The 72,089-nt window shown below is 40.9% G+C and overlaps 1 protein-coding gene across 1 annotated transcript; it reads right to left on the reverse strand.

Moving 5' to 3' along the window:
• Positions 1-22,156: 22,156 nt before the first annotated feature.
• Positions 22,157-42,848, reverse strand: LOC311051460 (prostaglandin F2-alpha receptor-like; the record flags this gene model as incomplete). The annotated part of the gene is made up of 4 exons (XM_084066029.1): positions 22,157-22,352; positions 39,351-39,616; positions 41,235-42,053; positions 42,768-42,848. 4 exons carry the CDS (start codon positions 42,846-42,848, stop codon positions 22,157-22,159), a joined length of 1,362 nt encoding a protein of 453 aa, XP_083922155.1.
• Positions 42,849-72,089: the final 29,241 nt, after the last annotated feature.

The following is a 72,089-nucleotide window of genomic DNA, read 5'->3' on the forward strand; positions in this document are numbered from 1 at the left end:
TCCTCTGACTTTGAAGTCAATGTAAGATCTGATACTTCTGTAAGTTCTGTGCTATCTTCTTCTTTCTTATCCCCATTTTCTGTGTTTTCAGGCTCGCCAGTTGTTATTATGCCAGAAGGATCCAGCTTCTCTGGACTCTCTGAATTTTCCTGATGTCCTTCACTTATGGGCGGGGATGGGACATTTTTAATTCCTTCAATCATTGTCTGTTTTGAATTTAGCCCTGGATCATCTTGGGTTATTTCCTCTTCTCTTTGATTCTCAGGTCCACGATCAGATTTAACACTAGCCTCTGATTGATTGGTAATGCTTTCCATTTCAGTTTTGCAATTGTCTGATTGCTCAGTGTCTTTCTGTGTTGTTGCATCTTGATCCTTCCCACCTTCAAATAGTTCACTTGTTTCTTTGTGTTCTTCTGTACACATCTCCTTGTTTGCTCCCCTGGTTGCATCGTCTCCATCATTTTCACTCTCTGTAATGGGCACCGGTTCTGTGACCCCAGTTTCCTCTTTCACTTGCAGAGCTTCTTCGGTGGGTTGGCTTTCACTGGGGGCGTCATCTTTAGAGTGATTACTCTTGAGATCGGAGTGTAGGTCTTCCACTTTGGTGCTGTCTTTAGGTTCACTGCCATCATTTGCTGCAGGTTCTTGATGCTTCTCTCCTTCAAATAGTCCACTTTTGTCGTTGTGTTCTTCTGTACTCATCTCCTTGTTCGCTGGCCTGGTTGTGTCCTCTTCATCATTATCCGTCTCTGTAATGGGCGCCTGTTGTGTGACCCCACTTTCCTCTTTCACTTGCGGAGCATCTTCGGTGGGTTGGCTTTCACTGGGGGCGTCGTCTTTAGAGTGATTACTCTTGAGATCAGAGTGTAGGTCTTCCACTTTGGTGTTGTCTTTAGATTCACTACCATCATTTGCTGTGGGTTGTGGCTCTTTCTCAACACTCTCTGCGTTGATTTCATCACCAACTTTATGCTCATCTATCGTCAACATTTGAAGTGGACTCGCTGATTTTTGTAGAACTGTAGTGTTTGTAGATTCTACCTCTATAGGGTCACTGAATTTCTGAAAGGACTTGGTTGTTTGATGCAGTGTCACCCAGTTTGTGACTAGATTTCTGCTGTCTTCTATTTCCAAGGACTCTGGAGTTGCATTATTTTCCTCTGTTTTAGCAGTCTCAGGAACATCTCCCTCCTTGCCTAATGCACTCTCTTTTGGTTGATCTGCACCCTTGTCTGTAAGCTGTGCTGATTCTGCCTGAGGTTTGAGCACCACACTTGCTCCTTCCTCAGAGGGCTTGCTTGCTTCCTCTGTGTCTGCGCCAGTGTCTCCATCCACAGCAGAAGGAGCATCGTCAGTGGCGTTCGCCTCTGAGTTTGTTTGTTTTTCTATTTTTGAGTCAGAAGGTGCACTGGACTTCTCTTTCTCTTCATCAGATTTGTGTGTCATATTGTCCAAATCATCAGCTGCAGGCTGTGAAGAATGGGGCTCAGAAGTAACAAGTATCACCTCATTAACATTATTCAGGATATTATTATTTTTTTCATTAATGTCCGAACCCTTGTCTTCATCTTCGGGAGCTGATTCTTTGCAGTCCGTCACCTCAGTATTTTCATCAGGATGTTGTTTCGACTCCTCCATGTCTTTATCTTTGTTAGGTTCCTCTGATTGGGATTCAGATTTGACATCTGCATCGGTGTCCTCTATCTTAGATTCATTCTCCAAATTGGTCTCAGCAACCTGGTCAGCCTTGTCATCGTTACAATTATCACTCGTCTTTTCGTGGTCTTCAGAGCCTTGTTCAGGTTCTACTTTATCGGGTTCCTCTTTTGTTGTCTCTGAGCTTGTATTATTTTCTTCAGTGTTCTCTCCATCCACGTCATGCTTTTCTTGGGATGTGGTCTTTGCTCCGTCCTCCTGGGATTCCTTCTGTTCATCAGAGGCTTTCATGCTGTCTCTCTCTCCATTTTCAGTGTCAATTTCAGCAGCTGTTGTTTCTCTTTCATCCTTTTCGCTATGAGCTCTTTCATTTTCATTTTCTTTTTGAACGCTGTCAGCCTCCATGTTGCTCTCTTCAGGTTTATCTTCAGTATTTTCGGTCTCCTGTTCTTCATCGTCTGCTTTATGGTCACCTACATTGTCATCGGTCATGTTGGCAGATTTGTTCCCTTTCTCCAGCTCTCCCTCAGCATTATTCTCAAGTTGTTCCGCAGCACCATGAGAGCTTCCTTCAACTTCAACAACAGTGTCAGCTGTAGTCACCTTTTCTTCTGCGTTTTCTGGATCAATCTTATCTTTAATGTCTTCACTGCCCTGAACTTTGCTGCCCTCATCATTTCTTTCTGATGTTTCTACTTCCTCAACCTTTGCTTCATCTGTGACTTTATCTCCTTCATCAGAATTTCCAACCTCTGGCTCCTCTTTTGCCTTTTCTTCAGTATTTCCATTATCTTCTTCCGCCTTTATCCTTTCCTCTTCCTTATTCTCATGCTTGTCTTCCTGTTCTGAATTAACTTCTCCAGTTTGCTCTTTAACCTCTCCTTTGTCCCCTTCTGCTGTCTCATCTTGATTAGTTTCTTTACCTCCAACCTCATTATCATCAGATTTCTCTCTCTCCACTTTATCGTCTTCCACATTTTCTTTTATGGATTTCTCACTTTCCTCCTCTGCCTTCTCACTTGTCTGATTGTCTTTAACACTCTCTTGTTGTAGGTCATCATTATTGGCCTCTGCTCCCAGGGCCTCCTCTGGTGCCTGCTCCTTCTCATCCTCTGTTATGACCTCATCTTCCGCCTTTACCTCCGTTGTGTCTGCTGTCTTCTCAGCCTGAACTGTGGCTGTGTCTCCGCTCCCCTCTGAAGGGCCTCCAGGGACAGCCTCCCCATCTCCCTGCTTCTCTGCATCAGCTACAGGTGTTTCTTCACATGTAAGGTCTTCCTGGGGCTCCGGTTTCATCTCTGCCGTTTCAATCGCTGGCACCTCCTCCACCTCTGTTTTATCCTGCGCTGCCGTTTGCTCTTCCTTGTTCTCTGGTTCTGATGGAGGTGACTCATCCTCTTTGGTGCATTGTGTCTCAGTGGGCTCTGGGTCGGCCTCCGCTGTGACTTTCTCTTCTTCCTGTTTCTTTTCCTCGTCTATCTCAGTATCAGTGGGTTTTGCTTCATTGTGTGACTGGGGTTCTGAAGTCTTGTCATCTACTGTTTCCTTTTCAGATGATTCTTTCTCTTCTGTGTTTTCTTTGTTATCTTCATCTGGCACAGCCGTTTCAGTGTCCTGCACTTTCTCCAACTCAACGTTGACTCCATGCTCGCTGTCCTGGGTTGTGTCTTGCTTGTTATCTTCAGCTGGTTCAGCCATTTCTGTGTCCTCCGTCTTTTCCATCTCACTGTTGACTCCATGTTCGTTGTCCTGTGGCTCTGGAGGGGATTTATCCTCCTCTTTTAGCTCAGAATTCGCCTCTCTTTGATCCTCTGCCGATTCTGCAGCGACAGGACTTGCCTCACAGTTCACCACTTTTTCTGGCACAGCATCTGTGAATGCAATGAGAAGTTGGATTGGTTTGTTTGTTTTTGAAAATAATAATTTTGTATACTATTATAAGTTGTTGGTTATGGTAAGGACACATGGCAGGTATTTGTGCAGCAAGAAAGGGGGTACAGGAATGAGGGGGACATCCTGTGTTCTATTCAAGGATTATTATTCAGCCTTCATGTGGACATTTTAAGTAAAACACAGCGTTTATCTATCTACTGCACAATTACATTTCATAAATTGTGGTACCTTTGTTGTCCTGTTGCTGACGTTTCTCTGCGGAGTCCTCTTCTTCTTCAGTTGTGGTATCGCTCAGCTCTGGCTCTGAACTGCACTGTGCTTCCTTCAAAATGGCCTCTGCCACTTTCTCCTGCACAGACTTGGCTTGGGTTAAACATGGAAAACAGAAAGAAACACGGCACATGCAGTGAAATCATTCCACTGTCCATCTCAGCAAGCACAAGCTGGATTCTCATACAAGCCACACGGAGTGTCAATATGAATGATTTTGATCAAATGCAATGATAGGTTATTGAACATAATCAACAAATCAATAATGGAATATCAAACCACAAATGAAACCACATGAAAATACTTTAATGTTCATACTGTAGGTGCCAATCTTATAAAGAATAAAAACAGCAAATCATGCAAAATAATGATTAACATGCAAAATAAACAAAAATAGAACAAATATTTACAAGTGCCTAATATAGCTGCTAGTGTAAGGATGAAATAAATCTCAATCTCAAATGTTAAAAAGGTTAAAGGACGACTTCACCCATTTTCAACCTATCTTCATATAATTTGTCCTCACTAATGCTCATTATTATAATACAATACCATTTTTGTCTACTTGGTCTGTGTCTCAGAGGAGGGCTGTGGGCAGTTCACAAACCCGCCTACCAGTGACATCATATTGTATCATCGGTAGGCAAAATACAATAAAACGTTTTATTGTAGTTTTTATTAATGCGAGAACATTGAACAATGGCTTCTATTTATAGCATGATAACGTTCCAGTAATAGAAAGTCTGCGGATTCTATTAGACTGGATTCCCCATCGATGATGTCACTGGTTGGCAGGTTTGTGAACTGCCCACAGCCCTCCTCTGAGACACAGACCAAGTAGACACAAATGGTACCATTATTATATTGAGCATTAGTTAGGACCAATTATATGAAGACAGGTTGACAATGGCTGAAGTCGTCCTTTAATGGTATAACTTGAGATCTACTTGTCTTAAATGTGTATTGTGGCATAGTCATCTGGCTGATAATTTGATTTGAGAAGTTAGGTCACTTTATAAGCTCCAGGCATTTGTAAATGATTATTATAAAACTACATGCAGCTTTAATACATTTAAAGAGATCACTTACACACTTATATTTCATAAAATGCTTTTCATGCATAATTGAAATACAATACAAACACTGAGTCCATTTTATCGCAGGTGCAGGACAAAAGTAGTTTTAAGATCAAAAAGAAAAGTCAGATCCGACCAAGTCCAAATTTATGATAAAAATGTGTTTTGCTCAGTAATGTTATCGAGCAGCAAGCTATTTGTTTGTGTAGACTTTCTTCTTTTTGATCTTTACACCCAGATCAAACATGAACAATGACACGATTTTCCCAAAGCCCACATAAAAAACACTCACGGTTATATTTTTTCCACTATTAAACCAGAACCATACATTGAATCGTACTCTCACTTTAAATTCTAATTATCCAGGTCTAATAATAGTGGAAAAACAGCCAGAGAAGATACTGCAGACATGATCCAATGTCTCACTCAGGCGAAGGCTCTGACAGCACATGGTCTGCGTGAACTGGGGCATACTTACCCCGCTCAGGTTCCTGTTCCTCTGTGTGCTCGTCTATCAGTTTATCAGCTTCCTTTCCCTGCTCGACGTCTCCTGAGGTGTCGTTGTCCACTTTGCCCCCATTCCCCAAGGGAGCACTGGTGTCTGACACCTCTAGTTCTGTGCTCTCCCCGGGGCTGCCGTCCGATCCTGACTCCTTCGCTCTAGGCGAGCCATTGGTCAACAGAGGAACAGGGGAGTCTTTCTCAGCCGCTCTGGTGTCCGATGCGGCCGGTTGTTGTTCTTTTTCCTCGGCTGGTGGAACAGGGGTTTCCTCTTGGTAAACTTTGGGAGCATCGCCTTCTGGTTCTTTAGGTTGCTCTGCTGTCTGTGCGCCTTTGTTGTCAGCCTCAGTTTCGCTGTCTTCTCTGTCACTGCCCGAGGAACTGGAGGCTGAACGAGACCGTCTGTCCCCTACATAAGGAAGATGGAATGACTTAGAAAGTAATCTCTATTAAAAAATACATACCAATCTTTTTACCAATTATTCAACATTTTGGCCATAAAGTGTATTTTTGATGTGAGGGGGGTGGCTCAGAGTGTTCCCACTTAGTAGAGTTGGCTTTCAACTCCATAAAACCGTCTTTGTTTTGGAAGTTTCGAGTAGCGAAAGCGTATTTCTTATTTTTACTCCCGACGAGAGCCTTGGCAGCCCGTGGTGCGAGAGCACTGACTCATGGGTCGCATAGCCTTAAGGGGAACTCCTTAACGGCTATGAATCAGAGCTAGGCCAAAAGGTAAAGTGGGCTGTTATAGCGCCACCTTGAGGCCGACTGGTGTAATTATATTTGTAATAATTTGGCAATAAACTATGAACCTTCCCTCAAAGTCTTGTAACTCTAGCCCTTACGGTTTCCGAGAAATAAATACTTGAATGGGAGTTTTTTCATTTTCCCACTAAAGTGGATGGGGACATTTAATGCACTAATAAATCAATATCAATTAAACTATGTAACCAATCTCTTAGTAAAGTACAAGCCATCGATTCCCGGTGAAGCCGGTCAATTTGACATATGGCACGAGTGTGGGAAAAAGAAACTGTGGGAGAAATTGCGCGCCAAAATAAAGTTTATCTATAAAACAGAATAAAGTCGGAAGAGTACTATAGTCTCATTAGTAGTCTGGTTGCCCTGTTAGGGGAACCACACTAATAAAATAAATGGTTAACAGAATTCAGTCTTGCAGTTTTATTTTTCATTTGAGTATGTTTCGTTAGCTGAGCATTCACAGCCAAGGAAGGTAAAGAGTCTCAGACATTCCAATCTTTATTCTTGAGTCTAAGAAGCAAGTCACACTGCTGAGGGAGTTCTTAAGCCATCTTAGTGCATGCTCCAAATTTAACTATGGAAGTAGCTCAGTAAAATATCACATGGGGGACCAACCAGAAATTAATCTTTATACCATTTTGCTCTCTGACTGATACTATAGGGCAATAAATGCTTCTTCTTTATTTTATCAAATGAGGCCATAGCTGAGTAGGATTGATTACATTTATGAACTAGAAAAGTCTAGTTGCGGGCCCTGGTCTCCACCAGGGCCCGCAAACTTTGGAAGGAAGTCATAGCCAATTGGAATGGGATCTGAAAAATCTGACTCATACATCTTCATCAGATGACCCAAGAGATAATGTGAAACGGTTTGTGTGAGTTTTGGACAAAATCTGTAGGAGTAGTAGAAAAAAGTGTGTTTTGAAGAAAACACACTAATGCAAAAAATGTAATCTGGCACAAACGGAGCATATAAATTGCATCATGATCCAAGGAATAATAATAAGGAATTTATATATAATAAGGAACAATCTACGTTCAAGAGTTATAGGCCAAAGCGTGAAGTGGGCTGTTGTAGCGCCACCATGAGGAGATTTGAAAAATTTGGCTTAGTGGTAATGTACGTGCAAAGTTTCCCAGCAAACGGGCACTGCATTCATGATGTGTGGAATTTTGCAAAACTGCAAAACGGGCCAAAACGATCGGTCCAACGGTGCTGTTCACAGACACATGGACAGACAGGGGTGAAAACATAGTCTCCGGCCTTCAGCCGTCCGGCATGGTGGAGACAATTATATATATAATACAGTATAATATACAGTATATATATACATTTTTACTCTGTCTACGATTCGGTGGCGGGCTTGATTGCCGAGCCCGGATTTGAGAATCAAACCTGGGATGTGCTGTAAGACATCAAAGTGTCGTACATGCCTTAACCACTTGGTCATCCTTATGAATGATATTACTCTCATACGGTATATTTTAATATTGTGATTCAAATGTATCTGCATAACCATTCACCTACCTTCCTTTTTGTCCTCTTCACTATCAGAGGCATCTCGCTCTCTGGCTGGAGATATTTTCTCCTCTTTCACCTCACCATCCTCAGCAGGTCCCTCATCATCAGCCTCAAAGTCCTCTTCATAATCTATAGGAAGAGAGACACAACATTCAGAAATGCATTTAGAAATGCATTGGCAGACATGGGCATGCGGAATTTAAAAAAAAAGGACTGTGTATTCGTATTTCTCAATTCAGTCACCATCTCGGGGTTTGTCCTCCTCAGGCTGTATATCTTCTTCGATTTTGGTCTCCATTTCCTGTGGCTGGCTGAGTTCAGGCTCTGTATGGGCGGCAGGGTCTTTTGGGGTGCTTTCACTCTCTTTCTCCTTCTCTGGAGTGTGCTGGGTGGGGTCCTCAGGACTGGTCCTCCTGTGCTGGGTGGGCTCCTCAGGACTGGTCCTCCTGTGCTGGGTGGGCTCCTCAGGACTGGTCCTCCTGTGCTGGGTGGGCTCCTCAGGACTGGGGGCCTCTCTGTCCTCCTTGATCCTCTTTGGAGGAGGAGTGGGCTTCTTGTCCAACCCCATAGCTATGATACACCTGGAGAATAGATTGTTCTTGATGATGTCTTTTTGCAGGCAATGTCAATAAAGTTAATTGAAGCAGATGGTGTATTGGATTGGACACTAGATAGATAGTTCCGAGACATTGTTGCTATTAGCCTACTTCTGTCCATTGGGAGAGGTAAACAACTTATAAAACATGCAGTCAACCATCAATGATGTCTTTATGATTGTCTTTCAACAATATGAGTGCCAACATCATTGGTACTTCTCTTACTTGTAGCAGGGCGAGGCCCCCTCGACACTGGTGAAGCCAAAGTGTCCGTGTCGGCCCCCCAGCCTGGAGCCCTTCTTGTGCTTGAATTCACAGCAGGAGCTGAGACGCTCCACCTGCAGTCCATTCAGGAAAAACGTCAGGCTGAACGGGAAGCCTCTGTGACGCCGTGATACAAACTGGAATGTATCTGGTGGGGATTGAGGGAGTAAACAAAGGAAAGTACTGTGTAGTGCATTGTTATGCTTGGACATATACAGGATATCTCTGCTGTCCAGCCAGAAACTGCTAACTCCAAAACGCTCATTGTTCAGGAAACGCAAAAACAAAATATAAGTTTTTCAGGAAATGAAGAAAACCTTATATTTTTAAAACAAAGCAATACTGCCTCATCAAAGTTGGTATAGTGACTTTATATATTGTCAGATACTTGCATGTGTCATTATATTATCAACACTTTAACCAAATCGCGGGTAAATCAACACTTTACCCAGCGCAAGTGGAGTTAGCAGTTTCAGACGAGCAGAAATCAAGCTGAAGTGGAGTTAGGTGTCCAAACAACAATAGCTCCACTCGCTGCTGAGGGAGAGGTTTCAAAAGGTTACAAATTCTCAAAAGCTAACAATGGATCTCCAAGCTCACAATGCATCACAACAACGTGTGAATTAATGCCCTGATGCTTCATGCCACTTATTATATAGGCCTACAATAATAAACAGGACTTTAAATATTACAATAACTTCTGCAAAGAGGTAGTAGAATAGCGCGACAGAAATGCTATGAACGCCTTTCTTCTTGTCACATTGCTCTCCTCATTAAACACTTAATAGATTTTAGAAATATAATTACTTGTTTTCATAACATTAGCGTCAGTGCTAAGTTTGATAAACAGGTACACTGCATAGTTTTAACAGACTACGGGGAGCTTGTTTACGTGGTCCTCCTCCTCGTTCACTGCGCAACGCGCTCTACTCATGCTGTTGAAAAGCAGCGTTGTAGAGGAGAGGGGGGAGTTGTTTGTTTTTGACGGACAGTTTGAGGATCCAATGGAGTTGGGAGTTTTCGTCAGAGGCGCTTTTTAATACTTTTCATTGGTTCAAATGTTTTGATATTTTACACAGACCTAAAGGGTGTTCAATAGCCTTGATTTATGAAAAAAAAAAAAAAAACTGAAAATGGAGTTAGCTGGTCCTGGCTGGACACCGACGATATATGAATTTAATTGAGGGTTTGAGGCCTATAGGCTCGAAGCCTCTTTGCATCTCTTGGCACGCACGCACACACACACACACACACACACACACACACACACACACACACACACACACACACACACACACACACACACACACACACACACACACACACACACACACACACACACTGACCTCCCTCACGGAGCTTGCCCTTGTACACACACAGGTTCTCTCCCCCACAGTGCTGCTGGAAGACTTTGACCTCATCTCTCAAGTCAATCAGGTCATGGGAGAGGTGCACCGTCTTTCCAAAGAACACCATGTTGACACACACGCCACTCTGAAGCACAGAGGTCCTCAGCATTGGTGATTCCTGGTGGGGAAAGCACAGGAATATGAATCTTGGGATTTACAGACCTGTAGGGATCCATTTGGACCCCACGACGTTGAGAACCAGTGCTTCACACTGTCCAGTTACAATGAAGCAGATATGTCGAAAGAATTTATAAAAATAGAATAATAATGTTTTTCACATTTCTGTTTGTACAACTGAGATGCAGAGAGAGCAACACAAGACCAGTCGGATTCTAACTCATGTGTCACGTACAAGTAGATTTATGGCTGTTTGCTAAGCACACACCTCAGTTATGTCAGGTGCAAGTGGTGCAGTGGTAGGTCGCAGTCTACGGCCCCTGAGGGTCCCGCTGGCCCTCAGTCCCCTCTCTTTCCTCTTTGTGGGTGGCGGGACTGGAGTGACAAAGTTGTTAATGACTGGGAGACAATAGGGGGTGATTCCACGGGAGAAGTCAGTCGCGGTCCGATGTCTCTGGGAGTCCTTGTCCATCTTGGAATGAATTAATTAAAATGTAATTACAAATACATATATCTGTCAGGGTGCATGTGTAGTGGTAATACATGAAGTGTACGCAGTGGTGGAAAGTTACAAAGTAACTTTTGACTTGGATATTAATATTTTTGTATATTTCATACTTCTACTCCACTACATCTCAGAGGCAAATATTGTACAATTTACTCCACTACAATTTCTTTGAAAACTTTAGTAATAGTTACTTTGCAGATGTAGGTTATTATTAGTATTACAAAACATACATTTCATACTTCGGCTATTCTGAAATAGCTGATCTATCTACAACTCACATCGCAACGCATTTCTGAAAAACCATATGCCAATACTTTTGTAAATGAACTCAAGTAAAAATTTTAATACAGGACTTTTACTTGTACTTGTAACGGAAATTTTTATTTTAGTGGCATTGCTACTTTTACTTAAATAAAGCGTCGGAGTACTTCTTCCACCCCTGAGTGTGCGTGCGAGTTTGTTTATGTGTGACACATAATACAGCAAGACGATGGTCTTACGGTGTAGCTGAATGTGTGGTCAGTCTCATTAGACGAGTCGTGGCGTCTGTAAGGCGAGCCGCGTCTGCGGGAGGCCGTGGTGCTGTTACTGTGGATTGGCTTCAGGCGCACGGGCCTCTGCATCTTCCCTGGGGCAGTGTTGGGACGAGACGATCCTGGCTGGAAGACACACGACCAGCAGACTGAGCACTCTGCTGTTAATTATGTTATCATTATCACTTCTTTTGTTTTGCAAGGACTCGTAGAACCACAATGACATGTTGCACACGACTGCTGTTTGGTGCATTGCATCCAGGAATGTAGCTAATGTTAGTTTTCAGGGTAGCAAGGTTTCTATCCCAAGGCCCTAAGACTTCTCAACAAAGAATTTGATATGGACTGTAAAAGGACAATAGTTTACAGATGTATGTATTGTACATTGCTATCACATTTTGTAGCCTATTGCTATTTCATTACTATTTATTTCAGTATTATACTGCACTTATGACTGTTCACTTTACCACCACCACTAGTATAGTCTTAGACTATATGGCTGTGCTGTGCTCTCTCTCTCTCTCTCTCTCTCTCTCTCTCTCTCTCTCTCTCTCTCTCTCTCTCTCTCTCTCTCTCTCTCTCTCTCTCTCTCTCTCTCTATATATATATATATCATTGTATGTACATTGTAAGTACAATAATTTCACTGCCTTCAGTATGTGACAATAAGCTACCTTGAATGTATTCGTAGGCTATCCCTGGAGCAATTGGTACACATGGGTGCTGGGTGGCGTGACCATACTTCAACGTAAACATTATAAAACATTATTTTCTGAGAAATGGGCCGTGAGTTTATGAGCTCCACAAGGTCAACTGACCACAACAAGCTCCAACATGTTGGGAGGTCAATGTTTGCACACTGGAGGGCGAGCAAGACTCAGCAGGGTAAACACAAGGATCAAAACCAAGAGGACCAAACCAGGCGTGCGTCAGGTTGTCATGTGTTTGTTCAGCCATTAGGATCTGTGACTTCTTTCTTATATAGTATTTCAAAAGCTGTAATAAAACACTTCTAATCCCACCACTTCACTTTTAATGCCCTCCTCCGTGCACAGAACAAACAGCGGACAGACAAGTGTCAACATAAACCAGGCAGCTGTCAGCGCATGAAGATAATGAATTCTAATATAGGCAGACATCCCTCATGTACTGTATGCGAATATCATGGACTAAGTTGAAGACATCAATCTTGTCTATGATTTGTCTGGTGTGTTTGAAACAGATCTAGATTTCACGACTGTACATGAAGAATCAGAAATTACAGCCATACTCAAACATCAACAGTAATACAATATGTGTTTCAGCTGATGACTAAGTCCTCCTCTCACACCCATATAGACTAGTTTTTGTTTATCTCATCTTTGTGTTGTATTACTAGATAGATAAATTAAACTGAACTCCTTATGATTGCCAAGATAGTGTATTTTTGAACATAAACCTGTTCAATGGACTCACAGACTCGGAGGACTCGGTGTGTTCCCCCTCAGGCCCAGAATGTTGTCTGCGGCCGCTCCGGGGTCCTGTGGGCGGGCGTGGTGACAGAATGCGGATGACATCTTCTTCATACCTTTTAGAGCGATCCAACTACCAAACAAAGTGACCCACAGCACATCATTGAAACACTTTGAAATGTTCAAATAAACTCTCCATATGAGCTGTGCAGTGCTCTTTTAATGTTATATGACTTGAGAACATGTTTGGCAGAATTGGCTACAAAAACAACGTCCCGCAGCAGAATGTTGCATGCAAATATACCTTAATCTTATGCACCCTTTCTCTTCTAGTAAACTCCTCCAATTTTCGTTTGATCTCAATCTGATGGACACGCTATATGGGAGGGGTACAATACAAAACCTGCATTGTTCATTATGCAAAGAGATCCATAAATTATGTCTGTACATTTATTGTTTGCTACTTTCGGGACACTGTGACCTCTGACCTCCATTTCTAGCACCTTGTGGAAGATGGCCTGGGCAAGACATTCTCTGACATGTCTCTGGTGGGCTCTCTGGATCAACTTATGCCTGTACTCCTTATCTGGAACAATACGCCCACTTCTGGTGATCTAATAGCATGCAGGTGCGCACATGCATGCACCCACACACACGCGCGCACGTGCACGCACGCACGCACGCACGCACACACACACACACACACACACACACACACACACACACACACACACACACACACACACACACACACACACACACACAATGGACCAATTGGATGATTGTGTATGTAGTAACAGTATTTGTAAATACTTCTTGATCAATTTGTTTGGAACATGCCACAATGTTTTTTAATAGTCTTCCAGGGATTTCAAGCTCAAGTTAATGTTAGCTTGTTTGATGATTTATGTAACAAACTGTCCTTGCGCAGAAAACCAATACCATCTGATATCATCAGGTTAATATAAATGCTATTACAGTACATGCAATTCCAAGATGTGATTATATAGCCCTAGGGTTATTCTGTATATTTATCATCACCATCATCTTGACATACCAGTCCAACTCTTTGCAGATGTCTCCTGATCCTAGTGTTGTTGAAGTATCCAGTAAGGTGTTTGTCTGTGAGGCTGTTGTAGGCTGAAAGAAGTCTAGAAATAAGATAAATAAAACACATTGTGATAGTCAATCTTTTATTGCAACTGCAGCCTAGGTGGGAAATTAACACCGTCCACCTGCCAAATGCTGTTACAGGTTGGCTAGCGTTTGTCTACCCTACCAGCAGTGTTTACATTATTTATGGAAACTCTATTTCAATGGTCTAGTTTATTAGTAAACTAATTTAAGGTATCACCAGTAGACAAAAAGGTTACTTTTCTACCCTGACTGCAGTAGGGTTAGGGTTATACTCCTTTGCATAGAATATCAAAATGATTAGCCACTATCATGACACAAAAAAAAATATCATATTATTTCACTGGTTTACAGAAACTGGATATTTATTTGCTTTACCACAACAACGATGTGTCTATTGTTCATTTGTGTATTGTTGTCGTAGTCTTGTTCTCATTAACAAGACATTAGTGTCAGCCTCAGGTCTTTAAATCGGATGTAGTAGGCTAGTCCAGCCTGTCTGAATTAAGTAGTTTTTTTCCAACACAGATTTAATTTCCTCGAGCGTTTGTCACTCTAACAACAAGATCTTACAACTATATGGGTCTATTACCGGTGTCTCATTACCCATAGGAATTAGATATGGATAGCACTTAACCTAGTCGCCCCTCTATGCCCCTGTCTTTTGTCTTGGGCTCTAGAAAGCTACAGATCCCTCTTGAAATGGAGTCATCAGAGCTTGTCCAAGTGCAAAGAGGTTACCATCATGCATTTACTGTCATAGTCGCCAATAATGTCCAAGTGCAAAGAGGTTACCTATCATGCATTTACTGTCATAGTTGCCTAATAAACACACAAACACACACACACACACACACACACACACACACACACACACACACACACACACACACACACACACACACACACACACACACACACACACACACACACCTATCTATGTCTCTCTCTCTCTCTCTCTCTCTCTCTCTCTCTCTCTCTCTCTCTCTCTCTCTCTCTCTCTCTCTCTCTCTCTCTCTCTATATATATATATATGTGCACTTTACTGTCAAATTAAATAGCCTAATAATAACGATAATACTTATAATTTACAAAATACAATTAAATGCGCAGGCACTTAAGCATGTTCTGACATTGGTGTAAAAGAAAACCCGTGGTCTCAGTAGCTTACTCAATTCTAGCCCCGTTTGGAACCCCACTCTCCATCTCCACTCCGAGATGAGGTCCCGTCGTCTCGGGTCCCAGCAGAGGTAGAGTCCGTCCAAATGCAGTGAAGATCACCTTTTTCGCAAGATCGTATCCAAAAAGTAAAGGTAGTCCGAGACACCTAGAGATGTTTGTAATTTCGCCGGAAAGTAAAATGTAACCGACAGGGTTGAAAACCCCGTTTAAAACGCTTATTTAGTCAGCCTGTGCTATGTTTTCCCATTCAACCCGGAAGAACCCCCCGACGGCAGGTGTCAGTACTGCTCCCAATTCGGCTACAATGGGAAAACATGACACAGGCTGACTATATAAGCGATTTGCACGTTTTTTTCAACCCCGTCAGTTAAATGTTACTTTCCGGCGAAATTGCAAACATCTGTAGGTGTCTCGGACTACCTTTACTTTTTGGATACGATGTTGAAAAAAAGGTGATCTTCACTGATCTTCTACCTCTGCCGGGACCCGAGACAGCGGGACCTCATCTCGGAGCTATCGTGGAGAGTGAGGTTCCAAACGGGGCTTACTCTCTTCTTTAAACACATCGCACTTACCCCTGGTTGAGATGATTCATGATTTCAGGTTGTATAGTCGCTTTAGATCCCAGGTCAATGGAGACAGTGACCCTGCTTAGCGCTCGCCGGCCGCAGTTTTAAACTCGCCGTTAGAAAATATAAAGTGATAATAACTTTAAAAGTAAAGTGCCTCCTGTCTGTCTTCTATCAGCAGTGGCAAAGAGGCTGCATTTCTACTTCTCCCACAGCGGAACCGATGACATTAGCCGTTGCCATGGCAGCAGACCACGTGACGATGCTCAGCAAGGATGGCTGTTACCCAGTGTTGAAAAAAGTACTCAAATGTTTTGTATTTATTTACTTGAGTAAAAGTACAAAAGTATTGGTAAGTATCAAAATATACTTAAAGTACAAAAGGAAAAGTACTCATTATGCAGTTTGTCCCATTTCACAAGTTATGTGAAATGGGACATACTGTGCAAATGAAGTTATGTGCAAATGATGTCTAAAAATCTTTTGAAAATAGCAGATCTACAATATTTGCCTCTGAGGTGTAGTGGAGTAGAAGTAAAAGTACAGAAAATTGGAAATATTCCAGTAAAGTAAAAGTACCTCAAAATCGTACTTAAGTGCAATACTTGAGTACATGTACTTAATTACTTTATACCACTGTAAAACACCTGTCAGTTTCCACATAAATCCAGCTCTAGAGTCCCACAACTGAAACGTGAGTTTCAGCAGGAAAGCTTGAACAACTCAAAGAGAATATGCATGTCTTGTAAGTGGCTCAGTCTAAATGTAATGCCTAGTTTCTCTCTCTACACTCACTGGTATTGTGCCTCCTGACAGCTGATGAAAGATTGCCAGAGAGAACACTCAAGTTCAAACATGGTCTCTGAAAAATAAAAGGCTGCAATTATTATTATTATTATTATTATTATTATTATTATTATTATTATTATTATAGTGTTAAATAGCATAGACCCATAGTAAGTATTGCTATAGTGTTTGTTCAGAAACAGGGTCTCTCTCATAGCTCTTTAGTAGGCTAAACATGAAATAGGCTACATTTTCAGGTCTGGATGAATACCAATTTTATCCAATCAGGAGAGAGAACTCATACAGGATAAAGTATAAACAAGTGAAATGATTTACATATGAATATGAATATGAATATGGATATTATATAATAATATCTTAATAATAATAATTAGCCCTAAATAGATATGAGCAGATACAATAAAGGAAGTGGAACACTATAAAATTGAAGCTGATAAATGGATGACCCTGTTACTGAACAAACACTCAATAATGATTCTACCAGAATGATATATATATGGCCGTGGACACCCATGTCAAAAGACGTAGTGCCAGGACCCCCCATAAGAAAGATTTATATTTATAACTTGGAGGGAAAAAAAGAGCGTTCCAAATTTGGCAAGATGTTGAATAAACCTTGATACATTGTCAGAACCTGGACTTGAACTCGTAATCTCCCGTATCATAGGCAGGTACCATTACTCAGTGAGCCACTGAGCTTTTGTGTAATACCTAAAAACACCTTCAAATTGAATCCATTTTACTGTATACCATTTGTATATTGTTCCTTACACCAGTAGGGATACTATAATACTAGTCCTGTGTAGTGGAAGAAAGCTGGCATCAAAAGTGAAAACGATTTCTAAAACTGATAAGTATTAGATTGTGCTGGGGTGGCCATAATAAGGATTTGTTTAAAACGTCAACATTCTTCAAAATGTTTAACTGTTATTTGTAGGACTTGAACCCAGGACCTTTTTGGACATGCAGAAAGAGTCTTTTCACAGTGAGCTATTGTGGTGACTGCTAGAACAGCCAAATATAATAGATTCATCACAATAAAGCCAGAGGCTTGTTTCCATTGTGCTCCATAAACATTCAAACACCTAGAGATTCTAGACAAGCAACAGCACAATATACCAAAACAAAAATCTGGATGAGCAGGCAGCATGGTAGCTCAGCTCACTGTGCTGAACATTGTCTACATGATCCAAAAGTCGTGGGTTCAAATCTTCCTGCTCCTTTACTCTGAAGCATGTTTTGAAGACTTAACATCCAGGAACTACACTTAAAAGTACTAAAAGAAAGGATGTGTAAATGTGTGGTGGTGCTGTAGGGCAGTGGATAGTTGGTGAACACCTCTGTGGTATCTACAAACAGGGCCACAGGTTCAAGTCCAGCCTAGGCATTGAAGCCAATACTCGTTTCTGGGTGCTGCTGTGTGTGCTGCCCACTGTTCTTCTCAAACTAAGCTTGTTTATTCACACTTGTGATTTATTGAATATTGCTACCCACTGTTAAATTATTGGAATGCTGCCAGCCCAGTAGGTAGCGCTCACTAACACAGGGGTCCTTGTGCCTTGAAAAACAAGACCCCAGTTACCTTCCACTAATAACATGAAGAACATAAACGCGCGCGCACACACACACACACACACACACACACACACACACACACACACACACACACACACACACACACACACACACACACACACACACACACACACACCATTAGTCAATCATCATTATGTTGATTGACTGGATGTGAGCAGTGCTTATTAGATATAAATAGAAGGCAGGTGAGAGATGCCAGGGTGGAGTGCTTCAGAATGGAACCTGTCCCCCTGCTGCAGGTAAATACAAACTGTTTGAATGATATGAAAATTACATCTTTTTAGCCTGACTATTTAACATTATTGTTTAAGAATTGGGTTTATAGCCTAAACTATAGCCTACAACTAAACTACAACTACTAAAACCAACTCAGTCAGTTGTTTTCAAACCTCTTTCATATCAAGGACTCATATGACAGGGACCCTGTAAGGCTACAAGATGTGTGTTGTATTACAAACAATATTATTAACACAAATCTTGTATGTGGGTCCCTGGCACATGTTTTCAGATGGGATCTGTGGCCAAATACAAATTACTTTGGGGGGGTCCTTGACATGTAAATGTTTGTGAACTACTACCTGTCTTTAGTAATTTCTGAAACCAGAACAGACTATAAGCACGGTAGTGAAGGCTTCCAAAATGTGACCCTGTAGGTCTACACCTGTGGTTCTCAAACTTTCATGTCAAGGACCCCCAAAATTAAATGTATTTGGCCCCATCTCAAATATTTGGTTCCAGGGACCCCCAGAAGCAAAGATTTGAGTTATTATGTTATGTTTGCTTAAAAAAGAGAAAATAATAAATAAATAAATATATAATACAAAATCGGTGTGTGTGCGTGTGTATCTCTATCTCTATCTCTATCTCTATCTCTATCACAATCACACACACACACACCGATTTTGTTCAAAAATGGCAGATCTACAAGCTCATAGCGTGGTATTCGGTGCTGGCCTGAGCTTGTATATCTGCTATTTTTGAACAGCCAAAATATAAAGGGTTAAAATTATTGTGATGCTATATTAACACCCCCTGGGGGTCCCGGGACCCCCACACTGAGAACCAATGGCCTACACAACTGAACTGTTTTGTCTTCTTTCCAGAATCTGAAGTTGACCAGAAGAAGACTTCTTGAGGACATGCAGGTGGCTGGAGTGACGAGGAAGATGCAGATGGAAACGGATAATCCGCTGTGACGATCTAGGTTTCTATATCTATGGCTGTTGCTGCAGCGTGTGCAGTGAAGATGGCTGGAAGGTAGGAACTATGATGCTGTTGCTGCAGCGTGTGCAGTGAAGATTGCAGAAAGGTAGGAACTATGATGCTGTTGCTGCAGCGTGTGCAGTGAAGATGGCAGAAAGGTAGGAACTATGATGCTGATGCTGCAGCGTGTGCAGTGAAGATGGCTGGAAGGTAGGAACTTTTTTAAATTCTTTGCTGCTGCTGGTTAGGGTTAGGGAGGTCACTTGTGTTGCGCCATTCGCGTCATAAAATGTGCCATTCGCAAAAGAACAAAAAGAAAACAATGGCCTACACAACTGAACTGTTTTGTCTTTCTTTCCAGAATCTGAAGTTGACCAGAAGAAGACATCTTGAGGACATGCAGGTGGCTGGAGTGACAGAAGAAGACACAGATGGAAACGGATGATCCGCTGTGACGATCTAGGTTTCTATATCTATGGCTGTTGCTGCAGCGTGTGCAGTGAAGATGGCAGAAAGGTAGGAACTCTGATGCTGTTGCTGCAGCGTGTGCAGTGAAGATGGCAGAAAGGTAGGAACTATGATGCTGATGCTGCAGCGTGTGCAGTGAAGATGGCTGGAAGGTAGGAACTTTTTAAAATTCTTTGCTGCTGCTGGTTAGGGTTAGGGAGGTCACTTGTGTTGCGTCATAAAATGTGCCATTCGCAAAAGAACAAAAAGAAAACAATGGCCTACACAACTGAACTGTTTTGTCTTTCTTTCCAGAATCTGAAGTTGACCAGAAGAAGACATCTTGAGGACAGCAGGTGGCTGGAGTGACAGAAGAAGACGCAGATGGAAACGGATGATCCGCTGTGACGATCTAGGTTTCTATATCTATGGCTGTTGCTGCAGCGTGTGCTGTGAAGATGGCAGAAAGGTAGGAACTATGATGCTGTTGCTGCAGCGTGTGCAGTGAAGATGGCTGGAAGGTAGGAACTTTTTTTTAATTCTTTGCTGCTGCTGGTTAGGGTGCTGCTGGTTAGGGTTAGGGAGGTCACTTGCGTTGCGCCATTCGCGTCATAAAATGTGTCATTCGCGTCATAAAAAAAACAAACGCAAAAAAACCAAAATAAGGCGCTGGTCTGGTTCTCCTGGTTTTACCAGGACAGGGTTCGATTCCCTGTGGCGCCCTGCTCATGGTTTGCGTTGCATTTACATTTCCCTGGTTTATTAGCACTTGATTGGTTACATTGTTATGGGGGGCAGCAGTGTTAAAATGTGTCATAGGAGGGGGGAGGTACCGGTTGAAATGAATATGCATTACTACATGCATTTTATTTTTTTCTAATCAGTTCACCAATCCCCTCGCATCACCTGCAAGAAATGCACTGCACCTTCCATCACCATGTCCTGAGATACTGTGTTCAGAATGTTCACTTTTTTTTACATGTAATGATGAGGGTCCTTCCCACGTGCAGTAATTTTATGCTAGTAACACTAGGTTAGAGGGGAGTGCCACCCCCTGCACTTTTGTCCCTGTTGGCTTTTGTGACTCGGGACAAATTCATGTTATAAATGATCTGAATTCACCAGTGGTGTAAAATAACTAAGTACATTTTTGAGGTACTTCCAATTGTCTATACTTTTACTTGTACTCCAGTACATCTCGGAGGCAAACTACAATTATTTCAAAACTTTAGTTACTTTGCAGGTATAAAGTATTTATTACTTTATAAAACATACATTAACCACTTTAGCCCTATTTTATACCTAGGCCATTTGAAAATGGCAGATCTACAAGCTCACAGCGCGATGCGTTGTGAGCTTTTAACATTTCAAAAATTTTAGTACTTTTACTTTTGGTACATTTTGATACCAATACTTTAGCACTTTTACTCAAGTAAACTTCTACATTGCAGTATCGATACTTTTACTTAAGTAAAACATTTGGGTACTTTTTCCACCACTATGGATTTATTTAAACTTACTTTATACATAGTAACTAAGGCTACTAGGTGTAAACATTTACTTTCTACAACACCAATAGGTTTGTGTTGTAATGTACTGTATAGTTCAAAGCCATCTGCATCTAAAGTCCCTTTCCCCACACCACCTCCACGGAGGAAATGACACTGAAACATACTACTGGAGTGGGACTTGAACCTATGACATTCTGTTTACCAGGTAGCCACTCTACCCATTCAGCTATGGCTGTCTCTTTAGTCTTAGTGGTTCTCAAAAATATGAGCGTTCCAAATTTGGCAAGATGTTGGCTACACCTTGATTTATTGTCAGAACCTGTACTTGAACTTAAATCCTCACACATCATAGGCAGGCGCCATTACTCAGTGAGCCACTGAGCTTTTGTTTAATCCTTACGAAAAACCTTCACTTTAAATCCATTTCACTGTATACCATTTGTATATTGTCCCTTACACCAGTAGGGATACTGTAATACTAGTCCTGTGTAGTGGAAGAAAGCTGGTGAAAACTATTACTAAAATTGATAAGTATTAGCCGCAGACCTCCTCCGATTCTTCAAAATGTTTAACTGGTATTTGTGGGACTTGAACCCAGGACCTTTTTTGACATGCAGAAAGCATCTTTCACAGTGAGCTATTGTCATGACTGCTAGAACAGCCAAATAGAATAGATTAATCAAAAAGATTTCATAAACATTGACACATCTAAGCTAAACTAAATCATTGCAATCAATCAACTGCATATTTTGATATGTATTTTGTTGCAGTAATTAAGGAAGTGAAGGGACAGTGGAAGTTACAGTGGTTCTTCTTTAATCTGAAGCATGTTTTAAACACCACACTTAAAAGCACTAAAGAAACATGTGGAAATGTGTGGAGGTGCCATAGGCAAGCGAGTTCTGACGTGGATACCTAGGCGACCTTGTAAAAGGCCAAAGCAGGTTCAAGTCCCGCCTAGGCACTGAAGCACATACTCATCGATGTACTCTGTTACCCCCGGTTTACGGGGATGCAGTACAGTGGGGCCGGGGAGCGGTTTAGCTCCCCGGTGTTTCCACACAGTAAAACTAGGTGGTTATGGCAAAAGAAATCACACCTATCTGATCTTTTATGTAACCAAGGTAACAATGACAATTAGGTGAGGTCACTTCCTGAACTGCACTCCTTCCACCTCACTGTTCTCCTCCCACCTCACTGTTTGATGTGTGTGCTGCTGCCCTGTCTGCTGACCGCTGAGCGCTGAGCGCTGACCGCTGACCGCTGAGCGCTGAGCGCTGACCGCTGACCGCTGACCGCTGACCGCTGAGCGCTGACCGCTGAGCTCTGACTGCTGAGCTTTTCTATAAATAAGCTTGTTTATTCACATTCACATTCACATTCACATTCACATTCACATTCACATTCACATTCACATTACTAGAGCCTGTTACACGGAGGCCTTGAAGAATGGGTACAGCGGTTTGTTGAAAACTGAAACGGACGGTTATTGTTAAGTCAAGACTCAGAAAGGGAGCCTTGACTTAGTGCTGAGAGCCTAGTGCCAATCCTCTTCCTACTGGCCCATGTATAGTCAAAACTACACCCCTGCTCTACACTACATTTCCCAAAATGCACCAGCAAAATGGCCGCTCATTACCTGATGGGAAGCACCTGAAAAGGAGTGGAGGTGCTCAATCATTATACAAACACACTTCAGAGAGAAGGAACTCCAAGTTCTACCAAAGAAGTTCAGCCCAAAGACGCCAATGGTTGGTGAACTGGTTTTATTTACTTTGTTTTGCAATACTGCTTATGTGTTCATGTTTAACTGGTTAAGTTAAATTAAGGAACACATTGCAGCATTGTTGAAGGAACACATTGCAGCGTTGTCCTCTTTTTGTGTTTGGAAAGAAAAGTATGAAATACAAAAGGATAATACAAAGTTAAAAAGGTTAAAATTCTGTTTATGATTTAAAACTACTAAAATGTAGAAAATTCATGAAATTACCATGTTATGGTTTATTTGAGTTAAGACTACTAAAATGTGGAATTCATGAATTTGCCATGTTTAAGAAATGCTTAAAATGCTAAGTGAAAAATAGCCGATCTACAAGCTTGTGGGTCTACTATTTTTCCTAAAATGTGTCTTTATTCCATTTAAAGGACTTAAGATGGTTTATTCATTTAAAATGTTTAATTCATTTAAAATGTTTAATTCAAATTATTTACTTAACTTGTTTAAGACATTGATTGGTTAAAGACACTTTTTGTTTGGTCTAAGGGCTTTAATTGTTTTAAAGCATTTATTGTTTTAAAGCATTTATTGTTTTAAAACATTTATTGTTTTAAAACATTTATTATTTGAAAACCCTAAGTAATAAATACCCTAATTTGTTGTAAAACGGCAATGTTGTTAAACCTTGTTTTCTCTCTGTCTTTTAAGGTTTACAACCTGACTATGATTGACCAATCAACGAAAAGAAGCCAACCAAAATGAAATATAAGAGTTGGAAAAAATAAAGGAGTTGATTGAGTTTAAGACTGAGTTGTGTCCTTGTCTTGGGTTTGGAGCTGAACTGTGAAAGAACTTGACAGTTATTATTATGCTGCAGTGGTCACAGCACTAGCAGCAGCATTAGCAGCAGCATTAGCAGCAGCATTAGCTGCAGCAGCAGCAGGATCATCATCATCATCATCATCATCATCATCCAGGTAAAGTGCCCTTTATTTTCCACAAACGCCACTAAATCATGTAACATTCGTTTTCAGATCGACCTGGGATTGTATAATTGTGTACTGGGCTGTCTGTAACCTGTAGCTTGGGCTTACAGCTAACAACAGTCCATTAGACAATTGTAATGATTCATAAACATGGTTATTCATATCTTTTCATTCATTTTAATGCAAGTATGCAATATGGTGTCAACATGGCAAACAAGCGCTGGTAGTCGGTACGCCTGGTTTCTACTGGGAACAGGGTTCGATTCCCTGCAGCGCTGTGCTTACTGTTTCACCTTTGTCCTGTTGTGTATGTTTACATTAAATGTTAGCACTCAATTCATTGATTCATAATACCCGAATGCACTTTTTATGCAAAGCTGTTCATGTGAAAGATGGTTGCATACTGAGCAACACCAGAATATTCACCACATGCTGACTACATGTTTTAATTTCATTGTGGTTCAAGCATAGGCATAGGATGTTGCTGTGCATTTGATCACTTGGATCTGGGTGTGCATGCTTTCTTTATTGTATATTTTTATTTATTTATAATGTACAATTATTTCATTTCATTTAGACCTATTTGTGTTTGCTATTAGCCTACATATAGTATGTGTGCAGTGTGCTTTTTGCAAACTGAAAAATGAAATGATGAGAAATGTGCATCTACAGAAAAGCCAAAGGCTTGTTTCAATTGAAGTAGCTATTGCATGCAATACTCCCCCTTCTTAGAAACGTTCTAAAACATTTTGTTGTCAAGGACCCCCCGAATTGACTTGTATTTGGCAGTGGACCTCAATGTGAAAAGATGTAGTGTCAGGGCCCCCCATGAAAAAGATTTATATTTAAAACTTAAAAAGAATATATGTATTTATTCCAAATGTCTTTATTTTCACACAATGTTAGGGTTAAGAATCAAACTCACACCCTTCTGTTTCTAAGGCAGGCTCTTAATCCAGTGGGCCACTGTGCCATGCCTAAATTTGAAGGCCAAATAAATAATGACAGAAAAGCCAAAGGCTTGTTTCCATTGGGGTTCATTAACATTGAAACATCTAGACAGGTAACAGCACAGCAAACCATAGACAAAGTAATATGCTGTATAGTTCTTTTTTCTTTTCTTTTTTTAAAGTACTGTTGCGTGTTGTTCCACAAAGAGGAATGAAGACCTTTCATAGCAATGGAGCTGGTAGCACAGTGGGTAAAGTCTAAAGGTTGGACTCTCAGCACAGAGGTTCCATGTTCAAATCCCAGTCGTCACATACTTCAGTGTTGTTGTACTTTGAAATTTTCAAGGCCAAAATAGGAAAAAGCAAGCCAAAACCACAAAGAGACCTATTCGGTATGGCGGAGAGATGGAGTAGTGGTCTAAAGGTTGGACTCTCAGCACAGAGGTTCCATGTTCAAATCCCAGTCGTCACATACTTCAGTGTTGTTGTACTTTGAAATTTTCAAGGCCAAAATAGAAAAAAGCAAGTCAAAACCACGAAGAGACCTATTCGGTATGGCGGAGAGATGGAGTAGTGGTCTAAAGGTTGGACTCTCAGCACATAAGTTCCATGTTCAAATCCCAGTTGTCACATACTTCAATGTTGTTGTACTTTGAAATTTTCAAGGCCAAAATCCCTTTGCAGACTAACTTTTAGAAAAACAAGTTAAAACCACCAGGAAACCTGTAACTCTCAGCCAACAGCATAGCTCAACTGGTAGAGCGTCTGTCCAATGACTTGACTTGACTTGACTTGACTTGAGTGGGTTCGATTCCCACTCGAGTCAAGTGTCCCTGGTAACTTGGGGCAACGGATTCCCACTCGAGTCAAGTGTCCCTGGTAACTTGGGGCAACGGATAAATTGACTGATATCCTTAGTGATGCTTCCCTTTGCAGACTAACTTCTAGAAAAACAAGTTAAAACCACCAGGAAACCTGTAACTCAGCCAACAGCATAGCTCAACTGGTAGAGCGTCTGTCCAATAACATGACGGGTTCGGGTTAGGGTTTTGACTTGCTTTTTTCTATTTTGGCCTTGAAAATTTCAAAGTACAACAACACTGAAGTATGTGACGACTGGGATTTGAACAAGGAACCTCTGTGCTGAGAGTCCAACCTTTAGACCACTACTCCATCTCTCCGCCATACCGAATAGGTCTCTTCGTGGTTTTGACTTGCTTTTTTCTATTTTGGCCTTGAAAATTTCAAAGTACAACAACACTGAAGTATGTGACGACTGGGATTTGAACATGGAACCTCTGTGCTGAGAGTCCAACCTTTAGACCACTACTCCATCTCTCCGCCATACCGAATAGGTCTCTTTGTGGTTTTGGCTTGCTTTTTCCTATTTTGGCCTTGAAAATGTCAAAGTACAACAACACTGAAGTATGTGACGACTGGGATTTGAACATGGAACCTCTGTGCTGAGAGTCCAACCTTTAGACTTTACCCACTGTGCTACCAGCTCCATTGCTATGAAAGGTCTTCATTCCTCTTTGTGGAACAACACGCAACAGTACTTTAAAAAAAGAAAAGAAAAAAGAACTTTACAGCATATTACTTTGTCTATGGTTTGCTGTGCTGTTACCTGTCTAGATGTTTCAATGTTAATGAACCCCAATGGAAACAAGCCTTTGGCTTTTCTGTCATTATTTATTTGGCCTTCAAATTTAGGCATGGCACAGTGGCCCACTGGATTAAGAGCCTGCCTGAGAAACAGAAGGGTGTGAGTTTGATTCTTAACCCTAACATTGTGTGAAAATAAAGACATTTGGAATAAATACATATATTCTTTTTAAGTTTTAAATATAAATCTTTTTCATGGGGGGCCCTGACACTACATCTTTTCACATTGAGGTCCACTGCCAAATACAAGTCAATTCGGGGGGTCCTTGACAACAAAATGTTTTAGAACGTTTCTAAGAAGGGGGAGTATTGCATGCAATAGCTACTTCAATTGAAACAAGCCTTTGGCTTTTCTGTAGATGCACATTTCTCATCATTTCATTTTTCAGTTTGCAAAAAGCACACTGCACACATACTATATGTAGGCTAATAGCAAACACAAATAGGTCTAAATGAAATGAAATAATTGTACATTATAAATAAATAAAAATATACAATAAAGAAAGCATGCACACCCAGATCCAAGTGATCAAATGCACAGCAACATCCTATGCCTATGCTTGAACCACAATGAAATTAAAACATGTAGTCAGCATGTGGTGAATATTCTGGTGTTGCTCAGTATGCAACCATCTTTCACATGAACAGCTTTGCATAAAAAGTGCATTCGGGTATTATGAATCAATGAATTGAGTGCTAACATTTAATGTAAACATACACAACAGGACAAAGGTGAAACAGTAAGCACAGCGCTGCAGGGAATCGAACCCTGTTCCCAGTAGAAACCAGGCGTACCGACTACCAGCGCTTGTTTGCCATGTTGACACCATATTGCATACTTGCATTAAAATGAATGAAAAGATATGAATAACCATGTTTATGAATCATTACAATTGTCTAATGGACTGTTGTTAGCTGTAAGCCCAAGCTACAGGTTACAGACAGCCCAGTACACAATTATACAATCCCAGGTCGATCTGAAAACGAATGTTACATGATTTAGTGGCGTTTGTGGAAAATAAAGGGCACTTTACCTGGATGATGATGATGATGATGATGATGATGATGATGATGATGATGCTGCTGATGCTGCTGCTGCAGCTAATGCTGCAGCTAATGCTGCTGCTAATGCTGCTGCTAGTGCTGTGACCACTGCAGCATAATAATAACTGTCAAGTTCTTTCACAGTTCAGCTCCAAACCCAAGACAAGGACACAACTCAGTCTTAAACTCAATCAACTCCTTTATTTTTTCCAACTCTTACATTTCATTTTGGTTGGCTTCTTTTCGTTGATCGGTCAATCATAGTCAGGTTGTAAACCTTAAAAGACAGAGAGAAAACAAGGTTTAACAACATTGCCGTTTTACAACAAATTAGGGTATTTATTAAACAACTTAGGGTTTTCAAATAATAAATGTTTTAAAACAATAAATGTTTTAAAACAATAAATGCTTTAAAACAATTAAAGCCCTTAGACCAAACAAAAAGTGTCTTTAACCAATCAATGTCTTAAACAAGTTAAGTAAATAATTTGAATTAAACATTTTAAATGAATTAAACATTTTAAATGAATAAACCATCTTAAGTCCTTTAAATGGAATAAAGACACATTTTAGGAAAAATAGTAGACCCACAAGCTTGTAGATCGGCTATTTTTCACTTAGCATTTTAAGCATTTCTTAAACATGGCAAATTCATGAATTCCACATTTTAGTACAGACAGCCCAGTACACAATTATACAATCCCAGGTCGATCTGAAAACGAATGTTACATGATTTAGTGGCGTTTGTGGAAAATAAAGGGCACTTTACCTGGTCTTAACTCAAATAAACCATAACATGGTAATTTCATGAATTTTCTACATTTCAGTAGTTTTAAATCATAAACAGAATTTTAACCTTTTTAACTTTGTATTATCCTTTTGTATTTCATACTTTTCTTTCCAAACACAAAAAGAGGACAACGCTGCAATGTGTTCCTTCAACAATGCTGCAATGTGTTCCTTAATTTAACTTAACCAGTTAAACATGAACACATTATAAGACACATTTTCAACACATAAGCAGTATTGCAAAACAAAGTAAATAAAACCAGTTCACCAACCATTGGCGTCTTTGGGCTGAACTTCTTTGGTAGAACTTGGAGTTCCTTCTCTCTGAAGTGTGTTTGTATAATGATTGAGCACCTCCACTCCTTTTCAGGCACTTCCCATCAGGTAATGAGCGGCCATTTTGCTGGTGCATTTTGGGAAATGTAGTGTAGAGCAGGGGTGTAGTTTTGACTATACATGGGCCAGTAGGAAGAGGATTGGCACTAGGCTCTCAGCACTAAGTCAAGGCTCCCTTTCTGAGTCTTGACTTAACAATAACCGTCCGTTTCAGTTTTCAACAAACCGCTGTACCCATTCTTCAAGGCCTCCGTGTAACAGGCTCTAGTAATGTGAATGTGAATGTGAATGTGAATGTGAATGTGAATGTGAATAAACAAGCTTAGTTATAGAAAAGCTCAGCAGTCAGCAGTCAGCAGTCAGCAGTCAGCGCTCAGCGCTCAGCGCTCAGCGCTCAGCGCTCAGCGCTCAGCGCTCAGCAGTCAGCGCTCAGCAGTCAGCAGTCAGCAGACAAGTCAGCAGACAAGTCAGCAGACAGGTCAGCAGTCAGCAGACAGGGCAGCAGCACACACATCAAACAGTGAGGTGGGAGGAGAACAGTGAGGTGGAAGGAGTGCAGTTCAGGAAGTGACCTCACCTAATTGTCATTGTTACCTTGGTTACATAAAAGATCAGATAGGTGTGATTTCTTTTGCCATAACCACCTAGTTTTACTGTGTGGAAACACCGGGGAGCTAAACCGCTCCCCGGCCCCACTGTACTGCATCCCCGTAAACCGGGGGTAACAGAGTACATCGATGAGTATGTGCTTCAGTGCCTAGGCGGGACTTGAACCTGCTTTGGCCTTTTACAAGGTCGCCTAGGTATCCACGTCAGAACTCGCTTGCCTATGGCACCTCCACACATTTCCACATGTTTCTTTAGTGCTTTTAAGTGTGGTGTTTAAAACATGCTTCAGATTAAAGAAGAACCACTGTAACTTCCACTGTCCCTTCACTTCCTTAATTACTGCAACAAAATACATATCAAAATATGCAGTTGATTGATTGCAATGATTTAGTTTAGCTTAGATGTGTCAATGTTTATGAAATCTTTTTGATGAATCTATTCTATTTGGCTGTTCTAGCAGTCATGACAATAGCTCACTGTGAAAGATGCTTTCTGCATGTCAAAAAAGGTCCTGGGTTCAAGTCCCACAAATACCAGTTAAACATTTTGAAGAATCGGAGGAGGTCTGCGGCTAATACTTATCAATTTTAGTAATAGTTTTCACCAGCTTTCTTCCACTACACAGGACTAGTATTACAGTATCCCTACTGGTGTAAGGGACAATATACAAATGGTATACAGTGAAATGGATTTAAAGTGAAGGTTTTTCGTAAGGATTAAACAAAAGCTCAGTGGCTCACTGAGTAATGGCGCCTGCCTATGATGTGTGAGGATTTAAGTTCAAGTACAGGTTCTGACAATAAATCAAGGTGTAGCCAACATCTTGCCAAATTTGGAACGCTCATATTTTTGAGAACCACTAAGACGAAAGAGACAGCCATAGCTGAATGGGTAGAGTGGCTACCTGGTGAACAGAAAGTCATAGTTTCAAGTCCCACTCCAGTAGTATGTTTCAGTGTCATTTCTTCCGTGGAGGTGGTGTGGGGAAAGGGACTTTAGATGCAGATGGCTTTGAACTATACAGTACATTACAACACAAACATATTGGTGTTGTAGAAAGTAAATGTTTACACCTAGTAGCCTTAGTTACTATGTATAAAGTAAGTTTAAATAAATCCATAGTGGTGGAAAAAGTACCCAAATGTTTTACTTAAGTAAAAGTATCGATACTGCAATGTAGAAGTTTACTTGAGTAAAAGTGCTAAAGTATTGGTATCAAAATGTACCAAAAGTAAAAGTACTAAAATCTTTGAAATGTTAAAAGCTCACAACGCGCTGTGAGCTTGTAGATCTGCCATTTTCAAATGGCCTAGGTATAAAATAGGGCTAAAGTGGTTAATGTATGTTTTATAAAGTAATAAATACTTTATACCTGCAAAGTAACTAAAGTTTTGAAATAATTGTAGTTTGCCTCCGAGATGTACTGGAGTACAAGTAAAAGTATAGACAATTGGAAGTACCTCAAAAATGTACTTTTACACCACTGGTGAATTCAGATCATTTATAACATGAATTTGTCCCGAGTCACAAAAGCCAACAGGGACAAAAGTACAGGGGGTGGCACTCATAGACATAGAAACCTAGATACCTCATTGGCCTCTGCAGTTCGTTGGAGCAACTCGTATCGCGGCCGCCATTTTCGCGGAGGAAAACGGACACTCAAAGTGACTACTAGCCAATCACAGCGCTCACAGCGCGTTGACTACTGGCCAATCACAGTGCGTCTTTTCTAAGATTTGTCAGAATCTAGTTGTCCCGCCCCCACTTGCCTCTGGTTGGCCTACCGAACGCCCCCTTCTGTGACACACACGGAAGCTTCAGGGAAGCTTTCCTACGGTAAAATGGCGCCCGTGATACCAATGCCTCAGAGCCGAAGGAGGCGTCTACCTTTATATGTCTATGGTGGCACTCCCCTCTAACCTAGTGTTACTAGCATAAAATTACTGCACGTGGGAAGGACCCTCATCATTGCATGTAAAAAAAAAGTGAACATTCTGAACACAGTATCTCAGGACATGGTGATGGAAGGTGCAGTGCATTTCTTGCAGGTGATGGGAGGGGATTGGTGAACTGATTAGAAAAAAATAAAATGCATGTAGTAATGCATATTCATTTCAACCTGTACCTCCCCCCTCCTATGACACATTTTAACACTGCTGCCCCCCATAACAATGTAACCAATCAAGTGCTAATAAACCAGGGAAATGTAAATGCAACGCAAACCATGAGCAGGGCGCCACAGGGAATCGAACCCTGTCCTGGTAAAACCAGGAGAACCAGACCAGCGCCTTATTTTGGTTTTTTTGCGTTTGTTTTTTTTATGACGCGAATGACGCATTTTATGACGCGAATGACGCATTTTATGACGCGAATGGCGCAACGCAAGTGACCTCCCTAACCCTAACCAGCAGCACCCTAACCAGCAGCAGCAAAGAATTAAAAAAAGTTCCTACCTTCCAGCCATCTTCACTGCACACGCTGCAGCAACAGCATCATAGTTCCTACCTTTCTGCCATCTTCACTGCACACGCTGCAGCAACAGCCATAGATATAGAAACCTAGATCGTCACAGCGGATCATCCGTTTCCATCTGCGTCTTCTTCTGTCACTCCAGCCACCTGCATGTCCTCAAGATGTCTTCTTCTGGTCAACTTCAGATTCTGGAAAGAAAGACAAAACAGTTCAGTTGTGTAGGCCATTGTTTTCTTTTTGTTCTTTTGCGAATGGCACATTTTATGACGCGAATGGCGCAACACAAGTGACCTCCCTAACCCTAACCAGCAGCAGCAAAGAATTTTAAAAAGTTCCTACCTTCCAGCCATCTTCACTGCACACGCTGCAGCATCAGCATCATAGTTCCTACCTTTCTGCCATCTTCACTGCACACGCTGCAGCAACAGCATCATAGTTCCTACCTTTCTGCAATCTTCACTGCACACGCTGCAGCAACAGCATCATAGTTCCTACCTTCCAGCCATCTTCACTGCACACGCTGCAGCAACAGCCATAGATATAGAAACCTAGATCGTCACAGCGGATTATCCGTTTCCATCTGCATCTTCCTCGTCACTCCAGCCACCTGCATGTCCTCAAGATGTCTTCTTCTGGTCAACTTCAGATTCTGGAAAGAAGACAAAACAGTTCAGTTGTGTAGGCCATTGGTTCTCAGTGTGGGGGTCCCGGGACCCCCAGGGGGTGTTAATATAGCATCACAATAATTTTAACCCTTTATATTTTGGCTGTTCAAAAATAGCAGATATACAAGCTCAGGCCAGCACCGAATACCACGCTATGAGCTTGTAGATCTGCCATTTTTGAACAAAATCGGTGTGTGTGTGTGTGATTGTGATAGAGATAGAGATAGAGATAGAGATAGAGATACACACGCACACACACCGATTTTGTATTATATATTTATTTATTTATTATTTTCTCTTTTTTAAGCAAACATAACATAATAACTCAAATCTTTGCTTCTGGGGGTCCCTGGAACCAAATATTTGAGATGGGGCCAAATACATTTAATTTTGGGGGTCCTTGACATGAAAGTTTGAGAACCACAGGTGTAGACCTACAGGGTCACATTTTGGAAGCCTTCACTACCGTGCTTATAGTCTGTTCTGGTTTCAGAAATTACTAAAGACAGGTAGTAGTTCACAAACATTTACATGTCAAGGACCCCCCAAAGTAATTTGTATTTGGCCACAGATCCCATCTGAAAACATGTACCAGGGACCCACATACAAGATTTGTGTTAATAATATTGTTTGTAATACAACACACATCTTGTAGCCTTACAGGGTCCCTGTCATAGGAGTCCTTGATATGAAAGAGGTTTGAAAACAACTGACTGAGTTGGTTTTAGTAGTTGTAGTTTAGTTGTAGGCTATAGTTTAGGCTATAAACCCAATTCTTAAACAATAATGTCAAATAGTCAGGCTAAAAAGATGTAATTTTCATATCATTCAAACAGTTTGTATTTACCTGCAGCAGGGGGACAGGTTCCATTCTGAAGCGCTCCACCCTGGCATCTCTCACCTGCCTTCTATTTATATCTAATAAAGCACTGCTCACATCCAGTCAATCAACATAATGATGATTGACTAATGGTGTGTGTGTGTGTGTGTGTGTGTGTGTGTGTGTGTGTGTGTGTGTGTGTGTGTGTGTGTGTGTGTGTGTGTGTGTGTGTGTGCGTTTATGTTCTTCATGTTATTAGTGGAAGGTAACTGGGGTCTTGTTTTTCAAGGCACAAGGACCCCTGTGTTAGTGAGCGCTACCTACTGGGCTGGGCTGGCAGCATTCCAATAATTTAACAGTGGGTAGCAATATTCAATAAATCACAAGTGTGAATAAACAAGCTTAGTTTAAGAAGAACAGTGGGCAGCTCACACAGCAGCACCCAGACACGAGTATTGGCTTCAATGCCTAGGTTGGACTTGAACCTGTGGCCCTGTTTGTAGATACCACAGAGGTGTTCACCAACTATCCACTGCCCTACAGCACCACCACACATTTACACATCCTTTCTTTTAGTACTTTTAAGTGTAGTTCCTGGATGTTAAGTCTTCAAAACATGCTTCAGAGTAAAGGAGTAGGAAGATTTGAACCCACGACTTTTGGATCATGTAGACAATGTTCAGCACAGTGAGCTGAGCTACCATGCTGCCTGCTCATCTAGACCAGTTTGTGTTCTGCTTTAAGTGACAACTAACAACGATACAAACAAAATACAGATTTTTGTTTTGGTATATTGTGCTGTTGCTTGTCTAGAATCTCTAGGTGTTTGAATGTTTATGGAGCACAATGGAAACAAGCCTCTGGCTTTATTGTGATGAATCCATCCAAGTACAGTAGTTAATTGAGTTCGGATTCTCTCTACATAATGGCAAAAGGTCCTGGGTTCAAATCCTACAAATAGCAGATCTACATGTTTAATTCATTGTATAACTGTACCTCTGTGCTTTTTGCAAACTGTTAATAAAGTATTCAATCAATCAAAACAATCTTGAAATAATTGTGACAAAGTTTTAATACTTTTGAAAGTACTTTCTTTGGGGGCCCCCTGGCATAATATCTCTTCAGATGAGGGTCCGCAGCAAAATACAATTTGGGGGTCCTTGATATGAAGAATTTTAAAACCACTGTGTTGTTCAAAGGAGTGGCCATAGTTGAATGGGTAGAGAGCTAGTCTTGTAAACAGAGAGCCCTGGGTTCAAATCCTGGGCCTGGCAATGTGATTGCGTCCATGAGATAGGCACTGAGTTCCAAGCTGCTCCTCTGTGGGTGGCCAGGGACGTGCACAGATAGACTCTAGGTGGTGCCAGAGCACCTGCCCTTTGCCCTCTTGACCAGAAGTGCCCTTTTGAAAAAAAGGGGGGGAAAGTTTTTTTTTTCTTCAGTTTACAGCAGGGGTCTTCAACAGGGGGTCCAGGACCCCTAGGGGGTCCTCAGAGTTACTACAGGGGGTCCGCCAAATCTTTATGTGATATGATTTTTCTTTTTACCATAACCACTCGAAACCTAGCATCCCTTTTCTGAGGAGAACTTTAGCCAAAAATAGCAGATCTACAAGCCCACAACGCCTCACGCTGCGAGGCGTTGAGGGCATGTAGATCGGCTATTTTTGGCAAAGAGGTATAGGTGTAGAGGGGAAAAAGAGCAGACCAAGTAAACACAAAACAAGTATAATTTACTTGAGCACCTGCCCCTCAAAATGTCTGTGCACGCCACTGTTTCAGTGCTTTGTCAGCATCAAAACCCGGCGCAAAACTTATTTCTTAATTTGGACTGTCGTTTTGTCTGTCATTGTAACAGTTGGCCACTAGATGGACCCATTGTTCTTTCGCATTTCGACGGACTCAGTGACAGGTGCATGGTGAAGATCAGAGGTCATATTCACACGGTGGCCATATTGCCATTAAGTCAATGAAATGCCACCCCAGGTGCCACCCCAGTTACCACAGCAACGCAATGTTAAATTCCAAAATGGGAAACAAAAAGCACAATATAAATATCATTTATGTAAAATATGTTGTCTTTTTAGCACACAGAAAAGAATAACAACAATCTACATTTCTAAGGGAGGATTTGGGGCTAAACCCTCAATTTGGGGGTATGTGTGTGGCCGGCTGACGCTAGGGTACATGTGGTTAAGATAAGTTAAAAATTGATTGATCCATGTGGGGAAATTAAGTTAGACAACAGAATATAAAAACTACTGCATCTCTACCTGTATTCTTCCCTCACATTTTGGGTGAACAGAAATATCAACAATAGAATATATTTCAATCAGAACATTTTCATATTTTATAATAATAATAATAATTAATAATATGCAAGGAAAGAATGATTTGGAATATCAATTTATTTCCAGAATGACAGACAGACAGACAGACAGACAGACAGACAGACAGACAGACAGATGGGTGGTTTAAATATTACTTTAACAAAAACATTTCTCTATAATTAATTATGCTTACATTTTTATATCCACACAAAATATGATAGTCATCTCTGGTTGGTTGTCATTGCTAATTGCAAAATCAAGCTAGTGGAACTGAGAGTGAGAGTTTGAACATGAGTGATTGTAATGCCCCATATAGTGAACACTGTAATCAAGGCAGACATTTTAAAACCATGAAATGCCCAACGTATGTCTTAAAATAACAATTAGTCTTCATAGACACAGAGTGATTATAAATTCCATTCAGGAGGGCCCTATGGCTGCATGTGGTGGTGGTAGGGGTCTAACGGAGTCAAGAGGTTTTTGGGCAGAGGGCTGGCTTCAGTCTTTGCAATCAGGTTTAAATGGAAGAGTTCTGTGCCTGTGTGATTGTCAAGTGGGCCATTACCGCTTGATATAAGGGCACTTTCTTTGCTGTGCTGATTGGGGTCTCTCTCACATAGGCTACTGTCCCATTGCAATCAGGCCCCTCTACACTACACTGCCATATTCACTGCAGTGAATTCCCCCCCTCACACACACACACTTAACACGTCCCCCTTAAAATTCAATGAGGGCACATTTACAGTGAGGAGAAAAGGTCACACCAAACTCGTTTCAATTTGTAAACAACTCCAATGTGGACTGGTTTCAATTAAGTAAATTAGTAGTTGCGCCCCAAGGAAAGCAAAGGTGGAAGTAGCAAATTAGGGGATTTTCTTGGAACCTAATAAGGGCCATTTGTCCACTCAAATATTCTACCAAATCAGTTTTTTCCTATATTTGCCTGCAGGTGAAACATTATATAATGATACATTTCATAAATATAACAAAACATCTTAGCACACTTATTGAACACAATGTTCAATATCAATGAATCACCTTAGTCTTCACTTATCAGACAGATAGATAATCTGTTTGATATACTGTACTGTACAACAGCAGACATAAAAAACAATATACCTTTCCTGGCTTTACAACTGATACACCTTTTAAAGAAATTCAAACAACTTGCTCAGAGAGATTGACTGATTGATGCCTTATATTAAAATTAGAGAAAGCGGTTCGTTTTGCTCGAGATATCAGAAACAATAACCCAGTTCAAATATTATTATTTTGGGGGGTCCCCAGTTCAAATAAGATTATTTTGGGGGTCGCGTCCTGAAAAGGTTGAGAACCACTGGCTGTACTCACGAATTAGGAGGACAATATCAGACCCCAGAACGAAGGACCATGAATTAATCTAACATGGTTAAAATGGAGTTTGAAGTTTCAATGGGTTTGTATAGGAAGGGGGTGTGCCCGATAAAAATTAATATAAAATATCTACATACTAAATCAAGCAACTTAAAAACTGTCTGGGGTGCTCACAAAATCCAGAGTAGATGATAAAATGGCCACAAACATGTTTGAAAGTGAAATATCCCTTTATTTGTATCAAAGCAATTATAAAGGGAATATCTTCCTTCTATGACAACATTGTAAAGTGACAATTAACATATCCTTTCTCATTTGTCTAAGTAGTTTTTTTTTGATTGATTGAATTTTTTATTAGGCAAAAGAATGTAAAACAACACAGTTACATTTATAATGCTTTTGTCTAAAAGGTCCGGCCAAAAAAGTCCTTGCGGGCTTGTTTCCGTTGGGGTCCTTGAATTAATTTCATAGACATATATACTGTAGTAGCAACCAAACAGTTCAAAATCAACATAAGAATACAGAGGAAAAAATATATACCATTATGTACAAAAAAGGCATGAGAAAATAAAAAACTATATACAAAAAAAGCATTAGAAAATAAAATAAAAAGTATGTACAAAAAAAGGGGGAGGGGGGGGGTCGTCTGTCTACAGGGAAACTGGTACTACTCTTTAGGCCTCCAGAAAGATGAGTTTTTAGGGCTGTTTTGAATGAGCCCAGCGAACTGCATTTTTTGAGGGATGGGGTTAGACTATTCCATTCCTTGGTGGCTGTGTTATAGAAGGAGAATTTGCCCATGTTTGTTTTATGGGTGGGTGTTACCAGATTGTTGTTTACGCTCCCTCTAGTTTTGTGACTGTGGGTGTCACTAACTTTTTCGAGGCACTTATACAGATATGCGGGTATCGGGGGCATTTCGGGCAAATCTGCATTTACAATTTTAAAGACCAGTCCCATTTTTAGTTGTATAACCCTGTCTTCCACCCTGAGCCAGCCTAGGCTGGCAAAGTGAGTGGGAGAGAGGTGGGTCATGGGCCCCAGTCCGACAAGTAGTCGAATCAGTTTGTTTTGGGAGGTTTGAAGCTTAGTCTTCAGTGACACTGAGGTGTTGGAGTACCAAGCGGAGCTAGCATAGTCAAAAAGGGGCTGAATCAGGGCCCCTGAGAGGGTCCTGAGTGCCTGAGGGTTGACAAAAGAGGAAACTCTGCCCATAAATCTGGTTCTCTGGTTTACTCCTTTGAACACCTTTGTTGCCATGCTTTCACCTGTCAGGTATTTGTCAAGAATACATCCCAGATAGGTAATCTCTTCTTTGCTAGTGATGATTGACTTCAAGAACTTTGACCTTGAAGTCATTTACCTTAATTTTACTGAGGGAATGTTTGGTCCCAAATATGATGGATTCAGTTTTCCCAAGGTGTAGTGACAGTTTGTTATCGGTAAGCCAGGTACGGATTTTTGAGAGTTCAGAGCTGAGAGCTTCCTCGACTTGCAAATTGTCCTCACCCGAGATCAGGAGTGCCGAGTCATCAGCGAACAGGAACAGTTTGCAGTTACAGGCAGCATTCATGTCGTTAATGTATAGAAGAAACAGTAACGGCCCTAGAATGCTGCCTTGAGGAACCCCGCAGCTCACCGGGAGGGATGAGGACATGGTTCCGTTGATGTCAACCACTTGTTCTCTACCCTCCAAGTAAGATCTCATCCAATTTAGTGATGTGTAATCAAAACCAATCGCCTTCAGCTTATCAAGTAGGATTTCGTGGTTTACAGTGTCAAACGCCTTTTGGAGGTCCAGCATGACCATGCCGCAGTATTTGCCCGAGTCTACCTCACGTTTGATGTAATCGGTCAAATACAGTAGGCATGTGTCAGTGGAGTGGGATGTTCTGAAGCCCGATTGGAATTCAAACAACAGTTTATGCTCGCTGAGGTAGCTGTTGATTTGTTCTTGGATTGATCGCTCTATAACCTTTGAGATGGAACAAATGATGGAAACAGGCCTATAGTTGCCAGGATCTAGTTTGCTTCCTTTTTTATATAGAGGGATTACTCTTGCCAACTTGAATTCTTGTGGGACGTGACACTGACTTATGGATACATTTGTAATATGGGCTACTATGGGAGCAATGGAGACCGCTGCGTCTCTGAGGAATTTGGTGGGGATGTTGTCAAGGCCGGTGGCCTTGTTTGGCTGTAGGGCGAGGAGTTTGTTTTGCACATCATCAGTCATTACAGGTTTGAAAGAGAAAGAATCTTTTTTTGCCCCTAGTTTCTCATAGTGAGCTTGAATGTGGTTGGGGCCATACAGACCTGAATGCTGAGGGAGTTTGCTTACCAACTGGGTTGCAACTGTGGTGAAGAAACTGTTAAAACAGTCCGCTACCAATTGCTTGTTGGTAGTGAGCGAGCCACTTGAAATAATGCAAATGTTTGTAGATTTTGTCTGAATTTTTCCGTTGCAGCCTAATTGTTTTAGTGCCTCCCACAGTTTTTGTTTTTTTTGACCCTCACCACTGGGTGCGATGTTATCAACATCGCAGGTCCTTTCAGATTACACTGTGCTGATTGATTTGATCACAGTGTCGGTCGTTGTATCATACCCTGGCAGCTGTTTGGTCTGACACGCATGCCGCTGACCACCATTGAGTTGGGGGTCATGTTGCACCTCCAGCACTGGAGCTCCTGGGACCCGGGAGCCCAGCAGCTGTGGTAGCAACAGGAGACCTTTCTTCAGTACAGCCTTCCTCAGCAGGATGTAGGCCCAGGGGTCCAGGATCTGGTTCCAGGTGGCAATGCGCACCACCAGTAGCAGACTGAAAGGTGCAGGCTTGTCCTTGGTTTGCATACTCAATATGAAGGTACAGATCTAGGAAAAGAGCAATGGGAAGAGAAGTGGTAGATACAGTATGAATGCAATGCCAATGATACAAAATGTGATCATATTAGCATGCTGTTATCAACAATAATAAAACTCAATAAGTATGATTGATGTAGATAATGGAGTTGTAGTTACAGTACATTGAAATCTGCTCTGGTCTTTGTCAGGTTCAGATGAGGACCAGAACAGGTTGCAAGTTGCAACACTGTATGTCATTTTTAGCTCTCTGACATGTTTCTAAAAAACATCTCAGAGAGCAACATTTCTAGAAATTGTTTATTCCAGTAACCTGTCCTTTGTATTTAACTATCTTAAAGTAGTCTACTTCACATTTTCTGCCAAAAGGAGATGTTTTACTGAAAAGATGATGGATGCATGAAATTAAAACAAATGATGGTACTTCCTAGAACTAAAGGATCATGGGTTACTTAAAGGGCAAGACCACTTTGGTAGAGGTTTGGGTTGTGTAGTTACCTTGCCATGATGTAACTCCAAAGGTGGACAAGAAATACAAAATAATTGCTCCATTTTTAGATTTTTTTTTTTTTAAATAAATTGATAATTCTAAATATACTCCTCATTGACTTACATTGTATGCTGAAACAGCTCTCAAAGTCACTCTTTTAGCCCACAAACAAACACAAACCCAGTATTAGTTTTTTTTTAATACAAATATTAACTTCCTGTTGATTTTCTTTATTTTTATTAGGAAGAAAACCCGGACTGGATCCGCAGATCTGGATCCGGATCTTCAGTACTGGGTTTGGTGATGTTCTATATTGTCTGATTCAGCTTTGTTTGCGTTCGTTTAAACTTTACATGCTAAAAGAGTGACTATGAGAGCCGTTTCACTGTACAATGTAAGTCAATGAGGAGCATACTTTGAATTATCAATTTTTAATGAATGGAGCAATTATTTTTGATTTCTTGTCCACCTTTGGAGTTACATCATGGCATGGTAACTACACAACGCAAACCTCTACCAAAGTGGTCTTGCACTTTAAGATTTTGGTTGACACACTGCCCTGTTGACCCCCATTAATCAGGGATATTACAGTTAACTCATTGGCTGCCAGCTTTTTGAATTTTTACCTACAGCTGGCTGCCAGACTTTTTCAATGAGAAAAAAAAAGCACTTAGGAGCCGAGATACAGAATTTTTAAGTTTTCAGTTATAAGGAAGTGTCTGGGAGCAAAACTCTTCGGAAAATCATATCTCCTTGGTCTTTGGGTTTTTTTAAAAAATTAAAAAAAAAAAAAAAAAAAAAAAAAAAAACTTTTATTTTGAAATTTTTTTTTTTTTGAAAGAACGCAGATCTGCGTCAATGGCAGCCAACGGGCTTTTGCGCAAATGAACGCAGATCTGCGTCAATGGCAGCCAACGGGCTTTTGCGCAAATGAACGCAGATCTGCGTCAATGGCAGCCAATGTGTTAAATTCACATCAACATCAAAGGATTTACCTGGCTTCAAACTAGAAAGGCAGAAGGCATGTCATAGAAGTCTTTGATAATCCTACCCCATACAGTAACTCTGTGTGGACAGAGGACTTCTTGAGCCACATAACAGAGATGAGGCTCTACCTGGGTACCAGTAGGCATTTCTTACCAACAAGGGTCCCCAGCACACACAGGATAACAGCATTATAGCCAGGAGCTGGCAAATCATCTCTAAGTCATAGGAGGTGCCTCCTGTGCTGTGCTGTTTGCGGCGCAGCCTCGACTGTAGCAAGGTGGAGCTGGTCAGAGTATTGCTCACAATGGAGAGCAGCAGGGCTAATAGACCCAACATGGAGAAGAGCAGAGGCAGGAGGACATCCAGCCTGTCCCTCATGCCCTCCATACGGAAGAAACACCAGCTCCTCGACCACTGTACCTGGTAGGGCTTCCGCAGCAGAACAGGCAATATGGCCACCAGCGCCGCCAGCAGCCAGGAGAGACCCAACAGCTTCTTTGTGTGGTGAGCATCCAACGCAGTATTGGAGAGGGGCCTGGTGATTGCGAGGCAGCGCTCCACAGCCATAGCGCTTCCTAAGAACAAGGGGCTCAGGCCAAAGAACACCATGCTCACCCCAAAGAGATCACATAATCTGTTGTGGGGATCAATGGTCTCCCACTCCTCGTCAGAGCTGTAGATGTAAACTACCAGAGAGCCTGTGATGAGGTGACCCAGGAGGTTTGTGATGACTAGGCTACTGGCAAACACAAAGAATGTGGCTTTGGACTTCAGATGGACGCGGCGCCGGCAGTAAGCCTTGAGCAGGATGAAGCAGGCCAGGCTGTTGGCCAAGATACCCATCGTCATGGAGATAGCAGAGGTTGTGACCTGCAGTTCCTTCTGGATGGTGGTATTGGCAGCTCTGACCTCTGAGCTGCAGATTGTGTCTGAGGTCCCATTAGCCAACATACTGTAGTCAATGTGTGAAGTCTGATCAGGAGCATAAATGGAAAATTGAAAGGGTGAATCACAGTAAATTATGTTTATTTCACACAGAATTTTAACAGTAGCCTAATTGCTTTAATTTCACTTCAACAACGTCAGATATAATAGGTTGACTGGAATAGACTGGAAAATGGATGATAACAGCCTAATGATTATCTAACTTGGTAATCATTAGTAACCTGTAAACTGATTGTATGACATTCTATAGTAGTTGTGTATAACTGTCTGTCTCTTATATGTCACCATGATTTGTGTGCATGGGGAACTCATTTGAAACAAGCTCAGTGCTTTTATGAGTCTTCCAGTTTAGTAGACCTCGTATTGTGAATTTGTACTTCCATGTACTGTTGTTCTCATGTCTTACTAAATAAAGTACATCAATCAATCAATCAATGTAATAATGCTTGAGATATCAGAAACAATGACGCCAAACATGTGACAGGCTCAACTGTTGGACAGATGAGATGTATTAGTAGTACTGCCACTAGTACTACTACTATCCTTAAGACAACTGCTTAAGAATACAGTCACACTCTATGTACATTTCAAGAGTTATAGGCCAAAATGTAAAGTATATCTAGCAATACCATGATGGCCGATTGATGTAATTATGATTTACTGCATATAGGCCATTGGACTGTGAACATCTCTATCAAGTGTGGTAGCTGTTAACCCTTACATTTTCAGAGAGAAAAATACTTGCAGTTCCTTCTGGATGGTGGTATTGGCAGCTCTGACCTCTGAGCTGCAGATTGTGTCTGAGGTCCCATTAGCTAACATAGTCCATTGGTGAAGTCTGATCAGGAGCATAAATAGAAATATGAAAGGGTGAGTCACAGTAAATTATGTTTATTCAACACAGAATTTTAACAGTAGCCTAATTGCTTTAATTTCACTAACAACGTCTGATATAATAGGTCGACTGGAATAGACTGGAAAATGGATGATAATAAATGATAATTATCTAATTTGGTCATAATGTAATAGTAAATTGGCAGTGAAATAGGATAATAAATAACAACTTGCTCAGAGAGATTGAAATGACCGTGAATTAGTATAATAATAATAAATAAAATAAATGTGTAAGAAAGTTTATCTCATTTTGACATGATAAAAGCATTACAGAAATTGATAGTGCAGTACAACGGCAAAATCATATTTATTTTCCCTCCCCCTCCCCTCCCCCCCGCCATGTATGACTTTTGGGGGATCCAACATGCCAATTGCTTTACAGACACTGTTTGATCATCTTTGTTCCTAAATTAAAATAAATGTGGTCTCCACGAAGCATAGAAAAATGCAATTCAATATCTTTCACAGGACTTATTTTACTCCACTAAGACTACATAAAATCGATGGAAATATTTCTGCCATGTGTCAGAGGTGTAAGATAAATTAAGGTGATTTGACTCATATGCTTTGGAATTGTCCATATTTGGTAGATTTTTGGAAGTTCATTATAACCACTGTTTCAGATGTCATAGAATCTGAGATACCTTTTGACCCCAGGATTTGGATATTGGGTGATGTCAGTTTAATTCATGTGAACTTACATAAGAAGTATTTTATTTCACTTGCCAGCACGACTGGGAAAATAATTGTCCTTGTAAATTGGAAGTCTGAAAATTCCCCATCCATCACAAAAGCATTGGTTGCATGAACTTTCCTCTTATTGTACTCCTGAGAAGATCCTGTACAATGTAAGGAGAAAACCCGAGACATACAGTACAACACAATTTGGGGCTCTTTTTTCGATATTTTGCCTTCATTAACTCCTCTTGGTTGAGGTTATAAGTCGCTGTTACTGCGAAGATTGTTGTAGTGTGTACTCAATGCTGTTTATTGTGCCATTCTTGGGTGGGGGGAGGGCGTGGAGGGTAGGGTTGTTTTTTGTCTTTTTGCTTTCTTTTTTCTTTGACTTTTTCTTACTTTCTTGCTTTGTTGTATAAAAATGTAAAATGGATAGATGTACTTTGTACTCTGTCAATAAATAAATCTTTACCATTTTTTTTTTGTTTAAGAAATGTGTATGGCGATAGATTGATACGGTTATTTATTTAGCTGCTTTACATGGTCAGAACTATCTTAATAACGTCTTATTAAGATAGTTAAGACAGGAGAGCACTAGGGACATCTGGGCACCATATTTTTGGGATGACTGGGCACCAAGACAACTGGGCACCTGGACGAGTGGGCACTTAGGGGTGGAGATAACTGGCCACCTGGACAAGTGGGCACCTGGAGAGGTGGGCACTTAGACAACTGGCCACCAAAACCATCTGTGCACTAGGGACATGTGGGCACCTGAATAACTGGACACCTGGACGAGTGGGCACATGGATTAGGATTTGTGTCCACCACAAGTGTTTTTTAAACTTTACATAGCATGCTGCTTTGTTGTTGGTAAGGGACAGGTCAATTTTTAAAGAAGGATACCCCTGGAGAGAATTTTGATGATACATGAGAAAAGAACATTAATAATGTATCATATCAATATCATATGCCCAACATCATGTATGTATCGTGAAATGAGTGTATCTTGACAGACCTAACCCTCCCCATCAAATACAACAACATGACATTTAAAACTGATAATATGTCCGATGTTTTGCTTTCCACATTGATTAGAACATTACTGTAGTCAGTCTTGCTAAATGCACAGTGTAGTGTCTGTAGTGGTAGCAGAATGGACAGTGTTCTCAACTTACATGTGGGAAACCCATTGAATCCTGGTCAGATTGAAGAAAGTTGAGTATTTGGTATTCAGTAGTTTACAACTTTTGTCACTCTGCACTTTTAATTATTAACTACAGTGACTACACTGTTGCCTACATCATGGGTTTTCAACTGGTGGTCTGTGGACCACTGGTGGTCCGTGAAGGTATTGCATGTGGTCCCTGACCATGCATTTAGTAATGTAGGAAAGTGAAGATTTGTAGGCCTATTATATTTTATCGACCACTAGTTGAGAAACAGTATGATGTATGATGATGCATAAATGTTGTCAGTTACTTGGAAGTCAGATTTCAAGAACTTCCACAGAAATGGGAGTTAGAATTTCAAGGGAAACTGTAGGCCTATGGTTTACCTGGTTGAGTCATCATTAGCAGGAAATGTGCCCATATCAATTGCACGTGCTTGCTCATATATGTTGCAATGAATCAGTTAACATGAGTTTAATATGGAAGGTTAAGAGAACAGAATAGGGGCAACCATGGGAAAGGAATGTATCAGTGGTTCTCAATCTTTTCTGAGCTCTGGACCACTAGCATATCTCAGTTAAATAATGACTGTTAAGGGCTTTAATTTAATTCACCTCGAATTAACAAATTAAATGAAGGCCTTAACAGTCATTATTTAATTTCAAGCTTTTTCCCCCACACCACGCCCATATCCCCCTCCCAACACAACAGTAGTCCCCAGGTTGATTCTCAGTCAGGGTGGTGGTCCCTGGTTCATAATCAGTTGAAAACCCACAGCCTACATGTAACAAATTAGGCTATCAATTATGGCCTGATGATTCTGGTTTTACTTGTGGAGCTAGGCTGGCATCTGCACAACTGTCCATATAGATCCAAATTAATCACATGCACAGAATTACTTCAAATGATTATGAATATCCAGTTATAAATTGGTCATTGTAACCTGGTGTATGTAATTCTATGAGCAACAAAAACACACTTAAAAGAGGATATCTCTGTGTTGGAAATTGGGATAATGCATCTCTCTAATATGCCTAACACCTGTTGAAGTGTTGCTTAATTGTTCAACCACCATCGTTAAGACGCTGAATATATTTGACTGGGTCGTTCACACTCGCTGTGCGTTGATGGCTTGTAAACGACCGTCATTGATTCTAAATAGACCAAGATGTTACTGGATTTGAATCCTTGTATCCTTTGAAATAGAGAGGGGTCATTGACCACTGTTCTGCTGTACTAAAAAGGTAGCCTATATAAAAAACGGACTATTTTATCAATTCAAAATTGCATGACCCTCCCTTGGATTCAAAGTAATATTAGCTGACCCTCCCTTGTACTAAAAATTAGAAAGGCATGACCCTCCCCTATTTTCCTCCAGGGACCCCCTTCTGTAAATTTCGACTGGTCCCTAAGTGATATTTAACCCATTGCTCTTTAAACCCCCAAACACAAAACAACAACGAGGTTAAAAGTACATTATAACAGAGTTTCAAAGTACAATATAAGAGTGCATTTACCAAAATAGAAGTACTGTTAAAAAATAGAACAAATTAGGAAAATGATAAAATACCAAAAAGAATTAAGGATACCAAAAAGATCCTTGCATTCAGTTCAGCATTGTTTTTAGTTCAGTTTTTTTCCCCTCTATTTTTTAACAGTAGGCTACTCGTTTTTATCAATATTTTGAACAGTAGGCTACCATTTGTCTCTTTTTAATTCATTCTATAGTGTTCTATTTTTTAACAGTATCAGTATCAATATCATTTATAGTGTACTGTTTAGCTATGTTTTCTCTATCTTAACATTGATCATTTGCCAATTTTTTGATATCCTTATCCTTTTTGGTATTTTACCATTTTCCCAATTTGTTCTATTTTTAACAGTATAGGCCTACTTCTATTTTGGCACATTCACTCTTATATTGTACTTTGAAACTCTGTTATAATGTACTTTTGACCTCTGTACTATTTTGGCCAATAAACTCTTATATTTGACCTCGTTGTTGTGTTGTGTTTTGGGGTATAAAGAACAATGCCCACTCGTCCAGGTGACCAGTTATTCAGGTGCCCACTCGTCCAGGTGCCCAGTTATTCAGGTGCCCACATGTCCCTAGTGCCCAGATGGTTTTGGTGCCCAGTTGTCCAAGTGCCCACATCTCCAGGTGCCCACTCGTCCAGGCGTCCAGTTATCTCCACCCCTAAGTGCCCATGTCCCTAGTGCCCAGATGGTTTTGGTGCCCACCTGACCTGTTACCGTATTGACGGCTCTGACCTCTGAGCTGCAGACTGTGTCTGAGGTCCCATTAGTGTGAAGTTTGATCAGGAGCATGAATGGAAAATTTAAAACGGTGAGTCACAGTAAAATTTTTATTCCAGAATTATTCCTGTGTTGCTTTAATTTCACTCACAATTAAGATCTCGACTGGACAATTGATGATAAACACGCTAATGATAGCCTAATTTTGTCATAAATTCGTAGTCAATCAATCAATAATCAAATCAATTCTCTAGATGAAACTTAATCACATTTTGACGTGATGCAAGCATTGTTCTTTATAGCCTAATTCCTATTAGGGCTACAGAATAACGGTAAAGTCATATTTATTGTAATAACTTATTAATAATTTCCAAATATGGAAGACGTGCTCACTCTTTTGGCTAAACAACACAGTCTTACAACAAAGGTGTTCTATGGAAATGTTTACCGTCTCACCTCATCATATATGATACATATATACATACATACATGTATACAGATCACATTGATTGAGGCATCGCATGTTCCTTAATGCAGTGGTTCTCAAACTTTTTAATGTCAAGGACCCCCAAATTGATATGTATTTGGCCGTGGACCCCGATCAGATTTTTTTTCTGTGCTAGGGACCCCCAGAAGACAAGATTTATGTTAAAAAATTATCAAAATTATTCAAAATTGTCCAAACATTTTCCCCGGACCCCACTTTGATAACCAATGCCTTAATGATAGTGGATAATGGATAATGAATGGTGAATAATTCCTTACCTTAGGACTAGGTTAGATCATCGTTCAACTTCGCCATAGATAATAAAAATCCCTTCGATTTTCCATGAACAAACCAAAGCTATCATCGCGACTCTTTTAATCCACTGTGAGGGCAGCCTGACCCATTTCAGTTGTGCGGTCCAGTAGCATTTCTTCTGTTGTTCCATGAGCTGTCGTCTGACTCTGCACTGATAATGCGCCTTCTTATAGTGGGGCGCACTAGACAGTTAAGTAGTCAGTCATTTCGAGAACTTCAACTTTCGAGAACTTCAACTGCTGAAGTGGCAGTGTAGAGATGTAGCCTCTATATAGGCCTACCCTTTCAAAAGACGTTAGAAATCTGCTGATGTTATGTAGTAGCCTACAGTCTCGACCAGTGGTGGAAGAAGTAGCCTATTCAATTTTTTTACTTGAGTAAAAGTATCAATACCACAATGTAGAAATGCTCTGTTACAAGTAAAAGTCCTGTATTCAAAATGTAGTTGAGTAAAAAAAAGTACAAAAGCCTCAAAATGCACTAAAAGTACCAAAAGTTAAAGTACATTCATTGTTCAAAATGTATAAAAAATCTTTTGAAAATAGCAGATCTACAAGATCTACAAGTTGTGAGCTTGTAGATTGGCTGTTGTCAAATAGCCGAAGTATATAGGGATAAAGTGGCTAATGCATGTTTTGTAATAATAATACAAATCTACAAAGTAACTCGTAACTAACATTTTTAAATAATTGTAGTGGAGTAAAATAAATTGTACAATATTTGCTTCTGAGATGTAGTGGAGTAGAAGTAAAAGTATTGAAATTTGGAAATACTCCAGTCAAAGTACCTCAAAATTGTAATTAAGTACAGTACTGGAGTAAATGTACTTAGTTACTTTAGTTTACACCACTGCCCATAGGCCTACTTAACGTTAGAAATCTGAATGGTGTCGGTGGCTGATGTAGGCTGCAGTCGCTAATAGAGGCTCTTAAACCTCTATAAAGATGCTATAGGGACCCTAATCCCTAACTGAATGCTGATGAACAGCAGACAGAAAATAGGGGCGGAACAATATACACTCGCGGGGCCCTTCTGATTATAACAATTTAAAATGTACGACTGTAAAATAACTGGACAAATTATAAAATCATAAACACAAATTGTTGCTCGTTTAGCCAAGCATGCTGCAAGACAGGCCAGTTCTGAAGGACACAAAAGAAAACAAGTTGCCATGGACATGGAGTCGCGACACATGCATCGTTGGCGAATGGTTCAGAATCAGCACCACGGGCGATGGACAGCGACAGGCCATGCGCGTTGTGACCTTATACAGTCTATGGTTGTGACCCGGCAGCATATAGGCTATTAGCTCTGTTCCATAGCGTTAGAAGGAGTTCTCCTGTGGGGATGCAGCAATAGTACAGTAGGCCTGCAGTTAACAGAAAATAACCTGTGGCACTTTCACTGTCATCTTTTCAATCTTTTCCTATTCCTCTTCCTCATTCTGGAGCTGTACATGACAAGGCCGTTGACTGTAGTGAAGAATGGTAAATGTTAAATAAAATTGCTTGGATTGTCTTTAGCCATAATATAGATAAGAGCTCACTCAACTTATTTTTAAACCTTTGAATAGCCTCCATGTCAATATTATATGAATTACAATTCGTTATTAGTTCTATATTAGTTAAGAGCTCACACTTCTTAGTTTTAAAACTTTAAAAGTATTTTATTGCACCCACAAAGTGCCTTTGTTACATTTTGAACTGACGCTCTTCATCAGAATGACTGAGGTGACAATGAGAGACACCCTCTTAAATATACAAATCACATGATCATGAATCACAGGGAATGCAATACACCTGATGCACCATTACACCTGATATCATGAATGCTTTGCATTTCAGTGCATTCAAATCTCCACTATCTTCCCTCAGATATGTGGGCATGGAACATGTTCAGCTCCCACCAAGAAAGGGTGCTATTAATGCCCTTCTCCTTAAACGTGAATTGTTCTGGATTTATACTCTCAACACCATGTCACCAAAGGGCCTAATGAGGAAATAGACATTCAAGCCTTTTTATGATTTTGTGACTTTTGTTTATTCTGGGTCCCCTGTAATTCTCTGGTTCTGTCTTGGCTCTGTTGTTGTTCTCATTCTCAACATTGCACCACCAAGTATAGCCTGTATATTGCTGATATACACGCTGAAGAAGGCTTGATGCTGAAACGTGTCCGTGCACTCATGAATTAAAAGTACCAGAAGGGCTTTGGAGTGCTGGCTATAATTTCTTATTGTGAATCTTTGTAGGCCGTACACCCGGCAAACTGCATTATACAGACTGAGTGTGCTCGTTCTTGTTTTCTAAAATAATTATAGCCAGAAGATGGCGATGCACTCTAGGATATAGCATGGCACACTGGCCAAAAGATGGCAGTGCACTCTATAGCATCAGAAGACTGGTGTACCTTGGCATAATTCCTAACTACACCAGTCTTCTACCATCACTCTGATGACATCACTGAAACTCAACTGAGCGTGTCATCAGGTGAGGTGTTTAGCCGCCCCAGAAAAACTGCTCTCAGTAGGACATGCCCAAAACAGGCATTTCCTGTTTACAGGGTCCTCAAAATCCATCTTTCATCATAGGGCTGTGTGGAGAAAGCGCTCTAATTAGCCTCTTTAAGAGAGTGTGCACAGGCACAACAAGTGGACACACAGCACTGCTCAAGCAGCACATGAATAAATTGCTGCAATAAACTGCTGCAGCATTGTTGATCGAATTAAAAGGCTTGTTTTTGACAAAAGCGAAATAGGAGATCTACAGGAGCTGTGCACCTCTGTAGCCTAAGTAAAGAGCTGTCCATTCCAATAATAATTCAAGTTCAAGTACAGAATCAAGTAAGAACACAGTTATTTACAAGCTTGTTTTAAAAGCAATGGTTCAAAATGCAACAATTTAAGCCTATCCTGATAGTAGCTTTCTGTTGAAAGTCTATCTCTGTCTCTTTTCCTGTTTTTTTCTGTGTTTTTAAGCCTGTTTAAAAATAAACATAAATAACATGAGACATATCCCCTCGAAACAAACGGTACTTCATGTGCCACAAATTAACAGTTTGGAACTGGTCACCCTAGATTGTGTCGAGGTGTCCATGAGCAAGACACTTAATCTTTATCAGCTCCCCCCTGAGTGTTCATCAGAATCATCTGAGCAGCCATCAGCTGGGTGAAGCTGAAAACTGAATTTCCCCTGTGGGATTAACCAGGTCTCCCCCTTTCCCCGCCAACGCATTCTCTGTCCCGAACCAGACCACAGAGGTGATTGATAATCTCAAGTACCAAGTATTGGCTGATCTCTTTGTCGGAATGTGCACCGATCCCCTCACAACAATGCAATATACTGTAACACCTTCAGCAAGAAGGTTGTCGCACATAGAGCCTATAACAGATAATGGTCTGTATGGGAAAATAAAGGTATGGATACCAGGATGCAGGATAGTCAAATTAATGCTGGTGTCTGATTTGGGCAAAAAGACTGCTTTCCATAAGCTTGTAAAAGGAGATCCTGTCTTTAGGTTGTTTTCAATGAAAATAAAAAAGCGTTTTTTTTGTTTTTAACGTAATTTAGTAGAATGGGACATCGCCGTGGGACACCATCTTGGATTTGGCAATAAATAATTAACTGATGGTAATATCACTGACTCAGTCCTATTCTTTGAGCTATAAAACAAAGGGTTAAACATCAAAACTACCTTTCTAGGTTGAATAGTAATGGAGATACAGTATAGCCATTTCTTTATTCTAGGTGCTCTGGTTCAATAGTAACATTTTCACCATTTTGGATTTGGCCCTCTAGTCTAGGACAAAATGTTGGATTATTGGGATGGACCTGGGGGGTAAATATTTTTTTAAAAGGTCCATAGAAGTCAAATCATCAAAACATTTTAGCCAGAGAATGGTCACAGAATTTACGTTTTGTACACCACTAAGAAGAGACTACAGCTCAACATTCAACACAACAGTTCCAGCCAAGCTCGACACAAATCTCAGAGACCTAGACCTGCATCCGAGCATGTGCGACTGGATAGACTTTCTGATGAACTGCCACTTAGTGGTGAGAATGGATAACATCACATCTGACGCCCTGAGCATCAACACAGGAGCCCCTCATTGCTATGTGCTGAGCCCAATCCTCTACTTCCACACAACACAACTGCACAGCAATGCACAGGTACAATGTCATCACAAGTACAATGTCAACACAACAGTGATGCGCCGGATTGTCGACAACACAGTCTGCTTACAGGGACGAGGTCAGATCACTGATCACTGACACTCTGGTGTAAGAACCTTGCTCTCAACGTCGAGACAACAAGACGTGGACAACAGGAGGCCAAGTTGAGAGTACTCCCCTATCTTCATTGATGCCGTTGCTGTGGAAAGGGTCGGTGACTTCAAATTCCTTGGTGTAGACCAGGGGTCTTCAACAGGGGGTCCGGGACCCCTCGGGGGTCCTCAGAGTTACTACAGGGGGGCTGCCAAATCTTTGTGTGAAAGGATAAAACATTTTTACATTAACCACTTGAACCCTAGCGTCCCTATTCTGAGGGGGACTTTAGCCAAAAATAGCAGATCTACAAGCTTGTAGATCTGCTATTTCAGGCAAAGAGGTTTGGTGTAGAGGAAAAGGAGAAGACCAAGTACAAAGTGAAAGGTCAAGTTTACCAAGTATTGACGGTTTAAGTGGTTAAATGTCTGAAAATCCACACTACACTCCACACTACACATCCACACTACACTGATGACAGTGCTGGCAAACAGGTCTATGAAGCTATCTAAGTCTATGAAAAAGTTTAATCTGCAGCACAGTTTTATACAATATGTAGTGGGGGTCCCCGCTTCATCTCTCTCTCAGCTAAATTGTTATGTCCATCATTTATTAGAATGACGAAGTCAGATGGAAATAAACCCTGAGTTGGAGTTAGGTGGTTTGACCGACAGTTTGACGATCCAATTGCATTAGGAGGTTTAGTCAGAAGCGCTTTTTAATACTTTTTATTGGTTCAATATTTGTAAAACCCACACACAGATATAAAGGGTGTTCAATAGCACTGATTTATTAAAGAAAATAAAAAAGTTGAAAAACGGTCTGCCCGACAGCAACGATATGTTTCTATATCTGCTGCTATAACTGCCTCATTCAATTGCCGTTTTTTTTTAATGTTGTATCGAAGAGACGATGTCAGATGTGTCAGGTTATCATTTCCACATTTTTTCTCTGACCTGTTGAGGAGGTGACGTGACAATAACATAAGGCGATGTACTGTAGGCAATGCTTTACTTTGGTTTGATAGAGTTAACTTTTAAACCCATTTCCAGCATCTGGACAAGCATGACATTAAACTTCAGCTGTGAGAGGGATGAGAAAAGATATTGTAATGACCAAGTGGGTTGACAATCGGCAGGAAGAGACATGGAACTTCTTGATATAGGAAACCCTTTTTACTGGCTTAAGGAGCACAGCCTACAAGTGACAAAGACATTGTGCCATTGCACTGTCAGAGTCATTGTGACCGGCAACTAGAAACCTTGTGTAAAACAGAAGTGCTAAAGGAAAGAAATCAGAACAGTGTGAGGTAAGAAGAAATATAGGGGAGCCAGCAGAAGGTGATTTAAGAGGGAGAGGAGGAAAGTGGCCTATACTGTACTACAGAAACCTTTTCCTCCATGACATATTGCTTTAGTCGTCGTCATATTGCTTTAGTTGTCGTCAAAATTGTATTCACTTTAGATTATCTATGATCTGTAAAACAGGACATGCTGTCATAGCCTTTGTACTATTCAAATTTGGAAGTATGAGTTTCTTTAACAACCCAAAACTGTGTGAATGATGGGCTGATGAGATCTCGCTTGCAGAAAACTTCAAATAGGTGACATTACACATCAGAATTGAGCCCTCATCTCCTGTCTAAAGGAAGTAATAATGATAGCCAGAATCCCTGTCATTCTCTGTCCTGTATGGCGGGGGATAAAGGCATCATCTGTGTAAGTGTATCACACTGTTTGAGTGTGACATCTGATGAGAGCCTGGACATTGTGTAAGATGGGGAAATTACCCATAATGCAGGCCACTCTGTTACTTCAGCCTTGTTTTCTTTCACATCTCACTTTCAACCTGGCGTCCCTATTTTGGGCATGTCATTATAGGCGAAAAAATATAATACAAAAAATGAGTCAAAATAGGTGATATATCATGTCACAGTGCACATGTTAGGAGCTTTTCGATCAGCTATCCCATATTCAAGTTCATATTCTTTACCGCTTTTTCTCCAACTAGAACATCAAAGTAACAGATCAGTAGTCCTTCGTCAAGTGCCTGATAATAAAACAGTACCAAGTTCAAATTAAAAGTGCTCATTCACCATTTGGTTGTTGACTCTTCCTTATTTATTTCCAATAGCATTCTATACTGTGATTTTAGTTAAAGGAGGAGTTCACCCAAAAAATGACTTATTTTCTATCAATTGCACACCCTATGAAGCCTTGAATCCATGGATTCTTTTTTGTTTTTGTCGCATTCCTAAGCCAATAATTTGATTCCCGCCTCCTACCGGCTAATGTATCCGGTAGGAGACACAAAGTAGATTATTTGTGTCTCCTACCGGAAATACACACGGTCATCAAATTATTGTCTTAGGAATGCCACAAAATCAAAAATAAATCCATGAAATCAAGGCTTCATGAGGTGCGTAATTGATAGAAAATAAGTCATTTTTTTGGGTGAACTGAGGTGCTAAATCGTCATAGATTATATTATGGCCCCCCCCATCCACACCCACACTTTCCATGTAATTCTCCCATTTACACCACAGAGTACTCTTACTAAGAGTTCCTCTGATTTGATATGTTAACTGCTCCATTTCTCTACACTGGGGCTTAGTGTCTGAAGCCAGTTTTTTTGTAGCCCTATTTGGGATGAACAGAAATAATAAATATCCATGCAGGCTGGCAGACGGGCTAATTTAACTCTACACTAGTCTCAGATATCTCTCTCTCTCTGGATATCAAAGAAAATACAGTATATTTTTCACCTTTCTCTCTCAGTAGTTACGCCAACATTGCTCTTAAGCATTTTGTTCATTGAACAGATTGGCCATGGTTGGAGGCATCCCAGCTGTCGCACGCTCTGCCTGCTCTCTCGACACAGTAAACAGACACGGCACGCTTGCTCACCCACTATATCTGATGCTCTCTCAACCTACCCTTGACTCGACCCAACATCAGCTGGTCAGGTACACACGCTTTTTCCAGTATGAAATGTACAGCTATATACTTCCAAGGATCTTTCAGATAAGTGTGTAGAGAGACAGGATGCATGGGGGACAGAAGGGGAACGTGCAACACAGCGTACAGGAAGGGGATGTACTGTACAGAGGTACAGTATGTGGTCGACACAGAGGTACAGTATGTGGTCGACACAGAGGTATATGTGGTCGACAGACTATCCAGTCCACGCCAGATATTAAAGATGGTCAATTCAGTTGCCAGGTCAAGAGTCATCTCTGACAAATACCCATTCCTGAGTTTCATCCTGTAGATTCACATGCAAATTAGAGTTGTCATTTGAGTTGTAATTAATGACATTGCTTTGACAAGAACTTAGTTGTGTAAATTTGTAACAATCTACGTTTTCGGCTGGTTGATGAAAATATGGCCTTTCAAAATACAGCCTTTCACAAAGAAGCTGTATTAACATTATTACAGTATGTTACTGATCTCTCCTATTATTAAAAGCTGTCATCTCATACGTTAATGTTGAGTCTAATAGCCATAAAAAAAGAAAAATCAATAAAAAACATTTAGTTTGTGTCAACTTGATATCTCCTTTACTGGAATAAGCTGAAAAGTAAAAGTAAAATCATTTGTCTGGATGTTTTTAAATCTAAAATGTCATCATCATTTTAACTAGCCCTAACCATGACTTTACAATAAATAACTTTAATGAACATAACTGATTTGACAATACAGCAATGTTTTATTTAGCAATAACCTTGCTTGATGACAGATGGTGTCAGACTAAGAGTACAATTTTGCAGTCCCCTTATCTTGATTTCAAAAAGAAAAGGGAAAACTTTTAGGCCAGTATCTGCCAGTGTCTTCTTTTTTCATAAATGGGATTATGGCTGTGTAATCAACCAGTTTTGTAGAACTATATAAGGATAAGGATAATTCCTTTAACAGGTCCGTTCATGAAAGTCCTTACGGTCTCATGAACTCAGAGAACTCAGAGAACTCAGAGATTATGATGGTTGCCAGCACCTTGCATCAGATCCATTGGTCCATTAATTATTATCTGAACAAGAATGACCAAAGTCATAATAAAGCCGCATGCGGCAGGCTTTTTTGGCCCCAATCTTTTCATAGACCTGATTACTTGTTTTTTGGATTGCTTGTTTCTCTCGCCAAACCTGGCAACATTTAGCGTCGCAGAGGCGTGACTCCATAGGCTAAACCAGTTGTGCATGATTGGCCAATACGCTTGTGCAAGGACGCGCTGTGATTGGCCAGTAGCCACTTTGAGTGACAGTTGGGGCAAACGCTCTCACCAAAACATTATATACTATTCTGTCCCTATCGGTACACAACTCGAACGGCGCTGAGTCGACTAGCAGACCATTGGCCGGTCGACGCGGGCACTCGCGCCTGGAGGCGCTCGGGCGCGTCTCCTCGGCCTCAAGGTCTGCTGAGTCGGCGCGCCTCCGTCATGGTCCAAAACTATACTTTATCGGCGAAAAAAAAGAGTCCGCGGTTGTTTGAAAAAGGCACTTCCGCGTTGACCACAGAAGGGGGCGTGTTTATAGCACAACTGGTTTAGACTTTGTAATGTCGCGTCGCAGAGTAACGCTCTAATGTTTTTTATGTAAGTGGTGGCAACATTTTGTGACACCACACGGGTCTTCCCAACAATAGCTAAGATTGAAGTCAGTGTGAACATGGCCAAATAATAAGTTAATAGCCAAACTAGGTCTAATGAAGCAAGCTAGCATTTAGGCTAACCCTCCTGCCTGAAGCTGTCTCCCTTTCTCTCTCTCTGCAACTCCGTGCGTTGGCTTGTTGTGATTTGTGTTCGTCCATGCTGGCCCCTAATATGGTCTGCTTCCGGGTGGATCAACCTAACGTAACAATGAGGATCGTTCTGATTGGATCCCTTCCCAACTAGTCCCACAAAAAGAGTAATTCTGATTGGATCTCTTCTCCATTCGTCCCGCCCTAACATTTTCGTCTCGTCTAATTCGTTGACTAACGTGTCCATTACATTTTCGTCTCCCCATTGGCTTAAAAGGGGGGCTTAAAAGGGGGGAAGTGTGATGGACAGCCAGGACAACCAATGACACTTAGGTGTCGACACTTTTCACTCGGGTGTCGGACTAAGACTAGTGCTGTTTGTAGAGCCGCGCTGCTAGCGCATGCGGCTAAAAACATTTTGGTCTTGTGGGAAGATGGTATTTGATTTATTTATAATTTGTTTAGGTTTGCTGATAAAGCGAATTACATTAAAGGGCTATTTCACTTCAAATTCTATGTTCTATGTCACTTCTATGTTATGATGTTATGATATAGATATATGATTAGAAAAAAATATTTTCATACTAAAACACTCACATAGACAACTTACATAGATATTAACCTTAATGTCAGTAAAACAGAAAAAGGTTTTAGTTTCAGGTACTTATAGCGATACACACACAGCTCCGATTCAATTCGTAATTGTCAATGTACATTTTTTCTTATGTTCTACATTTTTGTACACAATGGGCTGATAATGGACTACAGTGATCTGAAATCAAAAAGTAAGGCCGAATTATTCTCTTCTGTTTTGCTTATTAGACAAAAAAGTAGACAACACACCACCAGCATGACAACACGTAAGGCACAATATAACAATACATAACAATACAATAAAGACACAGGAACAAAAGAAAGACAAATCAGAGTATCCAAGCAAAACATTTAATCATGCTGGATGCTTAATGTTTAACGTAAAAGAAAGCCAGTGAAGGTGGTATGGCCATAGGTGTCTTCCCAAACATCCACACTGACAACCATGTGCACATACACCACCTGATCTCGCTGCAACTGCAGGGTGACTCCATTGCCACCGTTATGAGCCCTATCAGATCCAGTGAAGTGGTCAGAGATGATGGTAATGCGTTGATCGTTCTTGTAAAGGTAGAGTGTCGCATCCAGTTCCCTTCCAGTGTGATAGAAGAACATGAAGTAGTACATGCCATCTACAGGTGCTGTGAACATACCTGTGGATTCAAGAGATTGTTGGACTTGGACCTCAACGTTTGACTTATTTTGAGTTTGGTGACAGTTGACACGTGAAGTGACACATCTCACAAAATGATACCAACATTAGAAAGCGGAGAATTTCCTTAGGTCACATTTTCCCTCACAATGCATCTGACTCTATTGTCTGATGCTTGGGAGTGTTAGCCAAACACTGTCCCAAAATGCCCTTTGGAAACGTGTCCATGGGAGCTTGATTGTGATAAAAAAAACTTTGGTCACTGCCTTGTGAGGTGGAGACAAGAATCTATAAATAAGTGCATGTTGCAGTGCTAACATGATCTTTTACCTGTAGTGTTACTGTAGGCATTGCCAACGTTTGTTATGATCCTTCTGTAGATGAAAGTGGTGTTAGTTTGGGAGGGTCCAATCCTTCCTTCTCCTCCGTCAGCTGCACTGAATGCAACGGTTTCTATAACAAAGAAACATTCACATCCATGTTTTTCTTTGACAAACACATACTTACTTTGTTTACATATTTTGTGCAATTTTGACACATCAATATACTCACCATGATAGTTAAATTATACATATACATAAAAAGTTAAAGCATTTTTATGGAAAAAGTTAAGCGTATATGGACAAAATCAATTATCTAAGTGTATATCTATAAATGAACAGAATCTGTGAGTGTGTGTGCTCTCTCGCGTATTACTCATACACCGTTTTGATGACATCAGGCTACTCCATATATGGTCATTTGCGGATTTATTGCAAATGTTTGGACAACATCCGATCCAGTTGCGTAGCCAGAACGCTAGCATAGGCTGGGCCTAGGCAGGCAGAAATGTGCGTTTTTTAGCGGTTTTAGATCATTGTCGTCCTTCCGTGTGTCCACCAAGCTAACATTGGTCAAGCTTCACTTTTTGGACATCAGTGCCATCAGTGCCATCAGCCAAGCTAACATTGGACATGTTAGCTTGGCTGATTGAACATGTTAGCCAAGCTAACATGTTCTAATCCTTAGATGTTCTAATCTATGGCTATAGGATATGGGTCATCATGGCTATAGGATGGATACTCTGTCTATAGGACATGGGTCATGGCCTATAGACAGAGTATCCATCATTTCATCCATCATCCATCACAGAACATTTCTAGAAAACTATGGTTAAAGATAGGGTAAGTGATTTCCTTTGGTTAAAATAGCACTGGCGGAGACTTGTGCTCCGAGGAGCACATTCTCTAGCACTACATTTGGTCTCATGCCCTGTACCATTAGCAGCAGAAGAAGTGTTTCCATGGAGATATACTAGAGTCTTTTCTCAGTGGGAGGTTGGGGCGGTGAGACAGCGATTCACTGCTCACATTCTGTGGAGATGCAGAAATCACCTCCAAATTCTTCAGGGACTGAACATTTTGGGCAAATGTTTGGATGGTTACCGCCTCACTTATGCAAACTCTTAAATCAAGTGCTTCCTTCTTGTAGCAAAGCTCTTCTGAACAGCAGTGACACTTTTTTTTTTCATACATTAGTTTTTTTATTTCTTTCTTTTTCTGCCTTTATTGCAGTGTTTTTTTTTGTTCATACATTAGTTTTTTTATTTCCTTCTTTTTCTGCCTTTATTGCAGTGTTGACAGCAAATTTTGATTTAGTTTTAGTCGTAGTCTTTTGAATAAAATTCTGTTTAGTTTTAGTCATATTTTAGTTATCTGAAATGTTTACTTTTAGTCTAGTTATAGTCGACTAAATCTACAGTTGATTTAGTCGACTAAAATGTATCTTGGTGCTGCCTTAATGGCATTGTAATGGCTGATTTTACACTTGGTTGCATGCTGAAAATAGCAGATCTACAAGCTCACAACGTGTCGCGCTGCGACGCGTTGTGAGCTTGTAGATCTGCTTGTAAGATTGTAAGATTAGATGAACCTCTCTCTATTGATGCCCAGAGGGAGGTCCAGGTTCCCATAGCAGCAACATCTGTAGGAGAGTGAAACAGGAGAGGTGCAGTACACAGGTAAGAGCAAAGGTCAAGAACCAGACCAAAGATAAATACACATAAAATTGACTTAGATTCTGGTACTAGACATCTGCAGATGCATTAACATACAGTCTATCAATAAATATAAATGTACTGTACAGTTCATCAACAGTAAATATATTAATTAATTTATGTAATAATAATAATGAATATATATGAAGGTGAAGGATATAGGAATCTGGATTAATACTGTATTATATACATTCTCTCAACAGTTCTGCTTTAAAAAAAAAAACACGATTTTTTTTCTCAAAGGAACTAGGAGATAACGCGATCCAAAAAGTTGCTGCTCCATTCACTTCAATGTTAAAAAATAAACATCGAAAAAAATCCCTTTTTGTCTCCGCCAGGAGACTATGTTTTCGTTCTCGTCCTTCCGTGTGTCCACCAAGCTAACATTGGTCAAGCTTCACGTGACACGTGACAATATGTTGAAAGGGTGTGCTTTGATTGGCTAGCGAGACGCATGATGAAATAGAGACCTATAAATAGGTGTGTCACTTCAAAAGATCATTTATATCTTTTGAAGTGAGGTCAGACAGGATTAATCAGGAACAGTACTGGCGGAGACCTGTGCTCCGAGGAGCACATTTTCTAGTTACTCTCCGCCAGGAGAGTATTGTTATCACTGCGTTTTCACTTTCTAAACATGACACACCGATTGGTCAAGCCTCACGTGACACGTGAAATACTGTGATCTGATTGGCTAGTGACGCCACCGGGCCTATATATACATGGCATCACTCTGACAGTGTCTCCGCCACTGTCAGAGTGAGGTAAGACGACAGATAGGACAGATAGGACATTTATATAGACAGGAGGGCTATGACATAGGACACTTATACAGACAGGAGGGATAGGACACTCACACAGACAGAACGGAAGAGGACACTTACCCAGACAGGTTGGATAGGACACTTACATATACAAGAGGGATAGCGACCTATAAATACATGTGTCACTGTGATAAGCCAGATTCCAATACCGAAAATCCGGCCACTAGCTCACTCCCAGACCTTCGAACCGGAAGTAGTCAAGTAGTCGCGGTCCAATTGTTCCTATCTGTCTTATTGGACAGATAGGACAGATAGGACACTTATATAGACAGGAGGGATATGACACTTACATAGACAGGACGGATAGGACAGGAGGGATAGGACACTTACACAGAATGAACGGAAGAGGACACTTACCCAGACAGGATGGATAGGACACTTACATATACAAGAGGGATAGCGACCTTCGCGACCTTCGAACCAACACAAGTCTTCTGGCGGAGAGTTGTGCTCCGAGGAGCACTTTTTCTAGTTTTATTTTTGTTTTTTGGGTGGGCAGAAAAACCAAATGGGTGGGCCCAGGCCTACCTATGCCCACCCGTGGCTACGCCCCTGATTCGATCCGACCAACTTCCCACTCAGCATATCGCTCCCTCGGGTCCTCTGCGATACGTATTGTGTGTGGAGTTGAAGTCGATCGGTCAGGCGGTTCTTGAGATACGCGGAGGACACACAGACAGACTCACTCACACGCACGCAGAGATTTCCGTAATTTATAGAAGGACGTTTAAGGATCTACACCATGAATTTAAAAAACATATTTAATATTTAATATCGTATTGTTTATGTCCTCAAACGTTTTTCAAAAGGTTTGAGCCTAAATCAAGCCTCAGATATACTCATTCCAACTAACTTCTCACTTCTCTCTATAAAGCACTTTCACCTGCAATACCACATTGTCCTGTTTGGCACGGGGCGCTATTGAGCCAGTTTGTATGCATGTTATCTCCTGGTTCTGTGTGGAAAAAGTTTTTTTTAAAAAGAAGGAGAAAAAAAAGAAGAAAAAAAATTTCTTCTTTTTTTTTAGTTGGAAATGAAAAAATGGGAGGGATTGTACCGAACGTGACGTCACGTTCGGGTGAAAATCAGTTTGGTCTGTTTTGAGACCAATTTACATAAAACCCCAGATATGCTGTGAAAGAAACTGGGGTATTTTTTGGGATAGAAGAGAGGCAGGGGAGACCAAAAACACAAAAAAGAAGGAAAAGTTAAAATTCATGGTGTAGTCCCTTTAACTCTGACGGTAGAATACCTGGTTTCTTCAGTTCCTCCACTTCAATTTCAAGTTCCTCCACTTCAATTTCAAGCAGCCTCAGCTTAACAAGGTGGTCTGAAATCAGCACATCATCAGTGATCACCACTGTGTCAATTATAAATACTCATACACTTTCAATTAAGTGGGTAAGCTTTCCAATGGTGAATTATATAGATCAAACATTATTACATACATAATTACACAGAGGATACTGTTATGATTAACACCAAAGTAAATCTTTTTCAGCACTGCCCTCTCCCACCTGCATTCACTGAACATTCTCCTGTTCAAATTACCTTTTTTCATCAAGTCCTCCACCTTGATCTCATGTCTTTTCATCCGATCTTCTGCCTTTATCATTGCGTAATCAATGACACTCAGTCTGGTATTAGTGTCATTCAACTTGGTCTCATGGGCACTTAGTTCATCATTAAGGTCATTCATCTTCTTTTCACTGGCACACAGTCTAGAATTAAGGGTTTCCAGGACTTTCAGTCTCTTCTTAAGATCATCCAGATCATCCAGTCTGGTCTGAAGGTCATTCACCTTCCTCTCACTGACAATCAATTTGTCAGCTATATCTGAAGAATATCACAGAGAAACTTGTACTGTATGTTCCTCTATGGGTAACACTTTAGAATAACACATTGTTATAAACAGTTAATAGATCTCATTCACAAACTGTTAGTTAATGAGTTATTAATTACTTGCTAAATAAGTTAATAGTTATTAACGATTTAAAACTCTGCCGGCAGCACTTTAAAAGAACATCCTGGTTATTGTTGTTTGAGCTTTTTTCATGGCATAACATGTTATGTAAAAAAAAATGTTTATTAAAAAAAGCAAAGAAAAAGAAAGAGAGTAGCAATAAAAAATGGTTATTAAAAAAAGCAAAGAAGGAGAGTTGTGTAGTGTGAACTACAAAGCGATCTTCAGGGGCCATGGGCTATGTTCACACTGCTACCACCCAAAATCCCATCTTTGGCCTATCCAGACTGGAATCAGATTGTTTTTTATCAAGATTTGATTTCATCCTTCAGACTGTTCAGACTGCACGAAACCAATCTGGATAGGAAATCAGATTTGGGCTGCATCTGGGCTGCCAGTCTGAACAAGGCCTTAGAGTCACAAAGAAGTGGGGGGAATAAAGAAATAAACACAAACAAAAAGAATAGAAGATGAATGTGCTCACTTCCACGCAAGCCCAATACCTAATGAACGAATACATTCATTCATTTAGTTAACTGAGTTGACTTGATTATACTGTACCATTTCAGCATATACTGTAACTGTAGAACCTAATCCTAATGTATACGTATTGTATGCATTTATTCCTGTTTTATTCATGGCAATTAGAAAATATAAACGTTTTATTGTTTTAAATAAAATCAACAACAGATGGTATGCCATGAAATACTTCAAAAACAATAACCCCCCCATCCCCCCCGCCACCACCACACGCACGCGCAGCCGTGCGTGCGTGCGTGAGTGCTACACCAGAGAATTTTTGCACACATGCGCATATACGCACACACACACTTTTAGATCCAGTCCTATTTTAAAGTCTGCATATGCCTGGTGTAGCCAGTATCATTGATATGAATTGGATCTAAACAAACGCGCTGTACGCGCCACGCATACGCTCGCTTTGAAAAGTCTGGTGTAGATCTGCCGTTACCGTTGGCTCCTACACATACATACAAAAATACATCTAACAATAAACAGCATTGACAGTACATTACTGAAAAATAATTAATTAAGCTGAATTAAAATAAAAAACAAACAAACAAAACAACAACAAAACCAAACATTGCTTATGGTCTAGGTAAGTATGTATGGGTCATATCCACAGGCTATTAGGATATCATCACTATCCTGACAGAGTGAATAATAATGAGGAATCGCTCGTCAGAGAACAGTTCCAGACTACAACTATAGGACACGGTTGAATAATCTCGCATTATAGTTCAACCTCCCAAAACAATTGAGGAAGGGTTGCATACATTCCATTCTTTATTCCAGAAAAAAAAGCCTAGTAATATGAAAATAAGTAACCATTCACTCACCACCAATAGGAAAACTATCGAAGTTGAAGGAGTCGTCCTCCACCATCCCCCCAGGTATGGTGTAGTGTTCTTGGAAGGCTTCAGGTATGGTGTAGTGTTCTTGTAAGGCTTCCTCCTCCGTCCCCTCAGGTAAGGTGAAGTGGTAGCCCATCGATCCAACAACCTCACCCTCTGTTGGAGACACCACATTATCATTATTGTCAGATCAGGATCAGGTGTGCATTGTTTAATAATGTTTACCTGTGGTTGATGTTTGCTGTGTTGTGTTGAAATGGCAAAATGGCTAATTGTATTACACAGCTTGGTTAAATGCTTGATTCTGATTGGTCAATCACTAAATTAAGCGGTGTGTTATTTCTGAATAATGACCGATGGGCTCAATAACAGACCTTGGTCTAATCAAAGACTCGGAGCTGCTGCTGCGCTGCTTAATTTTATGCTGTATCCAACATGGCAGCCATGTAAACAAATCCACAATGTAATTTACATCTAAACATTGCTCTCAAGAATGTTTTTGAAAACATTTGAAGTGAGAAATAGATAATGCAGTAACTGAAAAGAAAATGTATTCTATCTGATCAACACTTCCTGTTTTCCGAGACGACTGTGTTGCGCTGGACGAACGGACGGACAGACGGACGGACGGACGGTCACCTGGTATTAATCAATGGAATACTTTTATTTCTGTAAGCAAGGAAATACTTACTGTTTTGTTACTTTTGGGTCAATTTATTAACTTTATTTATAAAGTAGCCGTGTAATTAGCAGAATGATTAGACCCCGAGGCGAAATCATCCTGTCAGGGATTACTTCTCAACAATGACCGCCACGCCGTCAATTATCCCTTGCATAAGGCCCACACAATGGGGGTTTGTGACCCGTGTTGTTATTGGAGCAAGCAGATGTCTGCAAAAAGCTATGTTGCTCCCTGCTCCACCAGACACGTGGAGGGAAACATTCACAGAACAGCTAGTTTAGACCTGGTCTCTTCACCCCAGCTTTGTGCTATACCTGGACGATCTTATCAACATCGTCTACTGATACTTAAGATTTATGAGCTCTTTTCCAAGAAAAGGACCCACTTAGGAAAGCAATGGTGAGATCCGGGGAAAGGAGGCCCCTGGCACCGTACTGATGTCATAGTGCTGATGTCAAACTTGTAGATAACTGACAGCATAGACTGACCACATTACATCCCAGATCCACATGAAGCAACTTCGCTATTACACTCGGTCTTATTTTGTCTTCATGGCCCTAACATCACCCCAATTTTATTGATGGTGCATTATGGGAGTTGCAGTACTTCAATCACTCTAAAAAATGTACCTTGAAAACAAAATGCGCTGTATCGAGAAGCAGTGTTGGGGTCTACATCCATGGTTATCACTCCCACCATGCCTGCTCCACACTGTGACTTAGCAACGCTTATGGGGTAGCGTGCACTCTGGTCAGCCAGCCAGCCTGCCTGACACACATCCATGCCGTCCTGCCATGCCAAGTACAGCTCTCCAGTTGTGGCCAAATGGCTGCCCAGTTTGGTACACCGGTCTCCAGCTTCGTAGAAGGTGAACTCTTTTTCCGATGTGGTGAAAAAGACCCTGCCTGGGAGGACAGAAAGGGAGGGTTTGGGTTACATTTTGATGGTTAAATGTTTTCAATAGAGCACGGTAGTGCTTTCAGAACAGGGGGGGATTGAAGAGTGAGAATCTTTTTACTGATGCTAGCAGTGTTGTGCCTGAACGCGTTCAATGAACGATCGTTCATGAACTCGTTCGTATTTTGGGCGAACGTGAACTGAACGTACTGTATATCCGCTAGATGAACGTTATTGTGAACGCGTTCATTCTGGCGTTTGTGAACGGCGTTCTCTCTTCGTTCAAACTTCGTTCAAGAGTGTCCCAAAATTCCATGGTTACATCGGTTTGTCATGTTGTATTTCATCCTATTCTGTGTTTCCGAGGCGTCTTGAACGCACCATCAGCCAAAAAAAGAGAAAAGCAAGGCGGCGTCTCACATTCATGTGCGCAGCGCGGAGACCGACTCCGAGTGAACAGTCTCATTGCAGCGACAGCTAGTGAACAGCACAGACAGTTACGGCCACTCGGCCAGGGCGAAGAGCTGACACTTTATCCGCTCTGCGAAGCTCATTTCCCGGCCACAAGCATTTGGAAGTTGACTTGTGTCTCTTCCAAAGTATCGGTGTTGTTTCCTTGGCTTCACTGCCGACAAAATTAACTTGAAGCTGGGCTGAATTAATAAAGTAAACACCGCGGAACGGCGAAATGAGTTTGGGATGTTACAACAACATGTCCGGACCGTGGCTGATGCGTCGTGCACCGTAGCCTACAGCCGACTTTAGGACGGTAGCCCCGGCCCCCGAACCTCTGAATGAACGTATTGTAGTCTGGACGTCCGACCCGACTTTATTTTGCCATTAAAAGTGGACTTCTGCACCTGGCTTTTGATGTTAACAGTGTCATACACTCACTTTGACAAGCCCCCAGCCCCCCCGCCAAGATGAATGAAAAATTAAAACACCATTACATTATTATGCATTACATTAGTATTAACCACATGAACCCCAGATGGGGGGAACATAAGCCAAAAATAGCCGATCTACAAGCTCACAACGTGTTGCAGCGCGACGCGTTGTGAGCTTGTAGATCTGCTATTTTTGGCAGAGAGAAAAAAAGCGTCCAAGAAAAGTAGGCCTCCCACCAAGATGAATGAAAATCTTTAGAAAATAGCAGATCTACAAGCTCACTGTGTCGCACCGTGACCTGTTGTGAGCATAGAGGTATATGTTGTGAGCTTGTAGATCGGCTATTTTCCAATAGCCAAAACTTAAATAGGGCTGAAGTGATTCATGTATTTGCAAAATCTACATAGTAACTAGTAACTTCAGTTTTCAAATAATTAAAAATAAGTACAATATTTGCCTCTGAGATGTAGAGTAGAAGTAAGTAAGTACTGAAAACTGCTAATACTCTAGTAAAGTAAAAGTACCTCAAAATTGTACTTAAGTACAGTACTTGAATAAATGTACTTAGTTACTTTACACCACTGGAAATAATAAATATAGGGTGCTTTGTGTATGTACACCAGAGAGGATATAATGTATAAGAAAATTAAATAAATAACATTGGTTTTATAATGTATTGGATAAAAAATAAAAGTATAGTAATAATAATAAATAATAGATTCGGATGCATCCTGCTCCATATACAATACAATACAATGCACTGCTTTTCAGTTAATCATTCAAGTTTGAGACAATAAAAATATGCGATTAATAAGCGATTAATCGCGCGATTAACTACACAAATCATGCGATTAATCGCGATTAAAAATTTGAATCGCCTGACAGCACTAATATATATTGAAAAAAAAGAACGAAAAAGAACTGAACTAGTTCATTTTTTGAACCATGAACTTTAGTTCAAAATTTTGAATTATGAACTGAACTTTGAACTAGTTCATTTTAAAATTTGTGAACTGAACTTTGAACTAGTTCATATTTTAAGTGAACTTTCCCAACACTGGATGCTAGTCTACTATGATGACATAACTTGGTTACTGCTGTGCAGTGCTCAGGTTTTTGTTTTGTAGATTTGTTTTTCTCGACTACATTGTTATTCAATGTTAAGAATGTGATTTAGATAGCAAGTTATCTAGCCAGATGCTAGGTTCATTCATTGTTTACCGGGTATCCTAGTTTCTTTGAGGCACTACGCGGTTCTCTCTGCACTCTATTTATGTGATTTTTTTTTTTTTTTTTTCGTTGACTAGAGTTCATACTTCTCGGTTTATTCTAATCTCGCACTTGTAAGACGCACTGGATCTGCTAAATGCCTAAATTGTAATGTACTCAGTAGTCTGAACACTGTGTGTTTCTACAAATTCAGAGACTTTAAGGTGGGTTAAAGGTGCCAGTTTAAATAAGTACAGTAAGTAAGTAGTACATCAGAGAGGCTTATTGTCGGTATCAGCTGAGAACGCGGGAGTCTTTCCCCGTTACAATGCACTCGAACCCTGGGAAATGGATTACCCAGTAATTACCACACGACTTGTCGCACCCTAGACGTGCTACTGTGACCCACCCAGAATGTAGTTACATTTTTGTGTTGGTTTATTTATTTTATTTTGTGATTTGAATTCATTGGGATCGATCCCATGACCTTGTGGTCCAAAGGCAAGCGCTCTACCAATGGGTATGGTTGACTACATATGATGATATACGATGATACCATACTTTTTATTATTTTGTGTCATTGACAACTTTTATGACACAGTTTGAATTATCCTGATGCAATAAAATACCAACCCATCTGGCATTACAAGCATAGTAAAATAAATGTCACAGGTTCCCATCATAGTGGTGTACCTGACATCTTCCCAGCAAAACAGTACACATCATAAGTCTCATCAGGCTCCTTTTCTCCATATGATCTCACTCCAGGAGATCCGTCTTCGTCTCCCCAACAGCCTTCTCTGGGTTCGCGGATGGGGTACCTGCAGTGAAGCAACCAGGAATGAATTAATCAATGAATTGACGTCGATACAAGGAAATGTATATCTTTTATCGTGTGTCATACTCAGAGCCGCCGCTAGGGTAGTGCGAGCGGTGCGGTCGCACAGGGCCTTGGGGGGTATCGCGCCAGGCAGGTTTTGATTTTGATTTTATAAATATATAAAAGTGAACAGAATCACGTTTATTAAGATTAACATTTAAAAAGGATGTTGTGTTATATTTTGTTTCAAAATACAATGTGAAATTCATGGTACAGTAGCTTACAATTTATTTATTATTTTATTATTTTTAAGAAGAGCTAAACCAGCAGAATTTAATATGGGGTTAACAAGACACCCGACTTAATGTTTTGAGGGCAAAAATAATAATAAATTAATATTAAAAAAACGCTTAAAACGTGCATGCTCCCACTGCCCTCGCACAGGGCCTTGCATTTCTTACAGAGGGCTCTGGTCATATTGTACTGTATGTTGATGGTTTGGGCGAGTAGTCAAGGCCTTTCAGTTAGCTCAAATTATTTCTGTTGTTGATTAAATTCCTGATATTGTTTCTGTTATAATACCTTAAGGCACTGTAATACTTGTAGTTGTCTAAATTGTGTTTGTGCATGTGTCTGCTTTGAATGCAGACATAAGAGTCCTCAGACAACTTAAACTTCTGCTACCTTTCCAAAGCAAAACACCCACTGAAGCAAAAAAAACAACTCAGTGCCATTGTTTCTTGGGGAGATCACAGTTTATTCATCCACTTCAATCCAGAAGGATGAAAAAGTCTTGCAAAGTTTCCATTTGCACTTTTAGATCTGATGTAAATATTTTACAAGCTTATTTTCAAATTTGACAGAATGTTTAATCATATATAAAATGGACAAACACAACTTGTTGACGGTACCAAAGTCTCGTCTTGTCACAAAGGGCGACCAGGCTTTTGCCGTTCGGGCCCCTCGGCTGTGGAACTCACTGCCTGGGAACCTCAGGCAGGCAAACTCAGTGTCCTCTTAAAACTCACCTCTATTGCACAGCTTTTTCTTAGAGTATGAACTGTTGTACTATTTATGCAATTTAATGTCTGATTTTTACATTTGAACTGTTGTTATTGAAAAGCACTTCGTAACTTGTTTTTGAAAGGCGCTATATAAATAAAGTTATTATAACTGATTCACTGCCAAGCAGAGCATGTGAGCGGAGCGGAGCACGAGCGGAGCGACGCGATTTTGACGTGAGCGCGGTGCTGGTTTATAAAAAGGTTGGAGCGCTACACAGAGCAAGGACCGCCTCCCGCTCCAAGCCGCCCTCGCGGGGGCCGCGCACCGAATGTTTGAGCATGCCCGGTCGCACGGACTCAGAGACACAGACATCCAGCAGTGCACATGCAGCGCACCGAGATTTCATTAGAATTTCTACTTGAGCGTCCCGGTTTGAGCGGAGCATGGAGCGAGATTTGCGCAAATCAACGTGAGCGAGGAGCGACGGGGAGCGGAGCGCGGGGGGAGTCGACGTGAGCGAATAGCGAGCGTGAAACCAGCCCCCTGGAGCGCCGAGCGGCATTTCCACCCGCTCCGCTCACGTGCTCTGCTGCCAAGGACGACTTTTACGACTAAAGGCCCACACTGCGTGTTTCCACTAGATGGCACTCTTCACTATCACATGAGTGACCATTTCATCCCCAGATGCGCTCAGAACCAGGAGATCACGTGATCCCAAGATTTACTGCTCCATACACTTCCTGGTTAACGTCTTTGGGAAATCGTCTGTATCTCGCATCCTGTGTTTTACTTTATATTTTTGGCGAGACATGCTATTTTCAACGGCCTATAACAAGTGAAAGGGGGGCCGTGATGACATTTTCTTTTTTCCGCGGAAGCACAGTGAAAGCCCCCATGATTAGCAACCATCAGTGGATCGATCATATTGGAGATAAATATTCTGTGACTACTTGAAAAGGTAAGAAAATCGCTGGCAGTGGGTGATTCATTTATTTATTTATTCATTCTGGCAGTGAATAAGTTAATATAATTAATAACAAATTGTATGGCTAATGCAAGTCATGCAAGCAATGCAAGATTTTGTGTATTTGAAAGTCCTACCTGACGGTCTGGTCAGACAGCCAGCCAGCGCTACACTGATCCATGCCATCATGATAAGCAGCCCTGAGCTGAGCAGGGGTGGCGATGGAAGCACTGTTCTCAATACACGCTGCCTTCGCCTTCTCAAAGTTCAGGGTGTAATGGTCAGTGTAGTAGTGGAACACAATACCTGAGAGGGGGAGAGAGAGAGAGAGAGAGAGAGTGTGAGAGATCATACATTTCCTGTTCTCAATTACTGCTGGATTTAAAGACATTTAAGGTGAACTGGTGTCATACCTTGAACCTGAATGTCAACAGACTTATAGATTTCCTCCTCGTTGTCATACATCACCTCACAGCGGTACGTTCCTGAGTCTTTGGACCGCACCTCTGTGATCTCCATGGTGGCGTCAGTGGGAACCAGTGGGTAGTTGACCATGGTCACGTGGTCTTGGTACTCCCTCTCCACATGAACTTTGCCATTCAAGGCCACCAAGATGAGCGTGATCTTGTTCTCTGTGACATAGGTCCACTGGATACGGTGGGAGAGTGGCGCCATGGTCGGAGCCTCTGGTTCATTGCCTGTTTTTAACTTGAAGGAGCACGGCACCGACAAACTGCTGCCCAGAAGGGGGCGGAGTGGCATCTCCATTGGGATGCTTACCATTTCTAGAGGTGGAGAGGGGTGAATAGTGAGAATAACATAACTGGGCTCAATTAAGAGATCAAACTCACACATAAAGGAAGATAGAAAGAATAAAGAAAGGTGAAAAACATAACTGGGCTCTTTCAAGAGATCGAGCCCACTATACCTTGCGTTGAGCCCTGTAATAAAGAATAGTGATAGATGGGTACTACGCTAGGCGCTAAGTGGAGGTACAGGAAGTACCACACAAGGATATTACGTTGACGCAGTGCGAAACTCTTCCCATCATAGAGCTATAGCCTACTAAGAACTGGAGGAGGCATAGAAAATCCCTTCCCACCAATTTCAATGAAACTTGCTCACTTAGCGCATACTCCTCCACAAGCATCTCTCTCCTTCCGGGTGTGGGCCCATAGAGCATGTACATTAGAGTCCTTTACGTGTCCTACGTCACAAATTACCTCTATGAGAGAAGCCTGTGAGTCAAGCCCATTGGTCAAACCATGACATTTCTTCGGGTGTGGGCCCAAGCTTGCAGTACCAGAGTTGGCCACTTGTCAACGTTTGCAAGCATTGTATTATGGCAAA

This window comes from Gymnoscopelus microlampas (genome assembly GCF_963454915.1).
Source record: "Gymnoscopelus microlampas genome assembly, chromosome: 9".
Lineage (NCBI taxonomy): Eukaryota > Metazoa > Chordata > Actinopteri > Myctophiformes > Myctophidae > Gymnoscopelus > Gymnoscopelus microlampas.